General features: G+C 36.8%; 2 protein-coding genes across 5 annotated transcripts; one reads left to right on the top strand and one right to left on the bottom strand.

The window, feature by feature from the left end:
• The first annotated feature begins 49,272 nt into the window (after positions 1 to 49,272).
• LOC104238668 (EIN3-binding F-box protein 2-like) lies at positions 49,273 to 53,007 on the top strand. Its single transcript, XM_009793095.2, has 2 exons — positions 49,273 to 49,546; positions 50,424 to 53,007. The coding sequence occupies exons 1-2, from the start codon at positions 49,522 to 49,524 to the stop codon at positions 52,310 to 52,312; spliced, it is 1,914 nt and encodes a 637-aa protein (XP_009791397.1). The 5' UTR covers positions 49,273 to 49,521; the 3' UTR covers positions 52,313 to 53,007.
• A 2,545-nt stretch (positions 53,008 to 55,552) lies between these two features.
• LOC104238669 (CBL-interacting serine/threonine-protein kinase 24) lies at positions 55,553 to 67,820 on the bottom strand. Of its 4 annotated transcripts, none has more exons than XM_009793096.2 (15): positions 67,665 to 67,820; positions 66,746 to 66,976; positions 65,837 to 65,899; positions 65,643 to 65,714; positions 64,499 to 64,606; positions 64,336 to 64,410; positions 64,172 to 64,225; positions 61,363 to 61,488; positions 60,456 to 60,545; positions 57,694 to 57,816; positions 57,418 to 57,537; positions 56,820 to 56,936; positions 56,307 to 56,363; positions 56,147 to 56,221; positions 55,553 to 56,011 (listed from the first exon to the last, which is right to left on the bottom strand). In XM_009793096.2, exons 2-15 carry the CDS (start codon positions 66,908 to 66,910, stop codon positions 55,916 to 55,918), a joined length of 1,341 nt encoding a protein of 446 aa, XP_009791398.1. In that variant the 5' UTR covers positions 66,911 to 66,976; positions 67,665 to 67,820; the 3' UTR covers positions 55,553 to 55,915. The 4 variants fall into 4 exon arrangements, with proteins under 4 accessions (XP_009791398.1, XP_009791400.1, XP_009791399.1 ...); XM_009793098.2 differs by having other exon boundaries at positions 66,746 to 66,959; positions 67,665 to 67,816; XM_009793097.2 differs by having other exon boundaries at positions 66,746 to 66,953; positions 67,665 to 67,816.
• Positions 67,821 to 72,089: the final 4,269 nt, after the last annotated feature.

The raw sequence follows: 72,089 nt of genomic DNA, 5'->3' as shown, positions 1-72,089 counted from the left end.
ACAACGAGAAGGTCTTGACTATTTCGATACATACTCTCCAGTTACAAGAATTACATCCATACGAACATTAGTAGCATTAGCTGCAGTTTATGGTCTTGATATTCATCAAATGGATGTTAAGATGGACTTCTTAAATGGAGAGTGGAGGAAGAAATCTACATGGAACAACCTGAAGGGTTTGTGGTTCCAGGTAAAGAAAAGAAGGTATATAGACTTGTTAAGTCCCTTTACGGACTAAAACAAGCACCCAAACAATGGCATGCGAAATTTGACCAAACAATGTTGTCAAATAATTTTAAGATAAATAAATGTGATTTGTACATTAAAAATGTTCCAAATCATGTAGTCATTGCTTGTTTATATGTGGATGATATGTTGATAATGAGTAATGACATTGCCAACATAAATGCTACTAAGCGTATGCTAACTAGAAAGTTTGATATAAAGGATTTGGGAGTTGCTGATTTAATTCTGGGAATTAATATCCATAAGACTTCTCAAGGTCTGGCATTGTCACAATCTCATTATATTAAGACAATACTTGAAAAATTCAAGCACTTGGGCTTTAAAGTTGCAAAGACTTCAATCGACGTGAATCTTGCATTAGCAAAGAACAAAGGCCAAAACATATCACAATTGGATTATGCTCGTGTGTTGAGATGATTAATGTACATCATGAATTGCACACGACCAGATATAGCTTGTGCTATAAGTAAATTGAGTCGATACACGAGCAATCCAGGTCAATCTCATTGGATGACAATGAAATGAGTATTAGGATATTTAGAACATACCCATGACATTGCTTTGCACTACAGTAAATATCCTGCTGTCATTGAGGGATATTGTGGATCAACTAATTCCAAGTCCAAGTGAATATGTATTCACTATTGGTGGAGGAGCGGTATCTTGGAAGTCATCCAAACAAACTTATATTGCCCGCTTTCCAATGGAGGCTGAGTTCATAACCTTAGATAAAGCTGGTGAAGAAGCTGGATGGCTCCGAAATTTCTTGGAAGACATTCCATTTTGGCCGAAACCATTAGCACCAATATGCATACATTGCGATAGTCAAGTGGCAATTGGAAGGGCTTGGAGCATTATGTAAAATGGTAAATCTCGTCATATACGACGAAGACATAAAACTATTAGGCAATTACTCTCTAGAGGAATTATCACGATTGACTATGTAAAGTCAAGTTATAATATGTCGGATCTGCTTACAAAAGTCCTAACTAGAGAGGTAGTTGAGAAATCATCAAGGGGAATGAGACTATGGCCGAGAACAAGTCATAGTGGCGGTAACTCTACCTAGAAAACCGGAGATCCCAAGATCTAGGTTCAAGGAGATCAAGCAAAGTCATTAATGACGGTTCAACATTGTCAACTAAACTTTTGGTCCATTCTCATGATGAGACAATGTTCAGTACCAAGGATAAAGCATTAAGGCTTTTTAATGATTTCTAAATTTGATACGAGGTATATCAAATAGTGTATCTACGGGATGACACGTTTAGGAATCGCCTATGTAAGTGTGAAGTGATAACCGCTTCAAGGAGAAATTTGTAAGGCCAATTGTCTATGCACTTATGAAACCAGGCGGTTTTCATGGCTGAAACGAACACAACAATGAGAACCAAAGACAGTTAAGGGTTGGTTGTGTGACTTATGATTGTCTAGATATACACCAAAGTTCGACAGTTCAAAGATATCAAATCTACCTATTTACCGAGTATATCCGACATAAGTTCACTATGAAAAGTTCAAAGGAAAACCTACTTATCCAGATGCAATTAATCCTTGCTTGCGAATCACATAGTTTTTCATGCATATTTTCGGGATATAGCCATTCTCCATTCATGTGGGGGATTGTTGGGTTTTAAGTATATTAAATGCTTAAAAGAGAGTGAAGGGAAATGGAGGGAAATGAAATTTTTAAGTGAAATTTTAAGTTTTCCCCCTTGATGAAGGAACATTATCCTAGAAGAGATTTTTTATGGGTATATAAGCAATTGCTCTTCTTCTAGCTCTTAAAGAGTTGAGAAGAAGGCAACCTCGTGCCGTCATCGTCGCTCGCTCGCTCGGTTCGGCTTCGGCTTCGGATTTGAATTTGGATTTAGATTTGGTCAAATGATTGATTGATTAATTCTTTGGACCAAATTTATTTGTTAATAGTAAAATATTAACACATGTTATTAAATATCCGTTTTAATAATAGAATATTAATATTCCCTCCATTTCAATTTATGTAAACCTATTTTCTTTTTAGTCCGTGCCATAAAAATATGACCCCTTTCCTTATTTGGAAATAATTTACCTTTACACAATAATTTATAGCCACACAAAATATATGTGCCTCATTTTACACCACAAGATCAAAAGTCTTCTCTCTTTTCTTAAACTATGTGCCCAGTCAAATGGATTTACATAAATTTAAACGGAGGGAGTATTAAAATAAATATTAATATTAAATCCAATCAGGTTTTTTGTTTTTCAGTTGTGTAACTGAAAATTAAATTTTCCTCTTCAATTCCCAGTTTATTATTGCATAAATTAGCCATTTATGTTATGGCATTTATGCTATGAGCATTTTGCATAAACAGTCATTCTAAAGAGTTGCACCTCTTCAGTTTCCAATTCAACTTTGGCTATAAATACAAGTCCATTCTCTTAGAATTTCCATACCATTTTCTGAGTTTCTCCTCCTTCTTCTGCATTGTTTTAACTTCAAAGAAAGCAACAGTAAGTGTGATTTGCTACCGAACTTTGTGTTCGCTGAAACATTGGGGTTTGAAGTACCACTACACCAGTGTGTAATTCGTTCTATCTTGGGAGGAAATAATCCATAACCTTGGGTACTAGGAGGGGATTAAATTTCTTAAGGAAACACTGTGAATTCAGTGGGGTCGGATTAATTTTTGATTCGTTTATATTTCTGTGTATGTTGTTTTATCTTTTCCAGAATTAGTTTACAAGTACAGTTTACTATCATTACTTCAGATGGCTAGGAGACGGGGAGCAAGATTTCTTTTCAGGAGGCGGCCATTGTGGCTAGGAGAGTTGAGATGGTTCTATCGCAGGGGGTGGTCAGGGGTCCGACAAGGGGCCTCGTCATTCAGGTAGATTCAGTGGTGCCTCGTTTGGAGGCAAGGATTCGTATGGTAGAGGCCATCCTCCTAGGCCTTTTCAGTCAACACTTCAGGTTTCTTACGGAACTTTAGGTGGTTGTGGTTATCATATGCAGTATTCTGATCAACAGCCTTACAGTGCACCACCAGCTCCTATCAGTGCACCGCCGCTCTAGAGTTTTCGGGGTGCTCATTCAGGCCTCCAGGGTCAATCTCAGTTTCCTCAGTCGCAACACTCAGGTAGATGCTTTGAGTGTGGTGAGTATGGTCATATCTGGAGAGCTTGTCCGAGATTGGTGGGTATTCAGTCGCAGCAGCAGGGTTCCCATGCTATGGTTCATGCACCAAATGTTCCACCGCCCTCTCCGCCAATTAGGGGTGGGGGTAGAGGTGCTAGAGGTGGAGGTCAGGCAGTTAAAGGTGGAGGCCAGCCAGCAGTAGGCCATCCCAGAGATGTAGTTCAGGGTGATGGGACCCAGCCCCGATGTTATGCTCTTCCAGCCAGGCCTGAGGCTGAGGCTTCCGATGTAGTTATCACAGGTATTGTTCTGGTTTGTAGTAGAGATTCTTCAGTTCTATTTGATCCAGTGTCTACATACTCATATGTGTCATCTTATTTTGCACCGTATCTGGTCATGCCTAGTGATTCCTTGAGTGCCCATGTATATGTGTCTACACTAGTGGGTGATTCTATTGTGGTAGATCAAGTCCATCGTTCATGTATAGTTGAGATTAGGGGGTGTCGAGACTCGTGTAGATTTGTTACTTCTGGACATGGTTGATTTTGATGCCATATTGGGGATGGACTGGTTATCACCTTACCATGCTATCTTGGACTATCAAGCCAAGACTGTGACCTTAGCCTTGCCGGGTTTACCTCGTTTAGAGTAGAGAGGGACTCCTGATCATTCTACCCGTAGTGTTATCTATTATGTGAACGCTCAGCGTATTGTCAAAAAAGGGTGTTTAGCCTATTTGGCATATGTTCATGATTCTAGTGCCGAGGTTCCTTCTATTGATTCTGTGCCTGTTGTTCGTGAGTTCCCTGAGGTATTTCTTTCAGACCTATCGGGTATGTCACCCGACAGGGATATTGACTTCTGCATTAATTTGGCTCCAAGCACTCAGCCCATTTCTATTTCGCCGTATCATATGGCCCCGCCTGAGTTGAAAGAATTGAAGGAGCAGTTGCAAGACTTGCTTGAGAAAGGCTTCATTAGACCTAGTGTCTCGCCTTGGGGTGCGCCAGTGTTGTTTGTTAAGAAGAAGGACGGATCGATGCGAATTTGCATAGATTACCGACAGTTAAACAAGGTTACAATCAAGAATAAGTATCTATTGCCGAGGATTAATGATTTGTTTGATCAGCTTCAAGGTGCCAAGGTATTTTCAAAGATTGACTTGAGATCTGGCTACCATCAGTTGAGGATTAGGGCATCCGATGTCCCTAAGATAGCTTTCCGCACTCGGTATAGGCATTATGAGTTCTTTTATGATGTCTTGACCAATGCCCCAGCAACTTTTATAAACTTTATGAACCGAGTATTCAGGCCTTACTTTGATTCGTTCGTGATAGTCTTCATTGATGACATTTTGATCTATTCCTGCAGTCGGGAGGAGCATGAGCAGCATCTGAGAGTGGTTCTTCAGACTTTGAGGGATAGTCAGTTGTATTCCAAGTTTTTGAAGTGTGAGTTCTGGTTGAGTTCAGTTGCATTCTTGGGTCATGTTGTATTAGCAGAGGGTATTCAGGTTGATCCGAAGAAGATAGAGGCAGTCAAGAACTGGCATAGACCTGCATCAGCTACAAAGATCTGAAGTTTTTTGGGTTTGGCAGGCTACTATCATTGGTTTGTGGAGGGGTTTTCGTTTATTGCAGCCCCGATGACCAGGTTGACCCAGAAGGGTGCCCAGTTCAGGTGGTCAGACGAGTGTGAGGCGAGCTTTCAGAAGCTCAAGACAGCTTTGACTATGGCACCAGTGTTGGTTTTGCCCACAGGTTCAGGGCCATATACAATTTATTGTGATGCATCTCGTATTGGACTTGGTGCAGTGTTGATGCAGGATGGCAAGGTCATTGCCTATGCTTCGCGGAAGTTGAAGATCCATAAGAAGAACTATCTGATTCATGATTTGGAGTTAGCAGCCATTGTTTATGCGTTAAAGATTTGGAGGCACTATCTGTATGGCGTGGCGTGTGAGGTGTTTACGGATCACAAGAGTCTTCAGTATTTGTTCAAGCAGAAGGAGCTAAATTTGAGGCAGAGAAGGTGGTTGGAGCTATTAAAAGACTATGATATCACCATCTTATATCATCCGTAAAAGGCCAATGTGGTGGCCGATGCTTTGACTAGGAAGTCAGCCAGTATGGGCAGTCTTGCTTATATTCCGATCGGTGAGAGATCACTTGCTTTGGATGTTCAGGCTTTGGTCAATCAGTTCGTGAGGTTGGATGTTTCTGATCCCAGCTGTGTGTTAGCTTGCACAGTCACTCGTTCTTCATTATTGGAGCTTATCCGTGATCGGCAATATGATGATCCTTATTTGTGTGTTCTTAGAGACATGGTGCAGCACGGAGGTGCCAAGCAGGTCACCTTAGGAGATGATAGAGTTTTGAGGTTGCAGGGTCGAGTTTGTGTGCCAAATATGGATGGGCTTCGAGAGTTGATTTTAGAAGAGGCCCATAGTTACCGGTACTCTATTCATCTGGGCGCCGCTAAGATATATTAGGATTTGCGGCAGCATTATTGGTGGAGGAGAATGAAGAAGGACATTGTTGCATATGTGGCTTGGTGTTTGAAATGTCAGCAGGTTAAGTACGAGCATCAGAGGCCCGGTGGTTTGTTCCAGAAGATTGAGATTTGTGAGTGGAAGTGGGAGCGTATCACTATGGACTTTGTTGTTGGACTCCCACGGACTCAGAGGGAGTTCGATGCAGTGTGGGTTATTGTTGATAGGCTGACCAAGTCAGAAAATTTCATTCATGTGGCATCTCCTATTCATCCGAGAGGTAAGCTGAGATCTATATCTGGGAGATTGTTCGTCTTTATGTTGTGCCCGTGTCTATAATTTCAGATTGAGGTAAGCAGTTTACCTCACATTTCTGAAGAGCAGTTCAGCGAGAGTTGGGCACATAGGTTGAGTTAAGCACTGCGTTTCATCCTCATATGGACGGGCAGTCCGAGCGGACCATTCAAATTTTGGAAGATATGCTCCGAGCTTGTGTCATTGACGTTGGAGGCTCGTGGGATCCGTTTTTTCCTTTAGCAGAGTTTGCCTACAACAACAGCTACCAGTCGAGTATCCAGGTGGCTCCTTTTGAGGCTTTGTATGATAGGCGATGTCGGTCGTCGGTTGGATAGTTTGAGTCGGGAGAGGCTCGATTGTGTGGATCTAGTATAGGAGGCCTTAAACAAGGTCAGGATTATTCAGGATAGGCTTCATACAGCTCAGTCCAGGCAAAAGAGTTATGCCGACAGTAAGGTTTGTGATTTGGCTTTCATGGTCGGTGAGCGTGTATTGCTTCGAGTGTCGCCTATGAAAGGCGTGATGAGATTTGGGAAGAAGGGAAAGCTTAGCCCTTGGTTCATTGGCCCGTTTAAGATCCTTGATCGAGTGGGAGAGGTGGCTTACCGACTTGCATTGCCGCCGAGCTTATCAGCCGTGCATCCAGTGTTTTATTTATCCATGCTTCGGAAGTATCACGGCGATCCATCCCACGTGTTAGATTTCATCACTGTCCAGTTAGACAAGGACTTGTCTTATGAGGATGAGCCAGTAGCTATTCTAGATCGGCAGGTTCGTCAGTTGAGATCGAAGAGTTTTCCTTCTGTTCGTGTTCAGTGGAGAGGTCAGCCTGCTGAGGTATCGGCCTAGGAGTCCGAGTCCGACATATGGAGTCGTTATCCCCATCTTTTCCCCGACTCAGGTACTTCCTTCTTATGTCTGTTCGAGGACGAACGGTTGTTTTAGAGGTGGAGAATGTGATGACCCAAAAGGTTATCACTTGTTATAGAAATAAATTCTATGTTCCGAGGCTTTAAGAACCTCTTTCAGTATCACCTTGATTTAATGTGTGCGCAGTCCTGACGCGTAGCCAGGAAGCCATTATGTGAAAATCTGTGAAAATGATGAATTTTGCCTTTAAAATAAATTTAAGTTGAATTCGGTCAATATTTTGGGTAAACGGACCTGGACCCGTGATTTGACGGTCTCGGAGGGTCTGTAGGAAAATATGGGACTTGGGCGTATTCCCGGAATCGAATTCCGAGATCCCAAGCCTGAGAAACAAATTTTTGAAGAAAATTATTTTCTGGAATATTTATGAGTTTTTGAAAATGAAATATGTTTAAATTTTGATGGTATCGGGCCCGTATTCTAGTTCCGGACCTAGGTACAGATCTCATATGTGATTTAAGATGAGTATGCGAAATTTGGTAAGAAACGGTCTTAAAATGACGTGAATCGGATCTTATTTGAGAAAATTGGAAAATTTGAAGTTCTTAAGTGATTTCATGATTTTGATGCTAAAATTCATAGTTGTCGATGTTATTTTGGTAATTTGAATGCACGAGTAAGTCCGTAGAGTGTTTTTGAGGTAGTGTACATGTTTGGTTTGGAGCCGCGAGGGCTCGGGTGAGTTTCGGATAGGCGTCAGAGTGTTTTTGAACTTAGAAATCTAGTATTTCTGCTGTCTTCTGGTGTCCAGGCTTTTACTCTATGCGAACGCAATGCACAAATAGGGAAGGGGCAGGTTTGCACTATGCGAATGCATAGACCTGGGTGTGAATGCGGAGCTTTGGGAAATTACTCTAAGCGAACATACCGGGTCAGTCGCGAACGCATAGAATAGGAGATGGGTCTAGGGCTGGGTAGTTTTAACCCTATGCGAACGCGATCCTTAGCTCACAAACGCGTAGGTCAGGAGAGTCAAACCTATGTGATCGTATAGGCTTTGTCGCGATTGCATAGCCTAATTTTGCCCAGTCGTTTAAAACAGTAACAGAAACGGGATTCTTCAAAATTTTCATAACTCTTTCACTTAAACTCGAACTTGGGCGATTTTTGAAGAGGGATTTCACCACAAAACCATAGGTATGTATTTTTAAACTCGTTTTCTTCAATTTTCATTAACACCCATTAGATTCCTAGGTCTAAATCATATTCTTAAGGGTAGAAAATTAGGTATTTGGGTTAAGTTAGGGCTTTTGAATAATTTGAATTTAGACCTCATTTTGGGGTCGGATTCCGAAACTAATTATATATTCGGGCTCGTGGGTGAATGGGTGATTGGGTTTTGGTCCGAACCTCGTGTTTTGACCAAGCAGGCCCGGGGTCGATTTTTGACTTTTTAGGAAAAATAATAGAAAACCTATAATTAAGCATTGAGTATAAATTCTTTAGCATTTGTTGATGTTGTTAAATCAATTCGGACTAGCTACGAGTTGTTTGGAGGTGAATTCTAAAAGAAAACCGGTGTTTGAGGCTTGAGTTGGCCGTGAAAGTTTGAGGTAAGTGTCTGGTCTAACCTTAGCTTGAGGGATTAGGAGTTATGTCATATTTGGTATGTGTTACATGTTGAGTACGACATATAGTCATGGTGACGAGTATCTATACGTTGGTGTCAAGCATGACCGTGAGTCTTAAATTGAAATTGTGGTGTTATTAATAAGTACTACGAATTCTTAAGTTGATGATTCACTGTGTTGAGCAAGAAATATGATTATTCTCGTGGAAATTTGCTTACGGTTGAGCATTGGTGCTAGTTGAGGTTTCTTTTGTGAAGTTAAATGTTAGAACAAGTTTGGTTATAGCTGATTCCCTTGCCGGGACGTATTTATTTACACTATCGATTCCTTTACCGGGATAGTGTTGTTTCCTTATCGTTCCCTTGCCTGGACTCTTTTGTGATTGGTGTTGAACTGCATGATATGAATCGGGTTGCACACCGCAACAATGTTATATTTGGATCGGGTTGCACGCCGCAACAATGTTATATTTGGATCGGATTGCGCACCGCAACAATATTATATTTGGATCGGGTTGCACGACGCAACAATATTATAATTGGATCGGGTTGCACGCCACAACAGTGACAAATGATATGGATCGGGTTGCACGCCGCAACAGTGTTTTTATGATTTGGATCGGGTGCGCGCCGCAACAATAAATAATAAAAGTGTTTATTGATTGGTTACGATTTCTTTATTCTTTTGCTGTGAACTTTAAATTGTTCTTTATGCTTTTCTCTTGAATTACTGTTGGTAAATGATATTCCCCCGCAGCATGTCCCCCTCCCATTTTAAATTGTTTATTTTTGTTTTATTTTCCGATGTATATGATATAACTGCACAGGTTTAATTGGTAGTCTGGTCCTAGCCTCGTCACTACTTCACCGGGGTTAGGCCAGGCACTTACTAGTACATGGAGTCGGTTGTGCTGATACTACACTTTGCACTATGTGCAGATCCCGGAGCGGCAGCTTTTGGACTATAGCTTTGGGTGGCTACCTTCAGTCCAGTCGGAGATTCCAAGGTAGTCTTGCTGGCGTGCGCAGGCCCCGACGTTCTCTTCTATCTTTATATTCTGTTTTCATTTAATTCGGAGACAGATTGTATCTTTCTTTCCATACAATTGTTTGTAGTATTCGTAGATGGTCCGTGATATTGTGACACTAGTTCCGGGTAGAGATGTACTTGGTATTGTCGTACTTGTTTTTGGCTAAGTTATCACATTATGTCTTCCGCATGTCTTTAATTATTGTTAATATTTCACTGTTGATCGTATGTTGTTTTAAACTGTTAAAAAGGACTAAATAAAAGAGTTAGTGAATCTATAATACTCGACTTGCCTAGCTTTCATGAGTAGGCGCCATCACGACTCCCGAGGGTGGGAAATACGGGTCGTGACATCTCCCCTCGTCGGCCTGGCCTTTGAATCTTAAGGAGGGCCTTCTCGGGTCACCTTCTTAGTGAGGGAGAGGGGGTTATCACTCTAGGGGTAACATTTCCTAGGAGTTGGGTTCGTCTGGCGGACGAAATTTAGGTCGTTTTATAGCAATTCCCTATTCTTCAGTTGGGTTATTCTCTTCGCGCGCTTGCCTGCGCGATGCTTGCATTTTTGTTTGAGCAAACAGTAGAAGATGGATCTGTGGCATTACTTGCTTTGCTTAGAAATTCAATGGTTGATGGGGGTGATGTTTTTTTTAACTTGGTAGCCGTATTCGGCTCTCTTTCCCTTTTCTTTTTATTGTGCCATCCTCCTATGCGGGCTAGGCTCGTTTTGGCTGGCTCGTAGGCTGCCCGGCGAGCGAGGAAGGATGTTGGTTGCAACCTCTGCTTGTGTATAGCATTATGATCTAGGTTGGCATGTGAGGTTTTCTTACCATTCATTTCGGTAGGTGATCGTGTTTCCGATTTTTGATCTGGAGGAAATTGGGAAGTTTTCACTAAGAAATCCCCACAAACGGCGCCAAATTGTTTTACCCAAAAGATATTGAAACCTTTTTGAATAAATCAATTAAAGAAAATGAAGAGGTAAATCTCAGCTAAGTATAATAAACTCTAGAATTAAAGATATAAAAGATGAACACAGTGGATAGTATTTCTCGATCTTATGAAACCGAGTGATCAAGCATAAAAAATGCCAACCTTGAATGTAGAGAGATATTACAATAAGTGTTTTCAGGCAAAAGCCCCCTTTACAAGGTTTTTTCCTCACTATATATAAGGGACAACCCCCTTGTGAACCCTAAAAGGCATATCATAGGGAATATTCGAAAGTATATTCCTAATGCCCCTTGTTTAGGTATTGTGAGTACCGGATTTGAAATAAACTATGTCGTCTTTCACTGCCTCGCTGCTTGGACGGGATGTCGGTTGGATTGACCGTAGCGGTCAGATTTTGACCAATACACTAACCAAGCTGGAAATGTGTCATTTATAGTGTAATTCCCCACATCAAGGACCTTTTAACGATGACAATTGAGGAATGACACAGGGACATTTCCTTATAGATTACTTTAACTATTCAAGACAGTGGTCGTCAATGAAGTGCTCTGAGTGCATAAAGGTGGAAGATTTCCAATAAAATTATTCATTCTCAAATCCAGCACGAATAGCTCACCCATGCTGCCCAATGTCACAATCCGGAATCCCAACTCGGGGTTGTGATGGCGCCTAATATCCACTTGTTAAGCAAGTCGACGTTAGACAGTTAAATAGTCAATTTTTAACAGTTTAAACAAAATGATGATAAATAACGAGAAGTAGAATCCCAATCTAATACAGTACCAACATAAGTTATGTGATAATATCTACCGCCAAAGATTCGGAGTCACGAGTACACGAGCAACTAGAAGTTCTACAAATAGATTCTAAAATAAATACAATTATTTCGTAAGGAATGAATAGTAAATGAGGTAAGAGGAAGGAGACTTCAAGGCCTGCGGACGCCAACAGATATACCTCAAGTCTCCGCATGCAATGATCCGAGTTGACATACCTCACTCACCGTTGGGACCAATACCAGAATCTACACAAGAAGTGCAGAAGTATAGTCTGAGCACAATCGGCCCAATGTACTTCGTAAGTGTTGAGCCTAACATCGACGAGGTAGTGACGAGGCTATGACGGGATACCTACAATAAACATGTACAAGTATATATATGAAGCAGTGACAATGACAGAGAATAACAACGTATTAAACCGGGAGGGGGCATGCAAAAGGGAAAAGATATGATAACTATGATAGGTATGAAATCACGTAATAGTCAAATAAATCTTCAACCAATGAAATTAGATAACCAATGATATGAAACTAGCACGGCATCAGCCTTCGTACTTTTACTCTCATCCTTACCATGAAATGATGGTATAAGTAAAAATGAAATGGCACGGCATCATCCTTCATGCTTTTACTCTCAACTTCACCATGTAACAAGGAATAAATGAGATGAATGGTATGACATCACCCTTCGTACTTTTACTCTCTTCCTCACTATATAATAATAAATAAATGAGATAAATGGTATGGCATCACCTTTCGTACTTTTACTCTCTTCCCACTATGTATTAATCAATAAATGAGATAAGTGCAATGGCCTGGCATCATCCTTCGGGCTTTTACACTCTTCCTTACCATGAAATGAAGATAATATGAATTCGAAAAAATAAATAATGCAGAGAATGTGCTTAACGTCAACTATGATACCAAGATATCAGCTTCAACTTCCAAAATATCTCAACAATTATGAAATAAGCAATAATTACGAAAGGAATGATCAAAGAAGCTAATAACCTAATCTAAGCGTATTTATCATAACTAAAAATACAATTAAACACAAGGAAACAAGTTCCACCCTCATCCTTTAACCCAACAACAACGTATAAGTACTCGTTACCGCACATATACATTATACCCATATATTAAACATGTACTAAATAGGCAAACAAGTCTTAATCACTCAAGTCAGGATTAACCACGATACTTACCTCACTTCGCAATCAAATCAAAGCTCAACCGGGGTCTTTCCTATAAAATTTGCCTCCAAACCAATCGAATCTAACCAAATATAGTTCAAACAATTCAAAATAACTTTAGAAACTACCCATGAGTGAAATTTTTGGGAAAAAAAGGCAACAAAAGTCAATCCCGTGCCCGCTTGGTCAAAACCTGAGATTCAGACCAAAACCCAATTACTCATTCACCCCGGAGCCCGATTATGTGATTAGTTTTCGAAATCCGACCTCAATTTGACGTCTAAATCTTAATTTTAAAAACATTCCTAATTCTACCCAAATTGCTAATTTTCTATCATGAAAGAGCATAGATTAAGGTTAGAAATCAATAGGTGTTGATGGAAATGGAAGAAAACGAGTTAAAATATACTAACCTATGAAGTGGGGATGAAATTCTTCTTCAAAATCGCCTCTAAGCCGAGCTCTAATGTGGAGATGGCTAAAAATAGGTTAAATCCCGATTTTAGAAGTTTAAAAGACTAGGCGTCAAGTGTTCATCGCGTTCATGAAGCACCTGACGCGTTCGCGAAGATCACCGACCAATCCTCCATCGCGATCACAATCAATCCTCCACGTTCACGTAGGCTTAGCCCCCTTGCCTTTGCGTTCACGATCCTAGGCTCGCAGTCGCATAGAGTAAAAGATCAATTCCCTAGTCCCCCCTCCTAACACTATGTGTTCGTGAAGGAATGGTCGAGTTCGCGAAGGATAGACCCCTCACTGCTCCGCATTCGCGACAACCTCCCCATGTTCACGATGGGTAATTTACCCCCAGCACAGTTTCCCCTTCGTGATCGCGGAGTACCTTCGCGATCGTGAAGCACAAAATATCAGGCACCAGCAACATCAAAAGCAAAAGCAGTAGATTTCTTAAGTCCAAATATCACTTTGTAGCCTATCCGAAACTCACCCGACCCCTCAGAATCCAAACCAAACATGCACACAAGTGTAATAATATCATATGAACTCGCTCGCGCGATCAAAATACCAAAATAACAATTAGAACTACAAATCGGACACCAAAACGAATGAAATTTTTAAAGAAACTTAAGAACTTTCAATTTAACAACCGGACATACGAATTACATCAAATCAACTCCGTTTTGCACCAAAATTTGCAGACAAGTCATAAATAGCGAAATAAACCTATACCAAGTTCCGGAATTGAAATCCAGACCCGGTAGCAACAAAGTCAACCTACGGTCAAACTTGAAAATTCTTTAAACCTTCGAATTACTAGTTTTTAACAAACCACGTTAAATCAAGTTAGGGACTTTTGAATTCGATTCCGGGCATATGCCCAAGTCCCAAATCACAATACGGACCTAAAGGGACCGTCAAAACACTAATCCGGGTCTGTTTACACAAAATTTTGACTGTAGTCAACTCAAATCATTTTAAAGGTTAAAATTCACATTTTCTTCAATTTTTTGCATAAAAACTGCGCACGCAAAATCAAGAAAGGCTAAACAGAATTATTCGAGATCTCGAAATACAAAAATAAAGGTTAAAAACTAAAAAATGACCAATCGGGTTATCACGTCCAAGCAACATTGAATCGAGTCGTTGAAGTTGTTGTGGGATAAATCTAGAAACTTAAGCCTGTTTATGTTACAAACACATGAACTTAAGCATGTCATGCTTTGCATTTGCCAAATTGATGTTCCAAATCCATATATTGATGTATGGAAAAATCAAGTCCCAAAATTTGTGGGCTCGGAAAACTACAAAGAGCAGCCCAACCAACCTTGGAGTTATTTTACGTCTTACTGGGTTGTTCTCTTTTCTTTTTTTCTTCCTATTTAGGAGTTAAAAACTTAAAATGCATGTTTAAGAAAAAAAAAAATTAGTTTTGAGTAGTTTTCCCCTTTTTTGTAAATTCGAAAAAAATTCTTTAGTATTTGGTTAAAAGAATTCTGCATGTGTGAGCTTACTCATATTATCGGTTCTAAACCCGAATAAAAGATAAGGATTGTAGTAATCAGTATAAAACAAGTAAATTTATGACGATTTCTTATGATACAAACACCGTCAATAAAAATTTAATAATTTATATAGTCGATCTCAACTGGTTTGGAACTGCGACATATTTGCTTAAAAAGCAGACAAGTGAAGTAATTCAGTATATATTGCACACTAACTCCCGTACCATATGGTGATGAGAAAATATTATTTATAGCTAATAAAATAATCACACTAGACGAACATAGTATATTATTTTTTCATACCATCCAATCGTTAAAATAACAAACCACATTTTTCTTAAACAAATTGATTAAGATTACAGTGAATCTGGTCTTGCAAATGTCTTAATTCAACCACCCCATTAGACCAGATCACATATGCCTGGTTTTTTCTCACAATAAATTGTTTTCCCTATCTACATTTTGTTCTATATATTCTATTCTATTTCATCATCTTCACGATACTTTTATTAATAATTGGTAATATTAAATTGAGCTTAATGATGATGATTATACGTAACTATTTGCATTAAACAAATGCATAACCGTGTTGTTCAGTGCCTGTTTTGACTCATTAATTTCCATCAATTTTGTAATGGAGAAATTTTCGAGGGTTACTATGTACAATTCGAAACTTGGTGGATAATAATGAATTCATCCCTCCTTCAATCCTTTTCCATTTAAATACTAAACTTTTATTTGTGGTAATATCCTCGTCATTGAAGGATATGGTTCCCTCTGGCACGTAATCTCGAGTCCGTTTTTTTCCCTTGTGATGGACACTTTGTTGCGCTTTAACATCGGCCCCTGGGGATGTCGACTCCACCGTTGATCATGTTAATGACATGCTGAGATTCCTCCTGCTCGATCTTCTTACTAGAGTCCCTCTTCCTGAAATGATATTGGCTCGATCGCTCAGGAACTCTCGGAGGTGTCTGTTATTGAATAACCGGGCTACTTCCTTTCTGAGTTGTCGGTAGGCTTCAGTTCTGTGACCATGAGTGCCATGATATTTTCACATTAGGTTGGGGTCCCTTTGGGCAGGATTGGACTTTAAAGGTCGAGGCCACTTAGTGTCTTTGATGCATCCGATGGCAGATATGATGGCAGCAGCATCGACATTGAAGTTGTACTCCGATAACCTTGGTGCTTCCTTAGGCCCGATGGGTCTATCAAAATCATTCTTGCTCATGAGCCCCCGATTATTATGATCTCGGTCACTCCTTCTCTCACTCCTCATAGGGTTGCGTCCAGACCCGTTGCCTCTTCGATCTCCATTGTATGGCCGATACCAGTCTCTATTTGATCTTGATTCACGGTCAATGTCTCTTTTGGATCGGTCACTAGTTCTAACGGGATAAACGAACCCGAAAGGGGCCCCAAGCTGATCATCTTCGACCCTGATTTTTTACTGGTACCGGATAAGGACGTCAGACCAGGTTACCACCGGGTATTCTATCAAATTTTGCTTCAACTGCAGTGAAGCCAACGAACATCGAGCATTGAGCCCTTGGGTGAAGGCCTGGACGGCCCAATCGTCTGCGATTAGAGGCAGGTCTATCCGTTCCATTTGAAATCTCGACACGAACTCCCTAAGCATCTCGTTATCCCTTTGTTTTACTTTGAAAAGGTCCGATTTTCTGGTCTCGACCTTGATGGCCCCGACGTGCGCTTTTACAAAGGCATCTGCAAGCATAGCAAACGAGTCAATAGAATTGGGGGTAAGTTACGATACCATATTATAGCTTCTTTCGAGAAGGTCTCTCCGAACTTTTTCAGTAGGACGGACTCGATCTCATTATCCTCCAAGTTGTTCCCCTTGATGGCGCACGTGTAGGAGGTCACATGTTCATTTAGGTCTGTTGTCCCATTGTACTTAGGAATTTTGGCATGCAGAACTTCTCTGGGATCAGCTTCGAAGCTGCGCTCGGAGAGAAAGGTTTTTGAACAAACTTCTTGGAATCTAGGCCCTTCAATATTGGTGGTGCTCCTGGGATTTGGTCGACCTTGGAGTTGTAGGTTTCCACCTTTTTGTCATTGGCTTCGATTTTATTTTCTTCCGATTTTACCCGTTATATTAGTTCCTCGAGCATCTTTATGATCTCGGGTTTGGTCCCGTATTCGGCTTCACTCGGACTCTCCGTGATTGGCTCATTCCTGCGAGTGTTTTCCTAGGATAGTTCGGGCTCAATTCTGCTGGAGGCGTGTCATGACCTGGATTTCCCACCCTCGGGAGTGGTGATGGCGCCTACTAGTGAAAGCTAGGCAAGCCAATTAGTTTAATTATTTGACCATTTTCATTTTTTTAATCCCTTAGCAATTCTAAAACAACATAACAAAAGCAGGGGAAATAATAATAACAAAAAACAGTGCGAAAAACGAAATTTGATAATTTAGATTAATACAAACTGCGGAAGTCTAAGTACAACTCTACCCAGAATTTGGTGTCACAATTTCACAAACTGTCTAAGAGTACTACAAATAAGGGTCCGAAATATAAATACAAGTTGTTTCAGAAATACATAGAAGAAACAGTATAGAAAGATAGAAGGAGACATCAGGGCTTGCGGACGCCTGCAGGACTACCTCGGGTCGCCTGAATAGACTGAAGGCAGCAACCTCACTGCGGTCCAAAAGTTGCAACACTGGGATCTGCACACAGTGCAGAGTGTAGTATCAACACAACCGACCCCATGTGTTGGTAAGTGCCTAGCCTAACCTCGGCGAAGTTGTGACGAGGCTAGGACCAGACTACCAAATAAACTTGTACAGTTAAAGCATATACGACAGAAAAATAAAAACAACTATTTACAGTTAAAGATGGAAGGGGGAAAGCATGTTGTGGGGAGTATCAGATAATAACATAATACAAAAGAGGAAGGTAAAGAAACCAAATTCAATTTCCAACAAGAATAAGAAAAACAAATACAGTGTTCACTTTCATTTCTTTATTGTTGCAGGCGTGCAACCCGATCGCATTTCAAATATTATCATGGAGGCAAGCCACCCGATCCCAATTCAAATATCTTGTTACAGGCGTGCAACCCGATCCCATTTCAAATATCACAGTGGCGGCGTGCCACCTGCTCCTATTTTATATATCTTATTGCAGGCGTGCAACCCGATCCCATTTCAAATATCACCGTGGCGGCGTGCCACCCACTCCTATTTCACATATCTTGTTGCAGGCATGCAACCCGATCCTATTTACAAATCAACATCAATCATAAAAGAATCCCGGCAAGGGAACAAGAGTATAACAACAACATCCCGACAAAGGAGACAATATCGTGAACAATAACATCCCGGCAAGGGACACAATGTCATAACAATAACCTCCCGGCAAGGGAGACAATATCATAAACAATAACATCCCGACAAGGGAACCAACAATAATAATCAACATATTAAGCATGAACAAATCACAACGGAATCACAACAATTACAATACGAGACTCACAGGCATGCTTGACACCAGCGTATAGATATTCGTCGCCATGCCTATACGTCGTACACCACAATTAACACATAGCAAATAAGACACAATTCTTAATCCATCAAGCTAAGGTTAGACCAAACACTTACATCGATGCCAAGAACATAATTCAAGCCTCAACTACCGCTTTACTTCATGTTTCTACCCCCAATTTGCTTGTATCTAGCCACAAGTTACTTAACTATATCAATAAATACTAAATGAATCAATTCTAATGCATGAAAAATAAGTTTTTCAATGATTGTCCCAAAAAGTCAAAAATCGACCCCGGGCCCACATGGTCAAAACCCGAGATTCGAACCAAAACTCGATTACCCATTTACCCGCGAGCCCAAATATATAATTTATTTTGAAATCAGAGCTCAAATCGAGGTCCAAATCCCCACAATTTGAAAACCCTAAGTTCTATCCAAAACACCCAATTTCCCCCATGAAAAACCTTGATTTTGAGTTGAAATCATGTGAAAATATGTTAAAAATAAAAGAAAATGAGTTAGAAATGACTTACAATCGGTTTGAAAGAGTAGTTGTCTTTGAAAAATCGCCCAAAGGTGTTTTAGGTTGGAGAGGGTTTAAAAATGAGAAATTATCGGCTAAGTTATGATTTAGCAGGTTGCAGATGTCGCATTTGCGACCATGGGCAATTTCGGTCACCTTCTCAATTGCAAAGGACCTGTCGCATTTGCGACATCGCAATTGCGAGGAGAGGTCTTATTTGCGACCAAGGCCTGCCAGCCAAGTCTTCGCAAATGCGAATGTTTATTCGCAATTGCGAAGCCTGCAGTCCTGCAACACACAGCAGTTTTTCCTAAGTTCAAAACACTCTGTGGCCTATCCAAAACTCACTTGAGCCCTCAGGGATCCAAACCAAACATGCACGCAAGTCCAAAAACATCATACGGACGTACTCGTGCGATCAAATCATCAAAATAACATCAATAACTATGAATTTAGTATCAAAATCATAAAAAAATCTCATGAACCCTTAAGTTTCATTTTTAACAACCGTTGGTCCGATTCATGTCATATCAAGTCCGTTTTTTATCAAATTTTACAGGCTCAACATAAATACCATATAAGACTTGTACCGGGCTCCAGAACCAAAATATGGGCCCGATACCATCAAATCCAAACACATCCAAATTTCGAAAAAAATTTATAATTTCAGTTAAACAGTTTTATTCAAAAATTTATTTCTCGGGTTTGGGACCTCAGAATTCAATTCCTGACATACGCCCCAAGTCCCATATTTTTCTACGGACCCTACGAGAACGTCGGATCACGGGTCCGGGTCCGTTTACCCAAAATGTTGATGGACATCAACTTAAATTCATTTTAAAAGCACAATTTATCAATTTTCACAGATTTTCACATAATAGCTTTCCGAATAAATGCTTGAATTGCACACGCAAATTGAGGTGAGACAAAAAGGAGGCTTTAAGGCCTCGGAACACAGAATTTATTTCCAAAAAAAGTGATGACCTCTTGGGTCATCACATGGCATGATCATGCCCAACTATGCCTTATAAAAAGGACAAAGCGGTCGTTGCAAATATAATCTGGTTTACAAGACCGGAGTCGAATCATATAGAGAACTAAGGCTTAGTTACAGTTGTTCACTATCACCAAGAATACAAGCTTGAACAAATCCTAACTTATAGATATTAAGATTCTTGTGTTTAACTAACTAACTAACAAATTAAAATAATAAATTAACACTAAAGATACTACAAGTTGAAGAAAAGATCAAGGAGGTCTAGAGTTATGATTTTCTCAATTGTCGGAATCCTTCCCGCTATGTCTTCTATAATTTCGCCTAAGTATTCTCTACCGATCATGAGCACTCTGCGTGTTGTAATTCTCTCCCGAGTAATTACGACAATTTAGTAGACATACTCTCCCGAGTTACGCTAGCTTGCTTTAATTACAGCTCACTTAGATCGCACCTAAGGTTTCGTTATCCCTAATCTCACCTTGAAACCCTTGGTTATTGATTCATCACATACGTCGGGAGTGATCTTGTACTACCTAAATATGCACTCTCTCCCGAGTAATACATACTAAATAGGCACAGCTAATTGAGGGCCCTTCAATCAACCACAAGAATAATATAATTGACCAAATAGAGAAAATACTACGGCACAATTATATAAAAATATAACAAGAATTTATCCTACAAAAGGTTCCATCAAAACCCTAGATAACAAATTAGCTATTCATAATAGTATGTAAAACTACAATACTAAAAGTCATAACCAACAATGAAAAATAGGAAGAGGAAGGAAAAACTCGTAGAAGAATTCTCCGCCTTGCTCCTATTGTGTCTCTGCCTCCTTAGGTCAAATTTGTGTCAAAAGTCTGTTCAACCTCCTCAAACTACCATTTTTCTATATATATATATATACCAAGTCGGGTTGGGCCCAAACAATTACACCTTCTCCTACGCGAAAAAGGACACACTTTCTGGACAGGACGTGCACGGATATGCTTGGACCGCGCTCAGACCACGCATATCCACTTTGATTCTGCCTGACGAGCGCGGCCTGAGTGCATTTGACGCACACTTTTCACCCTTATCTGTTGGGAATTTGGAAAAATGTAAAACATAAAAGTTGTATCCCTTTGAGTTAACTTTCTAAACATATATTGTAGAGCCCAAATAGAGTTCTGAGGGAAAAGTTAGGTGTATTTTACTAGACAGTGTGCAATATGCCAACTCGATTCGTCGTTCATTCTTAACTATCATCTGTTGATCCCCGAACATGATCCCGGCTTAAGTACTTGGGATTTTACTCAGACTTTAAAGCTCCAAATCACTTGAATTCATTTCATAATATCTACATAACTCGGAATCACTCCTACAAGGCATAAAACACACCATTAGTGCAAAACACTAGCGATTAAAGCTCAAACTCAATTAAAGTGCAGTAAATTTGAGTGTAACAAGCGACTAAAATACGTAATTATAGCCTATCATCAACACCCCACACTTAAATCATTGCTCGTCCTCGAGCAATCAAACTACACTTTATGTAGATACGACCTTTTAAACAATTCTCCCAACTCATCATACCAAGAATATTTAAAATAGACTAAGCACAAAAGCGTAACATCTTCACCTTAAGATTTGACTCACAAGCACCACGCATTATTCATAACTCACCCACTTACTCTACTATAAAGGTCACTGACATTACCTTTCCTTCATGAATCAAGTGCCCTCACACAACAAAAGAGAGTAGTTCTACACAATAAAATTTAAGAACACTTAGGAACTCAGGATAAAACGAATTCACTCACTCTCATAAATAATATTCATATGCCACAAAAGATGCACCACAGGCTTACCCATGTTGTACTACTCTACAAATTGATCTCATTCAGTCTAGGATCAAGTAGGACTTTATTTGGCTATAATGTAGGCTACGGGACGGGTATGATACATTTAGATATAAGAGTGACTACACCTCCCTAAGCACTTTAATACATATACTTTAACATTCAAACCCCATACTTGTGTCAAACCAAACTCCACCTTCACATCAATGCATATTACCCCATACTTTTTTAAGCACAATTACATCAAGAGTCACCACTTATCAAGGAATACTTTTTTTTCACAGCAATACAACTATTTATTTTCAATTCAAGTGGCTCTTACTTGTTCAAAACAGTGCACCTTTCTCCTTATTTCATTAGTTCCACTCAAAAGCCAAACCAACCACCCAACACTTTAACTTTTACAAAGTTCATAATAATTCAAGTGTTCATGAGAGGTGAAAAGGTTCAAATAGATGGTTAATTCAAACAATTGGATAAGGCTTGTAATGTGGTTGCCAAAGAAACAGGATTACAGGCTCAAAGGGGTTACCTACGATATATAACAATTAAGCGGATAAAATATACATATCTGGCTCAACAAAGAAATGCCTATATCATTTCTAAGACTGAACAAAACTACTATTTCGCTTTGCAAACACACGGGGCAAGTTCTAGGTATCAAATGCAATGCACAGAATAACACCCAAACCTCACACGCACATGGCACATAACTCACTCAGGATTGGATTCATCAAGACACTCTAGTCAAAGTAGTTAAGTAAAGTTAAGATCGTACAATTTAAGGTACTTATACAAGAGTCAAAAACTGAGTCTAAGCGTCACAACCAAAGTACTCACTATTATCAAGGCATAACAAAGTCAAGAGATATTGCTTCATTTCAAAACACAACATAATGGCTCTTATTCCTAAAAAAACTAACTACACCCGGTTCAAATAAACCCTTGGAAAAGAACCGCGGCATAAAGAAAAACCAAAGGAGAATTGCTACACTATCTAACCAAAAAAATCTTCTTGTTTTTTTCTTTAAACTTAAATCCCTCAAGAAAATTATCTAATAGATCCATCGTTGGGAAAAGTCCAATATTTTCTATTTAAAAAAGTATTCAGTTAAACTAACATAACTAAAATAACATAGAAACAACCAGACAATCTCTTCACCCCACACTTAAAATTGTGCATTGTCCCAAGTGCACACTCATACATATAAGAGGGTAAAAAAAACTCCCTGGTAGGACAAAGGTCGAAGCACTAGCATCTAATGGATACTCAGACTTCTTTCAGGCCTAGTCCTTCGTGCGGGTACCTCACACTTTGTTCCAACCATCTGGTTTATTGTTGCATCCTTCCAACAGCTTTGCATTCCATGCTCCTAGAAAATCAAAAATCGACACTACAAAAATAATATAATAAAAAATAATAATAATAAAAAAATAAAAAAAAGCAGTAAAGTTGGGTTGCATTCCGACAAGCGCTTGATTTAACATCCCGATACGACGTGAATCAATTTCTGCCTCCACTTCGAATTTATGAATTAGACCTCAAGATTTGATTCTGCTCTATGATCATGCTCCCGGGGTGGTAGAACGAATCTGACTGGCCCAATAAAATAATGTAGTATTCTGCACTTCTTGGCCTTTGGATGAGATATGCATTCCCGACTTTCTGACACGAAGAATTCCAGAATGTAGGCATCTTGTTCCTTACTCCTTGACTCGTCAAGTGGCTCGAACGACTCTATTTTCATATCATCATCCATACATAATGTGGAAAAATGCTTGGAGTGTGGATCAATGCACTCAACTACACAAACATTGGGATTGTCAACATCCTTAACACTAATGACACTGGAGTCAACTAAATATGTATCTTCAATATCCTTGGTTGACTTTAGTATCTCTTCTATGACATCGACATCCTCAAAATCTTGTTTGATTGATTGTTGGTGTTCTACTCTGGCCTTTTCCTCTATCTCATCCTTGTATTTTTTTAAATCCTCTAGTATAATGGCAATTTCTGCAGCCAATTCATACTCATATTGGCTACTATCCACAATGTCAGCTTGTTGCGCTTTACAAGGTTCAATTAGTTTATTCGCTTGAGCCTCCAAGTTGTGAATAGTTGCTCTTTGCCTTTGTACCCGCAGTTGTATATCATCATATTGTTTCATAAGGCACTTTAGCATATCCTCGATCTCTTTCAGGTCCTCATACCTGAGTTTCTTTGTTCCTATTAACTTCACAAGAAAAAGAAGAACCACCAAAGTAAGGAGTTGGGGGAAGATAAGAAATATAAGCACAACTATGAAAGTGACAATCTTTACCACCACACATATCACATGCATTCCACATATAAGATTGAATTGGTGCACATAACTCGCTCTCGAGAATATTTTGATAATTTTGCCCTACGTGGTTTCTTCCACAATATGCATAACGAGGATCAAAAGTAGAATTACCAACATCAAAACTCTCATAATTCCAAGACGCCATGTCTCTCAGATTAAAAATAAAAAATTAAATATAAATAAATAATCAAATACACGAAAACAAAAATAACAGTTCAAACTTGCAACCTAAAAATATGTACACCTACAGCTACACCGTTAGTTCCCCGGCAACGGCGCCAAAATTTGATCAAGCTCAACTACGCCTTATAAAAAGGACAAAGCGGTCATTGCAAATATAATCTGATTTACAAGTCCGGAGTCGAATCCCACAGAGAACTAAAGCTTAGCTACAGTTGTTCACTGTCACCAAGAATACAAGCTTGAACAATTCCTAACTTATAGATATTAAGATTCTTGTGTTTAACTAAATAACTAACAAATTAAAATAATAAATTAACACTAAAGATACTATATGTTGGAGAAAAGATCAAGGAGGTCTAGAGTTATGATTTCCCCAATAGTCGGAATCCTTCCCGCTATGTCTTCTATAATTTCTCCTAAGTATTCTCTACTGATCATGAGCGCTCTGCGTGTTGTAATTCTCTCCCAAGTAATTACAACAATTTAGTAGACATACTCTCCCGAGTTACGCTAGCTGACTTTAATTACAGCTCACTTAGATCGCACCCAAGGTTTCGTTATCCCTAATCCCACCTTTAAACCCTTGGTTATTGATTCCTCACCAGTTTTAGGGCTTAAGACCTTGGGCTTTTACTCAGATTTCAAAGCTCCAAATCACTTGAATTCAATTCCATAATATCTACATAGCTTGGAATCACTCCTACAAGGCATAAAATACACCATTAGTACAAAACACTAGCGATTAAAGCTCAAACGCAATTAAAGTGCAGTAAATTTGAGTGTAATAAGCGACTAAAATACGTAATTATAGCCTATCATCAGGGTGCGGCTTTGGTTCTGCAGTTGGTCTATCACTGCTTGTTGAGCCTATAGCATTTCGAAGATCAGCCGCAAGTTGATCCTATCGCCCTTACTATCAGACGTATCCCCGGCTACCGACCTGACTTCCCCGCGAATGCTAACCTCCGGTTGGTGGTCAAGTTAGCGTCGACACCCACATGGGAGCTGACGTAAATTGGGTCAGCGATTGGGGACCCGATGGGGTCAATAGGGTGAACCTCGTTGCCAGGCATTATATTGTTGTTTTCGCCGTAGTGGCCAGACTCAGCATCAACATTTAGGGAGGCAGATTGGGAGTTTGACATTTTGACCTTTGACCTGAAATTAAAGACATTTAAAAGAACAAGTGTAAATAGGGTGTGTTATGGAAATTTGTATCAAATTACTGCTATTATCCTTAGACCCACGATGGGCGCCAAACCATTTATTCAAAAAGCGGATAACAATTAAATTTGTAAGTGATTTTAAGGATACGCCAATTAATTCGACACAAGAGATAAATTACATTAGATTAAACAGATAAAGGTGTAGTAAATTATCAAACCACTTGAGGAGGAGGATTCCAGCCTTAATGATACATCTGTCCTCGATCTGGACTCGCGGTAACTAAATACTAATGAACAAGAATAAGAACTTTGAAAGAAAATAATAGTATATTGTCTTGGTATGCATGTGTTACAACGTGTTTAATGAATAATCAGACCCCTCCCTTTATATAATAGGGGAGTTCTACTCTAGGTACAATTCCATAATAGGTAAAAAAAATTCGTTTAACTAATCACCAGATTTCTGTCGGTACGTGCCAATATTCATGCCGCAAAACCCGGCTGGTCAGAGATATCACGACCTTCTGTTTTGGTAGCCCGATAATGCTCTCTGAAGTCTTTTGCGATTTGGACCGATCCCGAGATCATGGTCCCGATATAATTGAGGGCAGACATCGTGCCCCCAGAACCTGTCTCGATGAGTTCCTTACCTTGATTTGGGCTCCTTGTCATCATGTCTTTTACTCGATTTCCTTTATAGGGAACCGGGCCAACCTATAGGTTATGTTTCACCCATATACATTTATGTAAAATGTGTGAGTTGCCTATTTTTTCATCATTTTTATATTCTATGGTTTAATATTTGCATAGTTGTGAATAATACAACTAAAAGGTTAATTTAATGGATGATCATTAAACTTTTACTTAATTGTACCAAAATTACTAAATATATTTTATAAAGAATAAGTCACACAATTTTACCTAAGGATCACGAAAGCGAGTAAACTATTCGTTGTAACTAGAGTTACTTAATTTTCCAAAGTATCACAAAAAGTCACTAGGAAGAAATTCGCACACGAAAATCTGGAAATCAGGCGAAATTTTAGTTTAATAGCCACTAAAATGCAAAAAACAAGTAACGATCATGGCAAGACAGTGACTATTGCTCCTTAAGTCTTTTTTATGGTTCGAAAAAATTTTAGGCGATCGGGGTCCAGAGGGTCGTGCCCATGCATAAGGCGTGGGCTGTAGCATATGAAAATTTGGGAATCGGGCAAAATTCTAATTTTAAGATCCTAAAATGCCAAAAAAACGAGTAACGGTCATAGCGAAGCGGTGACTATTGTTCCTTAGGTTATTTTTTATGGTCCCAAAAAATTATAGGCAATTCTGATCTGGTGGCTCAGGCCCATGTAGGCATGGGCTATAACACACGAAAATTTGGGAATCGAGCGGAATTCCAATTTTATGGCACTAAAATGCCATGAAACGAGTAACGGTCATGGAGAGGCAGTGACTATTGTTCCTTAGGTCATTTTTGATGGGCCGACAAAAGATTAGGCGATCTGGATCCAGTGGGTCGGACCCATGAAGAAGGCGTGGGCTATAGCACATGAAAATCTGGGAATCGGACGGAATTCTAGTTTTATGACCCTAAAACGCTAAAAACGAGTAACAGTTATGACGAGGCAGTGACTATTGTTCCTTAGGTCATTTTTTACGGTTCGGAAAATTTTTAGGCGATCCAGTTCTAGTGGCCCGGGCCCATGCAGAACGCATGGGCTATAGCACACGAAAGGCGACCCAGCCCGAATCGCCTAAAATTTAGTCAGCCCATAAAAATGACCTAAAGAACTATAGTCATCTTTTGGCCATGATCGTTCCTCTTTTTTTTTTTGCGTTTTAGGGCCATAAAACTAGAATTGCACATGATTCTCAGATTCTCAGCTTAATTAGAGTCCGACATAATTTTTTTACAACATCAACAAGTACTTGTAGACACGAAAAAGTAAATATAACTATAAGTTCGTATTGCATGACCCAAAACACCACCAAAATTAAAGTCATGGCAAAACAATGAGTATTGGTCATTAGGCCTTTTCCTATAAAGGTCAATCGGACCCGTTACAAAAATTCTACAAAATCAACATGAACTTCCGTACGAAAAAATGAATATCTTGATTCGACCCCATACAGTGGATTTATCCAATAAATTTTGTGGACACGATTAAAAGCAAATTCATTGAAAATTTGTGTTACTACGTACCCCTTTCCCTAAGTGACTTTTATAAAATTATTGCAAAAATTTTTACATGTCCCTCAGGAGTGGATTTATCCAATAAATTTTGTGGACACGATTAAAAGCAAATTCATTGAAAATTTGTGTTACTACGTACCCCTTTCCCTAAGTGACTTTTATAAAATTATTGCAAAATTTTTTACATGTCCCTTAGGAGCCCCATTTTAGCATAACATTACTACGAAATTTGAAATTATTCATCAATCATGTTTTTGTTGTACTAGACAAAAAAAAAAGGAACAAAAAGAAAGTTCTCTACCAATAACATCTTTTTTGCTTAAGGATTAAGTGAGGAGTTTATTATTATTTTTTTACATATAAAATTCTCTTATTTAAACAAGTTCAACGTTCATTAACGAATTTGATTTGGGGGAACGTAACGTACAAAATTTGCTATCAAACTATTTTCACAAGAACAATCTCAGTGGTGTATCCATTTTATTTTGTTTCTTCGAAAAAGAATTATAATTGAGAGGCTTTCAAAAAAGAGAGAAGGAGTGATATAGAACCTTAGTCTATACATTGTTTTTATTTTTAATTGACTCGAACAAATTGACATTTGGATATAAGAAGACAAAATTATTCAATTTTTATCGCATTTGTTTTATTTGTAAGATTACAAATATTTTTTGATAAGTTATGGTATTTTGAGTTTTGATAATTTGCCAAACAGTCTTGAGGAACAAGTTGTGATCAGCTCTTTAGGTTTGGTTCTTAGGGGGGATACAGCTGATTCGTAGGGGAACAATATGCAGATCCGGTTCTTAGGGAGAATATCAATTCTAAGTTTGTCATCATTAAAAAGGGAAAAATTGATAGGTTACAAGTGCTTTGAGCATAAGTATTTTACTTTATGCTTTGATGAGCTAACAAATTTACCATCCAAAACCTGATAAGGAACCTGATACAATTAGTTCTCTTGCGTTCAGAATAACCAGTCAGATGTCTAGTTCAATTCTCAATGAAATCAGATAAGGGAACAACAGATGGAACAGATATGGATCAGTTCTCCTTGTCGTCGTATAGTTAACTCTACAGCTTTAAACATTCTCAAGACTTTAAGATCACAATGTTCCAGTTTGGGATCCAATTTGGGACATCGCTCAACTCTTCAGAGTTGAAGGAACAGCTGAAGGAACAGGTTCCTACCAGTTCTCGAGGTGACTGTACGAAGTCAACTCTCCAGCTGGAAAGTGCTGCCTGCACACGATACAGTGCAGAAACAGTGCATCAGTCACCTTTCTGCAGAAAGCTTTTTACCTACCTTGGTTACATCATTGTATGTGAGGTCAAACATGTATTATTAACAACAAGGGAGGTAAAACACAATTACTTCAACACTTGCAAAATCAAAAGAAAATATTCTCTCAAGTGCTAGCCACCACATCTCTCAAGAACAAAGCTACTGCAACCTCAAGGACTAGATCCAAGGATTGAAGATATCTTAAGTCCTTAGGTTTGTTGAGTCTTTGTTATTTTGATCTTCACTTGTAATTCCTACTTAGCTTAGTTAGAAGCATTGTGCAGGCAACCCTTTGTAAATCATAAACCCTTGTGTTTGTGTCTTGGCTAGAGTTAGTCGAGTTGTGAGGTCTTTGTAATAGAGTTATTACAAAGTGGCTTATAGTATTGTTGTTACAAGTTAGTGAGTGATTAAGTCTTTGTAATAGAGTTATTATAAAGTGGCTTATAATAGTGTAGTTACAAGTTAGTGAGGGATTAACAGGTTAATTCCTAAGTTACAATAGGTTATAATCTAAAGACTGCTCAGTAGTGAAGTTGAAATCCTACAAGAGTAGGTCGTGATTTTTAATCCCATTGAGCTGGGAGTTTTTCACGTAAAATTCATCTATGTTCTTTATTTACTGCAATTTACTGTGGGAACAAATAGAGAACCTGGTTCCCTATACTGTTTGGTCTTACATTCTATTGCTTACGGTGAGAAGTGATAGAGAATCCGGTTCTCTATATAGTTTGGTGGACGCTTAGTTTCTATGAATTGGTATCAGAGCAGGTTCTTTCTAAAAGGTTAACACCTAGAAACGATCTACATGGCTGCTCCACCAAACTTCGAGGAAAGTCAATCATCCGACAGACCACCAAGATTTTAGAAAATGTTTCATAGAAATGTAGGCATTCCCAAGAAGGACAGCTCTAGCAAAAACACTAAAGATACGATTGTTGTCACAAGTGCAGAAAGCCAGGACATTTCATAAAAGATTGTCCTCTCTACAATCAAGACCATTATAAACACAATGCTGACAAAATGGTTAAGAGGAACCCGATCCCCTATAGAGAGTTCAAGAGAAGAGAGTTCGCTGATAATATTGTAAATCAAGCTCTGGATGGTTGGGGAGATTCCTCTAGTGAATCTGAGGGTGATGATAAATAGGCAGACACTTCCATGATGGTCGTTGAAAGCAAAGCTGCAAAATATGATTCCATATTTGCATTGGTGGCAAAATCTGATGATGATGGAGATGACGACGATGATGATGAGGTAAACCGTCTAGATGTTCAAAGAAATTTGAAATTCTATTCTCAAAAGAAGCTTATATATTTGGCAAATATTTAAATTGATGCTTATCATACTCTTATTAATGATGAAAATGCACTAACCACGGAACTAGGAGAAATAGAACACGAGAGAGATGATCTAGTGGTGGTTGCGGTTGATCTAAGAGAGACCATTGAGAGTTTAAAAAGGGAAAAAGATACCTTGACTGAGAGAATTGCAAACATAGAGCACGAGAGAGATGACCTATTAGTGGTAGTTGTAGACCTAAGGGAAACAATTGAAGAACTAAGAAGGGAAAATAGGCTTTTGTACACTCAAAAGGGAAAGGAAGTTTCAAGTAAGTCACACCTTAAGCTTGAAAATGAGTTAAAATTAGTGAAATTTAGTTTGTGTATCGAGCTTGAGAAAAACAAACAACTTCAGAAAACTAGGAAGAGTGAAGAGTGATCTTGAAAAATCACTTAAGTGGACCTGGTACTCTGATGCTATCATTGTCTTGTACAAAACAATGGGGGAACAGACAAGGAATCGGGTTCCAAAGGGAAAAGACTCCATACAACCCTCATAGCAAGTATGTTATTGTACCTGACAATTGGCTTTGCACTCACTTTGGTAACACTAGGCACTTTAAAGAAAATTGTAAGGCCAGAATTTAGTCTCAACAGAAAAATAAAGTTTTTGCTGAAAAAGTAACTGCTACTACGGAACCCGGTCCTTCACATAAAAAAACATATAATGCCTTCTTGGATCAAAAGAGCCCTCATTCACCCCTTTCATCATTACAAGGGACCCAAACTTGTTTGGGTTCTTAAGTCTAACTCTTGATTTCCTTGTGCAGGGAACAGTAAAAGGGAGCAGTCAGCAGTGGTACATAGATAGCGGCTGCTCGAAGCACATGAATGGAAGTGCAAATGATTTCCTTTCACTGAAAGCCCTGCAGGGAGGGAGTGTATCCTTAGAAAATAGCAATAAGGGATACATTCTGGGAGTTGGAAGGATCGATAAGTCTCTTTCCCACTCTATTGAAAATACGTACTACGTGAAGGGGTTGAAGTATAGCTTGCTAAGTATTTCCCAAATCTATGACAAGGGGATCTTATCTGTCTGAGTGTTGTTGATGATAATGCTAAGATATGGCACAGAAGGTTGGGTCATGCAAGTTTCATGCTGCTAAACAAATCGGTCAAGAAGGACCTAGTTCGTGGTATTCCCAAGTCAAACTTCAAGGATCATAGGGTGTGTGATGCATGTGTAAAAGGAAAGCAAGTCATATCCTCTTTCAAGACCAAAAAGGAAGTTAGTATCTCAAGACCACTTGATCTCCTCCATATGGATCTATGTGGATCTATGAGGGTGCCAAGTAGAAGAGGAAAGAGGTACATGTTTTTGTCATTGTGGATGGCTATTCCAGATTTACATGGACCATGTTCCTTAGAACTAAAGATGAGACTCCAGCCTACATAGAGGAACCTGGTCCTTCAATCATAATATCTGAAGCAGAAAACAAAGTTGTGGATGTTGTACATGGAACTCCAACTGCTGAGATGAGGAATAGGACACATGGATCAAATCTAGAAGAACCTGGATCCTCTCTTAATAAGATTCAGGTATCCAACTAGAAGCACAAGAGCTCACACCCTCTTTAAAACATAATCACACCTCTTGATTCAGGAATTCAAACCAGATCAAAAAATAAGAAACTCACTTGCCTTCTTAGCCTTTTTCTCTCAAATAGAGCCCAAGAATATCAAGGAAGCATTTAAAGATATAGGCTATACTATAGTTATACAAGAAGAGCTCCGCCAATTTGAGAAGAAAAGTGTATGGAACCTGGTTCCATAACCTGCTAACAGAACTGTTATAACAACCACGTTTGTATTCAGAAACAAACTTGATAAGTTTGGAAGCACGTTTTTAAACTCGACAAAGTTTTGTATGGGTTAAAGGAGGCTCCCCATGCTTGGTATGAAAGGTTGTCAAAATTCCTTCTAGAAAATGGCTTTACAAGAGGGAAAATTGATAACACTCTTTTTCTGAAGAAACTAGGAAGGAACCTTCTTATTGTGCAGATCAACGTTGTTGATATTATCTTTTGAGCAACAGTTGACTCTCTATGTGAAGAATTTGCAAAACTCATGAGAAGTGAGCTAGAAATGAGTATGATGGGGGAACTAAATTTCTTCTTAAATTTACAAGTGAAGCAAACTCCCAAAGGGACAATGATAAGACAATAGAAGTACATCAAGAAGCTGCTGAAGAGATTTGACATGAAAACATCAAAAATCATTGACACTCCGATCGCCATAGCTACTCGTCTAGACATGGATGAACCTGGTTCCCCTATAAATCAGATCATGTATAGAGGTATCATAGGGTCACTTCTGTAGCACACCAGATATTGTTTTTAGTGTGGGTCTGTGTGCCGGGTTTCAATCCAATCCAAAGGAATCTCATCTAAAAGCTGCCAAGAGAATCCTAAGATATCTCAAAGAGATGCAGGACATGGTTCTCTACTATCCCTCAGGAGATAACCTTGACTTAATAGGATATGTTGATGCTGATTATGTTGAATATCTGCAGGATAGAAAAAGTACATCTGGAATGGCACATTTTCTGGGGTCATACTTGATCTCATGGGGTACAAAGAAGCAAATTGTGTGGCTCTTTCTACTGCTGAAGTTGAATACGTGGTTGCTGCTTCTTGTTGTGCTCAACTACTACAGATCAAGCAACATCTTGAAGACTTTGGTGTATTTACAGCTTGGACCCGGTACAACACAAGAGGATAAAGCGCATTGACATGTACATCACTTTTTGAGGGATAATATTGAAAAGGTTCTAATTTGTATGAAGCTCTGGAAGACGGAGGACCAGGTAGTAGACATCTTCACTAAGGGGCCAAGTAGTGAACACTTTGAAAGAAATCGTCTGAAGTTGGGGTTGATCAAGCTTAACAGAGGGACCTAGTCCCTCGATGATTGGTTATGTTAAGAAGGAAATGTACAATGCTAAAAAGTACTTTTCGGTGACATTTAAGTCAAAGCTATACTATTATAGGTATACACATATGGCAGTTTCAGGACAAAATAAGTAAGAGTGACATTGCACTTCTAGAAGTCTTTGCTCAGATTTTCAAAAACCGTCTAGGAACCTAGTTTCTGCGACTCGAGTTAGTAGTCTCTCCAATACTTATATGCCTTTTTAAGTTGTTGAAGTGTCATGTCATTAATTTATTCCCGCCTTTCACCTGCCTCTCTCCTAATTTTTGAAGTCCAAACTGTTAACCCACTTCTGAACTGACCCGTTGCCCCAAAAACCACCTTTTCTATATTACACCTAACCAAAACCGATTCTTTTCTTCAAAACCAAAATTAACCTTGCATCAAAAGAATCCTTCTCTCCAAATATGCCAGAAGTGAACCCAACTCTATCACTTTCCAAAAATCCTAACTCCATCTGAATCAAAACCCCAAGAAGTCTTTGGTAGATTTTGATAGAAGTTTAACTAAAAGGGAACAGGGTAGATCTAAAATTCTAGAGTGTGAGGCTGAAATTGTTGCTGGATTTGTGGAAGTCATGAATGATGGAGAAATTGGTAAAGGTGAGAACTGAATGAGGGACCTGATCCCTCAAGTCCTTCTCAGGAAGTCAATTTTAATGATGATCTTTTTCTTTCTGAGTTCTGTGTTTAAACGAACTTCTGATCCAGTAAAAAGGATTGATGAAAAGTAGGCTGATTGATGATAAAGTGGTGTAACCTGCTGATGTGATTGTGGAAGAGAGAATGAAGTGAAAAAAATTGGAGAAAAGAAATTTGATTGAGAAAGATGCAGCAGATGATAAGGGTAAACAGATTGAGAAGAAAAAGAGAGAGATATGGTTGCTTAAGGATAGAAAGATTAGTGTAAGTGAGGAACCCAGTTCCTTATAGAAGCAAAAGGTTGAGTCATCAGGTTTGGAGAGGTAGAAGACTCTAAAGTCTCAAAAAGTATTGTTAGGCAGAGTGTTGACTCTGATTTTGCTGAAAAATGGAGGAACTTCTTGACATTGTTAAGTTCCCGAAATAGAATCACCTATTTGTTCCTCCAAGTTTCAACATTTATGAAGAAGAAGTAAAAACGTCTATGTTTTATGTGATACTCTAATGCTATATGTCCATGGGACTGAGTTTGTTCTTGATAAGAAGAAGCTTGGGGAGATTCTTGGTAATCTGATTGATGGTTCAGCCTACTTAGATAGGTTGAGAACCAGGTCCTCGTGGACGCTTGGCAGAATAGAATGCTAAGTTGAAGGGTGAGATGAAAAGATTGAGAAAACAGGTGGAGGAACTGAGAGAGCAGATGATCATTGATCAAAGGAATGGAAAAGCTCATCAAGTCATTAGCCCATTACTTTTCCTCCTGCCCAATAATCCATGTCTTTCACTCCTTCCAAATTCCATTGAATTCTTATCTTCTTTTGATTCATATTTTTTTATGACATTTTTACTTTGGATATTTAAATTGTCATATTATGTATTGTTGAAACTACTGTGTTTTTATTATAATTACTCTACTATGGGCAATTACTCTATTTTGTGCAATGACATTCACTTGTTGTTCTTGTTATTATTTATGTTGTGTTGCCCAAGTGGCATGAGTTAATATTGTTGAACTTCTTTTTGGCCGTGCTTTTTCTATTATTCTTTTCAATGATTCCAAAAGGGGAAAGTTATATAGGTGTCAACATGGGGGAGGAACAAAATCGAATTGATATGTTGTGTTGTGCATGAAAGATAGGTCTGCTTCACAAGGGGAACATTGCTGATAATATGTTGATTATACGTCTGATCCGCAGGGAAACATGTGAGGAATCTGGTTCTTAAAGGGAATATTAATTTTGGATTTGTCATCATCAAAAAAGGGAAAATTGCTCTAAGTTACACTATGTCATATTTTGATGATGACAAACGTTCTCAAGGAACTGGATACGGACCAGATGTGATCAATACATGTAAGGAAATCTGATTCTCACGGCGAATATTAATTTTAGGTTTGTCATCATCAAAAAGGGAGAAATTGATAAGTTATGGTATTTTGAGTTTTGATGATTTGCCAAATAGTCTTGAGGAACCAATTATGATCGACTCCTTAGGTTTGGTTCTTAAGGGGGATATGGCTGATTCATAGGGGGAACAATGTGAATATCCAGTTCTCAAGGGGAATATCAATTCTAAGTTTGTCATCATCAAAAAGGGGAAATTAATAGGTTACAAGTGATTTGGGCATAAGTACTTTAAGGAACCTGATACAATTAATTCTTTTGCGTTCAGAGTAACCAGTCAGATGTCTGGTTCAACTTTCAACGAAATCAGATAAGGGAACAACAGAGGGAAGGGATATGGATCAGTTCTCCCGGTCATCGTATAGTCAACTCTATAGCTTTAAACATTCTCAAAACTTTAAGATCACAATGTTCCAGTTTGGGATCCAGTTTGGGATATGGCTCAACTCTTCAGAGTCGAAGGAACAACTGAGGGAATAGGTCCCTACCAGTTCCTGAGGTGTGTCGCGCCCCCTTTTTCTCGCAAAATCGGGTTTATGACATTTGGAGGGACAACTCATTCCCTTTAGGAATTGGGTTTGAAGAGTCGCCACCTAATGATTAGGGTGCATTAGGACACCAAGAGAGATTGATTTGGATAACCAGAGATAGGGTAAGGGCTTGAAATTATTCTAAGGGGAAGGTGTTAGGCACCACTCAGAATCCACTAGTGTGGTTCCCGTCTAGACAATTATTGTGAATTTGGGTGCAATTAGCATATAAGCAAATAAGGCTCAAATAATAGGGGATTTAAATTTAAACACATAAGAGTTTGAAAGAAACAATTAAAAGACGAGTTTTGAAAAGAGGTTGGCAAATAAAAGGGAAAAGGGGTCCTAGGTTTATATTTAATATGGATCACCCCACACAATGCTCGGTAATCATTCCTCAATGAGGGGCTACACGTGACATTATTGCGTGGTCATCATATCCATATCTACCCTTCCCGCCCCGTTAAGGTATTTAAAGCGTGGATTGGTCACGATTACTTATTGCATGCTATTACCCGTTCCATTCCTATCAGTCCCGGAGGCATTTAGGACTACTAATCCTAAAAGAGAGGGATATTAGGCTTATTTGTAGTTCCAAAGGTAAAAACTCTAAAGAGACATACAAAACACGTATTGCAAATTGGGGGAAAGCACATAACAAGCAGAGGCTCAGATACACCTCATTAAACAAAGAAACACGTAATTAGCATGACTTACACATACTGTTTAGGTCTGATTATAAGTAATAAAGATGAAGGAGTTGAACATTGAGGCAGACTGGTTTATTTCATAACTCAGACAAAAAGTCTGAATCAGGCCTGTCTGCTGGTTGTAATAATTAAGAGAAACAAATTCAATTTATAATTATTAACTTAAGGCTTGCTTAAGTGTTAGACAAGGATCCTATAGGCATGATATCTACTGGATTCAGAAAGTGATGAAATAGTAAGGCCTGAAATAAACTGTGCGAATGCATACTTGTTAAACTTGCTAAGTGAGGGACACAGATTATTAAAAGAGAGGAAAGATTCAACGAATTGATCATAAGTCCTGCAACTGATAGTAACCATTATTACTGATTTTCTTAGATCTATGCTTTAGTGAGGCAGATCAGATTCAATTAGGAATTCATATAGGCATGCTTTCTATGCGTTGCTGATTTTAGACTTTGTAGACATGGTGTAAAAATGCAGAAACCTTATAGACACAGTATCTAAATGCAGAAGACCTGCTTTAAACCTATAAGCATGGAATCTAGATGCAATTGAACATGCATAATCAAACAGTCATATAGTCATGATTTCTATATGAAGTTGAATATGCAGAATTCAGAATGGACCTATAGGCATGATTTCTATATACATTTGAATATGCAGAATTCAGAATACCTATAGATATGGTTTCTATATGAAAGTTGGATATGCAGGGATATAGTAGTCCTATAGTCATGATTTCTACCCTTTGCATACATAGTTACCCAGCCCTGTTTCACTAGCCAGTCCCAAATGTTTATTACAAATTATTACAATCCAGAATAAATAAAAATACATCGGAAACAAAAATACAACTAGAGGAAGCCTGATTCTTGACTTCCTTTCTGAGTTATGAGATAGACCAACTCAAGAGACCATTGATCCAAAGCCTTTCTCCCATTTGAGTGTATCAAAGTTCCTTAAGAGCCTCAATGGGACTCCGGGCAATGCTCACACCCAAATGTATTATCAAAATGGGGAAAAGTACAGTATGAAAGTGCCAGCCCTCAAGTGTCCAAGTTCAGAGGGAGCTCAAGAGGTGCCAAGGCAAGGCTCACAAGAGGGGGGCAGAACTTAAGGATTAAGAAAGTGTGCAAGTGAAGAACAGAATTCTAAAAGGGGGAAAGGAGAGGGAAGCAGCTACAAATAAGTACAGTAAAGGGGTTCAGGGAAAATAGGGAGATTGCAGCGAGTCTATTGCTTAGGCAAGGGTAGGCTTTAGGCAAACCCAACAATGGAGGATGCTAGCATACCTATAAGCATGTCAGAACACACACTATTAGAGGCTAGGATCCCAGGGGATCAAGTTTGATTCATGGACAATAATTTATAGTATTGCCATGCCTCAAACCATAGCATGAACACATAGGGGTAGGGGTTTGGGATTCATAATAGAACAGGCAGAAAGAAATTTCAGCATGCTAGAGTAAGTGTTGAACTATACGGAAACAACAGGCAGACTTGAAAGTAAAGGTAGTAAATAAACACATTGTTGTGATTGCTGGAAATCTTAATCAGAACATACCAGTTTAAAGAAGCAAATAGAGAAAAAAACAGGCAGCAGGGCTTGCAAACAGGCCACAATACAAGTAGCACGAGAGAATACTTTTTGAGTGTAAATGTGAGTTCAGAAAAAGCTACGAGTGTTGGTGTGTCTATATTAATGAAAGAATCAGGTATTTATCATATGAAAACAGGTAGAAAATAAGGTAAGTAAGTAATCATGTACCAATTAAAATCAATCAATAGAAGAACTTCTTTTAATTAAGGAGTTCAAACTTAAACGGTAATGAGCAAAAATTATTTAAGGAAAGAGATCAAGTAAGCATCTTGTGCAAAGTAGGCAATTAGGGGTAAATACATAGGAGTTTAATTAAGGGAAGAATTTTTGAAATACACGGTTAAATAAATAAGGTAAGAATCAATCAGTACATAGTAAATCAAGGAGTCAGAGATTCGAGATTACTGGTTCATGAATAAACCAAGTCAGAAAGGCTAAGGAAAGTTTTAGACTCAAACCAAGTAATAGGGAAGTCAGCAAACAAGGAAAGAAAATCAGAAGTCTGAAATCAGTCAAAGAATTGAAAGTCATTTAGAGGGGAAGCTCAGTACATATAAAGATCACACAAGTATTAGGCATGCGAGGCTGAATTTGGGACAAAGGAAAGCGTCATGCAATTGCAAAATTCGTAAGTAGTAGACTTATAGGAACATAGTATACAAAGGATCAAGTAAAAGATCTTATAGAGTTTAGCAGGAAGTTAGAAAAGAGACAAAAGTTGAAACAAAGATTTCGAAACTCAGTCGAACAACAGATAAAGCAACTTCAGAAACCCCGACAGGTCCAAAGAGATTAGGGTTCTGAAACCAAACAAGTTCAGAGATGAGGAACCAACAAATCATGTAGCAAATAGCTTTAAACTCGGCTGAACCCCCAAATTCTAGGGTTTTTACCATTAATCGAGTATAGAGACGAAAGTAAGTAAATCAGCCAGAAATACTAACGAGATAAGTTCAGAAATCCCAAAAGGGGAACTAAAACTCTTAGCATGCATTTTCTAGTAGAAGAAACTCATGAGAAACATAGTAAAAGAACATATAAAGAGACACAGTAGAAGAAACTCATAAGAAATATGGTAGAAGAACCACATAAGAAACATAGTAGAAGGAACACATAAGGAAACCAGTAGAAGAAACTCATGAGAAACACAGTAGAACATGTAAAATCAGAAAAACCCTAGATCGGAAAAGATAAAGGTTTTGAAAGCAGTGTTTTTTGAAAGAAACTTTTGAGAAAACGTTTGCAAGCTTAAAGAGAACACAGATCTACAACGGATTTAAAAGAATCAGAAGAACCTCGAAGGTTAGGGTTTCAGAAGAAACCCAAATGGTGAGAAAGGCTCGGAAATCATCGATCTAAGCAGGAGAAGTCAATATCAGGCTCGAACAACCATGGCTGGCCGGAGCAAGGTCGGAGACAACCATGGAACTCGAATCGAACAACGTTCGAACCCAGCTTCTTCATGGTCAGGCCTTGAAACTTCAGTAACCAGGTGTGTAGGAGTTATAGGAGGCCGGTATAGGACTTCAATAGCCTTGGAAACCATGGATTCCGGTAATTTTAGGGTGGAAGTGGAGGGAGGCGGCTAGGGTTAGAGAAGATTTGAGAGAGAATTGAGAGAAAGGGGGGGATTCAAGGGGCGGCTACAGAAGCAAAATGACATAGGGTTTGGGGTAGGTCAGGTTAAAAAAGGAAGGGCTAAATATGAGCCGTTGATCTAAGTGATCAACGGCTAGGATTAAAAAGGGGGATCCAAGCGAGTTATTAAAAAGGGTCGTGGGTCGGGTAGTTTTAGGAATTGGGATGGGTAATTGAATTTGAAATTGGGTTTAATTGGGTGCCAAATCTGGCTAAAATTGAAATGTAAATGGGCTGACATTTAAATAGCCATTTTTCGTTATTTATTTTATAAAAAATAGTAAAATAGTTTTTGGAAATAAACTAAAGGTACTAAAATGATTAATAATATGTAATTATAAAATTACAAATACTGGAGTCACTTTTATAATTATGAAAATAATTAAATCTTAAAATAGGCTAATATTGCAATTATGCGCAATTTAGCTTTAAAAAATACTAAATAAATTTGTAAAAATATGCAAAAATTATGCTAGATATATTTTAATATAAATATGAGAATCCAATAAATGAATCACTAAAAATGATAATTTTGGGAATAATTATTGGGTTTTTCTTGATAAAATAGGGCAATAAATTGATTTAAAAATCTTTAAAAATTAAAGAGGAATAAGAAAACCTTTGGACATACTTATATACGCATATACATACTATTTTGAAAGTAATGTGTATATTAAAAATATATAGAGAAAAATTGGGTATCAACAAGGTGACTGTACGAAGTCAACTCTCCAGCTGAAAAGTGTTGCCTGCACACGCTACAGTGCAGAAACATTACAGTAGTCACCTTTCTGCGGAAAGCTTTTTACCTACCTTGCTTACATCATTGTATGTGAGGTCACACATGTATTATTAACAACAAGGAAGGTAAAACACAATTACTTCAACACTTGCAAAATCAAAAAAAAAATATTCTCTCAAGTGCTAGCCACCACATCTTTCAAGAACAAAGCTACTGCAACCTCAAGGACCAGATCCAAAGATTGAAGATATCTTAAGTCCTTAGGTTTGTTGAGTCTTTGTTATTTTGTTCTTTACTTGTAATTCCTACTTAGGTTAGTTAGAAGCATTGTGTAGGAAATCCTTTGTAAATCATAAACCCTTGTGTTTGTGTCTTCATTAGAGTTAGTCGAGTTGTGAAGTCTTTGTAATAGATTTATTATAAAGTGGCTTGTAGTAGTATTGTTACAAGTTAGTGAGTGATTAAGTCTTTGTAATAGAGTTATTACAAGCTTGTAATAGTGTAGTTACAAGTTAGTGAGGGATTAAGAGGTTAATTCCTAGGTTACAATAGGTTGTAATCTAAAGATTGCTCAGTAGTGAAGTTGAAATCCTACAAGAGTAGGTCGTGGTTTTTAATCTCGTTGAGCAGGGAGTTTCCACGTAAAATTCCTGTGTTCTTTATTTACTGCCGATTTACTGTGGGAACAAATAGAGAACCTAGTTCCCTATACTGTTTGGTCTTACAGTCTGTTGCTTACGTTGGGAACTGATAGAGAACTCGGTTCTCTATATAGTTTGGTGGACGCTTAGTTTTTATCATTTTTTTAAAGGTTACATATAAATACTTTTGATATGATAATGTAAAATTTCTTTAAATTATTGCTGCATATTAATTTTGTCACCTCATTCACCTCGTAGCTAAAGGAGAGCAGTTAGTAGCATGATTATCACCTATGAACCTTTTCTTTTTGCATGATATTTGTATTATATGCAGGTTACAACTTAATTAAAATTTTGGTAGCCACTAAACTTTAAACTTTAAGGAGCAAAGATAAGAGTGTCTTAATCAAATAACGATTAAGGATGAGTGCTTTCTTTTCATGATTTAGAGCTAAAATTTTATAAATATTCTTATTCTCATGTACTTATTATTCGAATGTAATTAGTTTCATGCTTATCTTTTTTTTTATAACGAGTAGAAATATAACAACATCAATAAGGATTGTGGTGGAATGATAAGTCTTCTTTCATCCTTTAACTTAAAAGTCCCGGGTTTATGTCTTAGGTATAAAATCGCCTCTTTTGAAAACAGTACTTTCAGCGTAGAATTTTTTAGCTCCAATTCTGATTTAATTAGGTCCCCATGCGAATATCAAAACAAAAAAAAATAGAAACATAGTATATTTTTTCTTGGTGCCCTATGTACAAAATCCAAATGATGAAAGCTATATAAAGGTATCCAAATGTCAAAGCAACAAATTTTCGAGGATTTGAAAGACACGTGGCTCCCATTGATGATAAGATGCGGGAAGCGAGGCTTAGATGGTTCGGACATGTACAGAGGAGAAGCCCAGATGCTCCAGTAAGGAGGTATGAGCGACTAGTTGTGGAGGGCACGAGAAGAGGTAAAGGGCGGCCTAAGAAGTATTGGGGAGAAGTGATCAGACAGGATATGGCGAGGCTTCAGATTTCCGAGGACATGACACTTGACATGAAGTTATGGAGGTCGAGTATTACGATTGTAGGTTAGGAGGTAGCTGAGTCTTGCGTTACCTTGTACTGTTATGAGCCTGGTCTGGTAGGGTTTTGGTCTGAAATAGCTAGGGACGTTGCCGTGTCTTACTATTTTCTCTTTTCAGTGCAGGACCTATTTACTAACCATCAATTTTGTTTTGCATTTTTCCTTCTGTATTTTATGTTCCTATTTTTCCTATGATCTCTATGGTGAAACTAATATTCTCTCCTTTTTGTTTTTCTTATTATCTTGAGTCGAGGATCTTCTGGAATCTGCCTCTCTACTCCTTTGGAGTAGGGATAAGGTCTGCGTACATACTACCCTCCCCAGACTTCACTTGTGGGATTTTACTGGGTTGTTGTTGTTGTTTGTTGTTGTTGAAAGACACGTTTTTGGAATAAACCAAGGTTGACTACTGCTGCTGGTTATTACTACTTGTGTTCTAAAGAAGCAAACAAATTAAAGCAATTTCCAAAAGGTTCACTTAATTGAGACACGTATTTATCATTTCTACGTTCATTCATGCAACTTATCCCTTTGGGCTCCACTAGTCGAGCCTCGTTCGCGTGACGTATAAATTACATGTTCGAATCGTGAAAATAGTCATTAATATTTGTATCGGGATAAATTACTTACATCACACTTATTAGAATACGGTCCTTCTTCATACCCTTGAATGCTGAATATCTTGTGCATCGGACTATCCATAAAATAATCTTTCTATTTTAAATTGTAGGTTTCGGATTTTAATCTTAAGAATGAATTTTTTGACATAATGAGTATTCTTTCTTTAATAGGTCCTACGCGCTATGATTCAAATTAATCAAAGTAGTAAGTTTCCGATAACGAATAGATTAAAGAAAACTAAAAAGTTCGTTGAATTCTATTTACTTTTTATTTTTTTTCGTAGTTTGTTTTGTGCCCTAATTTTCTTTTCACTTATCTCTTCGAGAAATTTCTTACGTACTTCATAGGAATTTTCATAGAATTTCGAAAACAGTCTTCCTATTGTAATTTTCGTGGCAACTAGAAAAATCATATTTTAATTTAAATTTTCGAGGCAGCTCCTCATATCGTGTCTAACTGTTTGTCCCAAAAGTAGTAGTACAAGTTTGCAACAAAAATAGTTACTAGTAATTTCAATTTTCTTAATAGTATAAACTAGTTTAGAATGAAAAAAATATTACACAATATATAAATTTAAATCTTACACCACTTAGGTGCAAGAAAAGTAACAATTACTAGGGAGCGCTTTACTCCTAATATGAGACTTCCTGATGTGAATTCGAATTTAGTCGGGCCCTAATAGATATCGGACACCGGGTGCGAAATAAAAAAATAATAATAAAAACTTATGGATGTGGGAGACTTGAAGCTCGCTAATTAAGAACAAAATTTATATTCCTTCCCTTTCAATTATGTGATGTAACTTGATTAGGTATAATATTTAGGAGAAGAAGAAAGATTTTTTATATTTGTGATAGTAAAAGTGTCATGAGATTTTGTGATCACATAAAACATATTATTACGTGTGAAATAAAAAGTTTAGTTAAACTAATTCTGAATATAGTAAGGTATTGTTCTATTTGATACGAAGGGAAAGCTTGAAGCAACAGTAAAATTGTCTCTATATGACGTATAAATCACGGGTTCGAACTGAGTATAGCCCTTCTTCGGACCCTGCAGGATACGTTGTGCACTGTATTTTTTTATTTATTTTTTCTCAAACATGAATAATAAGAAAGGTAAAAGTAAAATACAGAAAACTTTTAGTGGGATTGAAAAACTACAATTTACCAAAAAAAGAAAGTAAACTACATAAATAATATAGAATTAATTACTCATCATTAATGGTGTTATTTGCTTTCCATAGTCAAAATGGTTTCTATTCTTCTCAACAGATGATAAAGCAAAAGGATAACAAAGAATTCCAAACAAAATTTGGTGACTAATAAAGAATTTAAAAACATAAAATGAAAAATGAGTACTAGAAGTAAGTGGCTCTTGGGTTTTTAAGTATATTAATGCTTAAAAGAGGTTGAATGGGATATGGAGGAAAAATAAAATATTTGAGTTTCATTTGAGATTCTCTTGAAGGAACATTGTCTCATATTGGAAGAGGATTTTAATGGGTATATAAGCAATTGTTCTTCTTCTAGCTCTTAAAGAGTAGAGAAGAAGGCAAGTCTCGCTCGGCTCGGCTTCGGCTTCGGATTTGGTCAAATGATTTCCGTTTTCTGTTTTGGTAACAGAAAATTAACTACCCTCTTCAATTTTTCCTCTTTATTTTCCCTTTTTATTGTTGAGTAAATAGCCATTTATATTATGGCATTTATGTTGTGGCCGTTTTGCATAACAGTCATTCTGAAGAGTCGCACCTTTTCAGATTTCAGCCCAACATTGGCTATAATACAAGTCCATTCTCTCAGATTTTTCATATGATTTTCTGAGTTTCTCCTCCTACTTCTACATTGTTTTAACTTCAAAGAAAGCAACAGTAAGTGTGATTTGCTACCGAACTTTGTGTTCGCTGAAACACTGAGGTCTGAAGTACCACTACACCAGTGTGTAATTCGTTCTATCATGGGAGGAAATAATCCATAATCTTGGGTACTAGGAGGGGAATAAATTCCTTAAAGAAACACTGTGAATTCAGTGGGCTCGGATTAACTTTTGTTTCTTTACATTTTCTGTTTATATGTTATTCTGTTTTTTCCAGAATTAGTTTACAAATACAGATTAGTAACAAGCTTAAGAAATTTAATTTGTATTTTGTATTTGTGTTATATTCACTGTTTTGGAGTTTAAAACCTTTGTGTTTTTTTTACTCCGTTGGAGATTAAAATCTACGTGATTTTAACGTTTGTTTGTGTCATTCATTTACAGAAATGGCTAATGATAACGGGAACCAAGATGTTCCAAATGGTGACTGTCAATGCATCAACAAGCCGAACACTGGCATTGGCACTGGCGGAGAAAGCCGAAAAAATTTTCGGGTTAGACTTCAAGCGGTGGCAGTAGAAGATGTTCTTCTACTTGACTACTTTAAGTCTACAGAAGTTCATCAAGGAAGATGTTCCTGTTCTGCCTGATGAAACTCCAGAGAATGAACGCTTTCTCGTGATTGAAGCGTGGAAGCATTCTAATTTTCTGTGCAAGAATTATATTCTTAGCGAACTGGAGGACGATTTGTATAATATCTACAGTGGCGTGGAGACATCAAAAGAATTGTGGACTGCGCTTGAAAAGAAATACAAAACAGAAGATGTCAGGTTGAAGAAATTCGTTGCCACCAAATTTTTGGACTACAAAATGGTAGATAGCAAGTTTGTTATTACCCAAGTCCAGGAATTGCATGTGATTATTCACGATCTCCTTGTTGAAGGTATAAATCAAATTAATAATGATGTTGAAAGTAGTAATCTTAGTATTTTTACTAACAAAATTTTCATTGAAGATCTTGTCATCAATGAAGCATTCCAAGTAGTAGTGATGATTGAGAAGTTGCCTCCTTTGTGGAAGGACTTCAAAAACTATTTGAAACACAAACGCAAGAAGATGTCCCTTAAAGATTTTATTGTTCGATTGAGAATCGAAGAGGACAACAAAGTTGCTGAAAGAGAGGCCGTGAAAACTCAACAATAATGGGAGCAAACATTATTCAGCTGATTCGAAGTCCACAAGTGGATATGTATTCACTATTGGTGGATGAGCGGTATCTTGAAAGTCGTCCAAACAAACTTGTATTGTCCGCTCTACAATGGAGGCTGAGTTCATAGCCTTAGATAAAGCCGGTAAAGAAGCTGAATGGCTCCGGAATTTCTTGGAAGATATTCCATTTTGGTCCAATCATTTGCACCAATATGCATACATTGTGATAGTCAAGCGGTAAGGGCTGAGAGCGTTATGTATAACGGTAAATCTCGTCATATACGACGAAGACATAAAACCATTAGGCAATTACTCTCTGGAGGAATTATCACGATTGACTATGTAAAGTCAAGTGATAATGTGTCGGATCCACTTACAAAAGACCTAACTATAGAAGTAGTTGAGAAATCATCAAAGGCGAATGAGACTATGGCAGAGAACAAGTCATTGTGGCGGTAACTTTACCTAGAAAACTAGAGATCCTAAGATCTAGGTTCAAGGAGATCAAACAAAGTCATTAATGATGGTTCAACATTGTCAACTAAACTTTTGGTCCATTCTCGTGATGAGACAATGTTCAGTACCAAGGATAAAACATTAAGGTTTTTTAATAATTTCTAAATTTGATACGCGGTATATCAAATAGTGTATCTACGGATGACACGTTTAGGAATCACCTATGTAAGTGTGAAGTGTTAGCCGCTTCAAGGAGAATTTTGCAAGGCCAGTTCTCTATGCACTTATGAAACCAGGCGGTGTTCATGGCTGAAACGAACAAAACAATGAGAACCAAAGATGGTTAAGGGTTGGTTGTGTGACTTATGGTTGTTTAGGTATACACCAAAGTTCGACGGTTCAAAGATATCAAATCTACCGATTGATCGAGTATATCCGACATAAGTTCACTACGGAAAGTTCAAAGGGAAACCTACTTATCCAGATGCAATTAATCCTTGCTTCCGAATCACACAGTTTTTCATGCATATTTCCGTAAAATAGCCATTCCTCATTCATGTGGGGGATTGCTGGATTTTTAAGTATATTAATGCTTAAAAGAAGGTGAACGGGAAATGGAGGAAAAATGAAATATTTGAGTTTCATTTGCGATTCTCTCCTTGATGAAGGAACATTGTCCCATATTGGAAGAGGAAGATGTTTTTAATGGGTATATAAGCAATTGCTCTTCTTCTAGCTCTTAAAGAGTTGAGAAAAAGGCAAGTCGTCGCTGCGCGCTCGACTTCGACTTCGGCTTCGGCTTCGGATTCAGATTTGGTCAAATGATCGATTGATTGATTAATTTTTTGGACCAAATTTGTTTGTTAATAGTAAATATTAACAGAAATGTTATTAAATATCCGTTTTAATAACAAAATATTAATATTAAAGTCCAACCGTTTCCATTTTTCCGTTTTTTGTTTTTGTAACAGAAAATTAACTACCCTCTTCAATTTTTCCTCGTTATTTTCCCTATTTATTGTTGAGTAAATAGCCATTTATGTTATGGCATTTATGTTGTGGCCGTTTTGCATAAACAGTCATTCTGAAGAGTTGCACCTCTTCAGATTTTAGCTCAACATTGGCTATAAATACAAGTCCATTCTCTCAGATTTTTCATACGATTTTTTGAGTTTCTCCTCCTTCTGCATTGTTTTAACTTCAAAGAAAGCAACAGTAAGTGTGATTTGCTACCGAACTTTGTGTTCGCTGAAACACTGGGGTTTGAAGTACCACTACTCCAGTGTGCAATTCATTCTTTCCTGAGAGGAAATAATCCATAACCTTGGGTACTAGGAGGAAATTAAATTCCTTAAGGAAACACTGTGAATTCAGTAGGCTCGGATTAACTTTTGCTTCTTTACATTTTCTGTTTATATGGTATTCTATTTTTTCCAGAATTAGTTTACAAATACAGATTAGTAACAGTGGCATCTCGTGATCAAATCTTAATTAATCTAGGGTTTGTTAATTATATTAAAACTTAAAAGTTGATTGAAGACAAATTTGAAAAAGTTCCCATTTGCCAAGTTGCTTATCTTTCTGTCTTTTTTTCTTTTTCCTTTTTAAATTTGAAGGACAAGTTCATTGTACTGCAAAATGCAAGCTGTTTTTTTCAGAATCGTAAAAAACTGAAAAGCATGTAACACTTCATAATGACAAATATATTACTTGTCAATCCACGTTACAATTTATTTTCCTGAGTTGTACTTCCAATTATTTGTTGTGCAACTTGCCATGGAAATACGAATTAAAATTATTTATACACTTGTTGTTTTAAAAATAATTATATATAGTTGTAAATAATTTTTGCATTTTCAGTATTTGTAATTTGGGTAGTTGTTATGTATCATATTGCATTATAATGTATTTACTGTATTGTTTTGATAATTACAATGCTTGAACAAATTATATATATATTGCTTTTTGTCGTTTCATAATGTTACATGCCACCAAGTTAAAGAATAAGCTTACAATATTAAAAGAAAAGCATGATACAAGGTAGGGTTATTAAAAAAGGTAGGGTAAAAGGTAAAATATAATTATTAAATAATAATTAAGGACAAAATGAGAAGGGAAAAAAAAATAACAACACGACCACACCAAGTCGATGGTTAGAAAAAATAAAATATTTCATTATTATGTAACGACGAATTTAACAATATAATAGAATAAAATTTAAAAAACAGTCAAAATAAATATTATATTTAAAATAACAATAAATAACAACCGTCCAAACATACATTATTTGCGTTATTTGTATCAATATATTTATTTGAATTAAATGATTAGAAGAAAATAATAATAAAATCGCCAGTTAAATTAGTGATTTCATTCCAAATGGATAAGTTATATAACAATAAGTACCCTTTTAAACTACTCTCCAAATTACATACATACAAGTAATTTTTTCCAAATTTGAGTTATATTTATCACTTTCCATATTCTAATCTGATTAGCTAATCTCTAAATGAGTTTAAATTATATATATTATTATAAAAAGAATTACAAGGACATAACTTGTAGGAGGGTGTCGAGAATTAGGATAGAAGGTCCGTAGGTAATCTGAGTGTATCTCTTTTCTATTCTCGTAGTGTTAGTACTATTCTAGTATTTTCTTATACTTAGACCTTTATTACCTGTTAGTTCTTTTGCTTCGATTTTCTTATCAGCTGATCTTGTTGTTGTCGCTACTTATTGTTTATGTTTCCTTCTTTATCTTGTTATGAGCCGAACGTCTATCGAAAATAGCCTTCATACTTTCACAAGGTAGGGATACGACTTGATATTAACCGTCTTCCCCAAACTTCACCTATAAAATTATACTGAATTTATTACTGTCGTACGAAACAACCTCTCTATCCTTCCAAAATAGGGGAAGATTGTGTACATCTTACTCTTCCTGTACTCCACTTATAAAAAGTTATTGAATTTATTGTTGTTGTTGTAGGAATCCTGTATATAACTTAACCTCTTTCTAAATTTTACTTGTAGAGAGAAACTAAAAAAATGATTTAAAATAAAATAAAAGACGGATGCAATAAGTAACCGGTAAGTGGACGGTAGTTAGCTGGATTGAGGTACACAGTACGACCACAAGTGGCTTTAGCTCTGAAGAATAACCGGAAATACCGGTTTTAGGGAATGATTCATTGAACTAACCAAATACATTTAATTTGTAAAAAATAACTAAATTCATATCATATATAATACTACTAAATTTTATTTTATATATATAACATGGCCACATACCTATTATGAAGCAAAGAACCATTCTTTCCTTCTTTTTTTCTTCACTATCTGACCTTAAATTCTCTCTCTTTTTTCCCCTACTTTTGGTGGGGTTAGCTGTTTTCTTGAAAAAATTGGATTTTTTCAACTGGAATGCAAATTTTGGCTAAAGATCAAATCTGGGTTGTGTTTTTCTTGGTTCAAAATCTGATCTTTTTTGGTTTATTTTGTGGATTTCTTTATTTTGAAGAACAGCAGCAGCTATGCCTACTCTTGTTAATCACAGTGGTGAGTTCATTTTCCTTTTTTATATATTGAAAAAAAAAGTTCTTGATTGTTATATTTTTGAATTAATTCTGTATCTTAGATAAAGATGAATTTTTAGGTTTAGTTCCAATGATTTAGTATTTATTATTATGAATATAGTCTATAACTCTGTATAGGTGCATGATTATTGAGATAAATATGAGCATTAATTTACTGTAAATGACAAAAAAGGGAAACTGAATCTATATTAAAAGATGGTAATTTTAATGAAGAAACTGAAAAAAAAAATACTACTAACTGTTTTGGTCTTTGTATCTATAGAATTAAAGATAGGTAATTTAAGTCTGGATTTGCTCATTTTTAATGAGTTCTCAATTCAGTATCTTGATTAAGGATGAACTTTTAGGTTTACCAATGATTTATTTAGAATGAATAGAGTCTATAAATCTGTATAGGTGCATGATTGTTGAGATGAACATGAGCATTAATTTACTGAAATAAACAATAAAGGAAAAAAGTACAAAAAAGTATAACTTCTTTGTTTGGCTTGTAATCTAAAGCTATATTTAAAGATAGGTAAGTTTACTGAAGAAAATTGTGGATAAAAAATTAGTACTGTTTTGATCTTTGTATCTAGAATTGTTTTAACTATCTTATCTGAAAATATGTATCTATTAGGTAAATCCACAGCTTCAATTCACATCTGATAATTGTTTATCTGTTCATTTTTTGCAAATAAGATAACTTGGTTATACTTGAAATTTATATGAAAGTTTGTAAAAAATGGCTTGACTGCATATTTGTCAATTTTTTTATTCTAGAGAAATTTTAGTATGCTATAGCATGTTGATTTGAGGGAAAAGATAGCTGATGATGTTTTTTGCTCTTTGGACTTCAGGTGATGATGAGTTCTATTCTGGTGGACCATTTTGTTCTGCCGAAGTTTACTGCCCTCCTAGGAAGAGGGTGCGCATTAGTAGCCCGTTTGTTGTTGAAGACCGGTCAAAGGATCCATCTCTTGAAATTCTTCCTGATGAATGCCTATTCGAGATCCTTAGAAGATTGTCTGGTGGCCGTGAAAGGAGTGCAGCGGCTTGTGTTTCTAAGCATTGGCTTATGTTGTTGAGTAGCGTGCGGACCTCCGAAATTTGCAGGAGCAAGAGCCATAACAATCTGTCAAGTGTAGAGGAAGTAAAGGGGAATTCAAATGATACAACAATGATCTCTAAAGATGAAGATCTTGAAGTAGAATGTGATGGATACCTTACTAGGTGTGTGGAAGGGAAGAAAGCTACTGATGTTAGACTTGCTGCGATTGCAGTTGGAACTTCTAGCCGTGGGGGGCTAGGAAAGCTTTCTGTCTGTGGGAGTAACGCTGTTCGTGGTATTACTAATGTTGGTCTATCTGCAATTGCACATGGTTGCCCTTCTCTTAGGGTCCTATCGTTGTGGAATGTTCCTTCTATTGGAGATGAAGGTCTCTTTGCGATTGCAAGAGAATGCAATTCATTAGAAAAGTTGGATCTAAGCCAATGCCCTTCAATTTCCAACAAGGGACTTGTTGCAATAGCAGAGAATTGCCCGAGCTTGACTTCTTTGACAATTGAATCTTGTGCGAATATCGGAAATGAGGGATTACAAGCTATTGGAAGATGTTGCACCAAATTACAGTCTCTTACCATTAAGGACTGCCCTCTTGTTGGGGATCAGGGAGTCGCTAGTCTTCTGTCATCGGGTGCTACAATGTTGACAAAAGTGAAACTACATGGTCTAAACATCACGGATTTCTCGCTTGCTGTTATTGGTCACTATGGCAAGATGATTGCCAATCTTAATCTTAGTTCACTCCGAAATGTGAGTCAGAAGGGATTTTGGGTCATGGGTAATGCTCAGGGTCTCCAGTCTCTGGTTTCTTTGACGATCACCTTATGCAGGGGAGCCACAGATGTTGGTCTTGAAGCTGTGGGAAAGGGATGCCTGAATCTGAAACATATGTGCATTCGCAAGTGTTGCTTTATTTCTGACGGTGGACTGGTTGCTTTCGCCAAAGCTGCTGGATCTCTTGAGAGTGTACACTTGGAGGAGTGCAACAGGATTACCCAAACGGGTATCCTTAACGTGGTTTCCAACTGCAGGAAATTAAAGTCTCTTTCCCTAGTGAAGTGCATGGGAATCAAGGATCTAGCTCTACAAACTTCCTTGTTGTCTCCATGTGAATCTCTTCGGTCCTTGTCTATCCGAAGCTGTCCAGGATTCGGGAGTACTAGCTTAGCTATGGTTGGTAAGCTCTGCCCCAAGCTGCATCAATTAGATCTTAGTGGGCTTTGTGGAATAACGGATGCTGGTCTCCTCCCGCTGTTGGAGAGCTGTGAAGCAGGACTTGTTAAGGTGAATCTTAGCGACTGCCTGAACTTGACAGATCGAGTGGTTCTCTCATTGGCTAGGCTACATGGTGAGACCCTGGAATTGCTGAATCTTGATGGATGCAGGAAGGTTACCGATGCAAGTTTGGTGGCAATTGCGGATAATTGCCCATTACTTAATGATCTTGATGTTTCTACGTGTGCAATAACTGATTCTGGTGTTGCTGCTTTATCCTGTGGAGTGCAAGCTAATTTGCAGGTCCTTTCCTTATCAGGTTGCTCGATGGTATCAAACAAGAGCGTTCCTTCTCTTAAAAAGTTGGGGGAGAATCTACTTGGTTTGAATCTCCAACATTGCTCCGTTAGTTGCAGCGCAGTTGAGCTTCTTGTGGAGGATTTGTGGAGATGTGATATTCTCTCCTAAACCAAATGAGCACAAGGAAACGCATCGAAAGTGGTTTGGAAGAACAAGCAGAAAAGTTATTTGGTTCATTCAGCTTCTAGCGAGACAGAAGCACACATGAGTGTTGTTTTTTAGCCCGTGTATTCGCGGCCATCTGATACTTCAGTGTCTCGGTTGTTTTCCGGGAGGCTATGGCAAACCACTTTTTTCCAGGCTTCATCAAGTCTTAAGCCTGTTTCCAACGTTTTTGGTCTCACATGTTATGGAGACTGCCTCTATCGCGCCATGGTTTCCTGAGAATACAGTCACCGAGCACTGACACTAAAATTTTCACTCATGTTGCTCCTTGTAAAGCTACGCGGCTTGAATCATTCAGCTAAAACTTCTGTGGACGGATTCGTTATGCATTTGCCTCCTTGGTGTGCTACATTGCAGAATCAGACAGTGTGTTCATAGTCTATCATGTTAAGAGAGTCTTTAGTGTTCATTGTAAGTATCTACTTTCTGTATTAGGCTTTAATTGCTTTGTGCAAATCTGTAGTTTGGTGCCTGTTATTCAGGGGCTTGGCCTTACAACCTACCTAGGTTGTTTTTTCTTTACCAAGTCCTAGTTTTTGATAGGATTATCAGTCCTATTTTTAGCAGGTTTCCAACATTTTCAGATTTGTACACTGCAACTATGTTTCATATTAATGAAAGTGGTAGTTTGTTTTCAATTGTGTTATTTGTTCCTTTTTTTAAAAAAAAAGGCAGCCCGGTGCACTGTACTCTCGCTATGCGTGGGGTACGGGAAAAAGTCGGATCACAAGGGTCTATTATACGCGCATAATTATTTCTTTAATTTTAGCCACATGGTGCTCTATCAACACTAAATATAGTGAATGGAACTACTTGTAAGTGCTAATAGTTGTATAAATGTAGAACAAATATGTCAAAAGCATAAACCAAATCAATTTTGAAACCTTGCTAGTTTCTTGACTATGTATTCTTCAAACAATTAGGAGGATGGTTCGTTTAGTTTTGAATTTTCAAGATCAAAAACTGTATCCAAAGAGTTTATCTTCTATGTACATCAATTATGTAAAAGAATTCTTACATTATCAGGTCTAGAGGCAAATTTAAGATTTAAATTTGATGGATTCATCGTCCTGTACATTTTTAACACTAAACTCATTATAAAAGAAAAAAAAAGGGCAGTCTGGTACATTTAGCTCCCGCTATGCGCGGGGTTCGGGAAAGGGTCAGACCACCAGGGTCTATTGTACGCAATCTTACCCTACATTTATCATTTATGCAAGAGCTTGTTTTTACGGCTCAAATACATAACCTCCTGGTCACATGCCAACAACTTTACCGGTTAGTTATACCAAGGCTCCCTTTCGTAATTTTCAGTTGGACCCAATCTTCAAAGGCTCGATCCGCCTATAATCAGTTCACCTAAGTGATATTAGTAACTTGAAAAATAAGAGAGTGAGATTAATAACTTGAAAAATAAAGGAATAATTTGCTGGAATTGGCTAAAATATACTGATGATGTAAAAATTCTTTACAGTGCTGGCATATATATATATATATATATATATAAGTTACGAATAATTGAGAATGTATGAGATGTTTGAAATTATCATTTGTGAAATGTCAAACTTTAGTATTTCATTTTAGAAGGTGGTTGACACTTGACAATTCTTGTTTCCCCTTTCCTCTTTCATTGTATCTGCGTATAATGCAGATTCAATGCACTGGACAAGTAGGTCCATTTCAGACAATGATTTCAGCGATATGTTTAGCTTAAAGTATTTGTGAACTTTGCCTCTTTTTTTTTCCTTATAGTAAAGTCAAAAGTTCTTATTTGGAAAAAAAATAAGAATGTTAACTTTCTATATTTAGAAATAATTTAATTTAAATTTTTTATTTATTTTTAATAAGAAATTTTTATATCCACACGATATTATTAAATGTTTAAATCACAAGTTTCACATGTTTTAGTGGGCATTTGGACATAAGAATTGTAAAATTTCGGGAAAAAAAAGTGAACAAATTTCAAATGAAAATGGTATTTGAAAATTATAGTCGTGTTTGGACTTGAATATAATTTTGGTTTGTTTTTGAATTTTTGTGAGTGATCTTAATTGAAAATTTTGAAAAATACATTTTTGGAGTTTTTCAAATTTTTGAAAAATTCCAAAATTCATCTTCGAGTGAAAATCGAAAATTTTATGGCCAAACACTGATTTTGAAAAAAAAAAAAATTCTTATGTCCAAACGGGTTCTTAAAAGCCTATCTTTCTTTCTTATCTAACATGCCTTATCCTTCACCAACCTAAAGTCTATAGCACCAAATGGATGGTGGCTTCAACCATTATTGCCTACCCAAATGGACCAACATTTGCTGTCAGTAATGATCATATATTCTCTTTGGAGTACGCACCTCGATTAATTTCATAAGTACCTGCTACCTCGAATCAGCATGAAGTATTGAATAATTTTGTCCACCAAGACTATATTGACCATAAAGTCTATACCTAATGAAGCATGAAGCATAAAGTCTATACCTAATATTTGTATTTCCAGTGAGATTTGAACCTAAGATCTCACGATTTTCTACCGACTTTATTGACCATTACGCTACACCCTTGAGCTACACCCTTGAGCGCTGATGCTCTTTTGCTCTTGTCAATGCCAACAAGAACAAAAGGAGAAACCCATTTTTATCTTCTTTTTTATACTACTCGTTCTCTTTGATTCATCATTTTTGAAAAATGTATAGACCCCTTCATCTTTTTTACTAGCCTTTTTCAATAGGAACTACACAAGATAAAGGTTACTATCTCCTTTCGTGGGAGTGTAGATGTGAGACTAGGTACTTTCAACCTTAAAATGTCATGTGATAAATTTTCTTTTGTTTTCCTCATCTTTGACTTTTGTGGGGATGACAAAGTGTTTATGGGAAGCAATATTGGTTCCTGGGAGGTAAACAAACACTCAGTTCCACACACCACTACCAATGATGCATCCTTCTCTTTGCTGAAGATTTGAGGGTGTGATGCCTTGGTTGGAAGTACTCGTAAGTTGGGTTTGGGGAGGGTAGTGTGTACGCAGACCTTACCCCTACCCGAGAGGGTAGAAAGGTTGTTTCCGAAAGACCCTCGGGTCAAGACGACGAAAAGAAACACTATATTAGTACCATCAACAGAAATATCAAGAAATAATGGCAGCAACATAAGAACCAGAATGATGCCTTGGTTGGAAAAGCAAACAAAATATGAAATGCTACTCTTTTTACTACTAGCATATATCTAGTTGTCAACACCATTGCTTTCAAGCCCGTGATTTACAAATTGCAGAGCACTAAAGATATGTAGTTGCTATCTTACTGTAAGATATCTCGGAAGTTCACACTTATTTCTATGCAATAAGACCGAGATTTAACAGTAAGACGAGCAATTACAAAGATTTAGAGAGGGTACAGAGGATCGGGTAGGGGAATTCACCACATGAAACCACGCAGATACTTTACCAATCCGATGATGATGTAGTGTGCAAGACAAGGCAGATAGCGAAATTGGAACATCTTCATTACACATCACAATGCTTAGTGATTCACTTCATTTCCAGAAATCCAGTTCAGCGAGTCATTGTTCTAAGCAGAGCAGCTTTTGACATGCCATCCTTTGGTTTCCAAATGATGTCGTCAATTTTCGTACAGAAGGTTTTGTAGAACTGCAAAAGCACAGTAACAATGGCCTGTTAGGCAGTTCCAAGCTTCATGGAGTTCCTTAAAGAAACTAGATATAAGAATTGTAATGCAAGCTATAGTGAAAAACTAATTAGCAAAAGTTGAATGTAGAAGCAGACCTTGTGATATTCAAGGGTGTCCCCAGCAGCTTTTCTAGCATCAACCATGAAAAGGGAGGGCGCTACTTGGAAAACCTTTACAAATTAAAGAAAGAGTTGTCAAATGATAATAACAAGCAGCAATCTTGTAATGATTTAGTTTATGGAGATTGAAAGTTACCTCCATCACAACAGCAAATTGACCAGCCTTATTTGCCGTTACCCCCTCAATTCTTGTCTGCAATAAACATAGTGGTTGAAAATATAAACGCCCATTCAATAAAAAGGAACTCAGTCAAGGCTATGTTTTGTGGTTTAAAAACATGATCTTAGCACCACAAAAGCCTTAAAAAACCTCAACCAATGGCAATGTTTACCTACGAGTATCATGATACTAAAATATATCTTGTGACACAGTTATGATTTTGCTCCTGATCAAAAACAGGTAAAACGAATAAGATGAATTCCCATTTCTTTTATGTTGGTTGCACAGTAATTGGGACAGAAATTCAGTGTATGGAAGGAAAAGGGAATTATTGTTGATAGATAGTGGGAATATGGTGGAAGATTTCTGACAATCATAGTTGATCAGATGGAGAATTGGCTATTCAATTACAACATTGCTTCATACTGATTCAATTGCTTGAATAAAAGAATCACTTGTCGTTGAAATATATGGAAATTTCGAATGTACCTTGTAATTGCGTGTGTGGACCTTAAGACCCAACGACTCTGCTGCTGCTTCAATCGTTGTAATGATGACTTTAGCAGGTTGGCGGGAAACAAATCGAGTTTGACGCTTAACATAATCCTGCAAAAAAAAAAAAAAAAGAGAGTCAATTGCGCTTAGTTACAACAAGGAAGTTGCAAACCCCTTTTTAACAAAAGATGATGAGCACTTTTAAGTTTGTAGAAACATTAGCCTACTCACTCCCTATAATTATAAGCTATCCGGATCATATCTGACACGTTTATTTCATAACAAAAAAAGGGACATATTTGATCCAAAATTGGATTTGAAATGGTTGGCATTATGTAGCATTGGGTCTGACTACAAGAAAAAAGAGGAAAAAGATAAGAAAAATAGACGGAGAGAAACTAACCTAACGAAAAATTAAAGGAAGAAACAATTTACATCTCCATCAGATTCCCTTCTTATCCGAGAAATGAAAAGCTTAGAAGAAGAGTCGGGAGAAAGAAAGAGAAGAAAGAGGAGAAGTGGAGATGAAATAAACTATGACGAACTTTGATTTGGTTTATTTTTGGTCCATGAACTAAATTAATCATTGTACCTGACGCCTGTCAAACAAGGCAGATAGATTCAATCCCTGCGATAGTGTTATCATCTCAAATGCATTCATTACCAAGGGGCCACTGTCACTATTTTCAGATTTTTCACTTACAAATGCATCCTGCAACAATTGAAGATAGCATATCAAAACCTAGAATGGAGGAGAACAATGCAGTAACAGGCCAAACACTTCAGCTGATCTATATCCATTATTTTCAATTTCACCATCTCCTTATCTAGTTAGCATACTAAAAGCACAAGTGTGCAAGAATTCTACCTCAATGTCATCGAACACAGCACGGACATCATCAAGATTCACTACTTCATCTGCCTTGGCTCTAACAGGCACGTAGTTTTTCCGGAACCAAGGGTCTCGTCTTATCCCTTCAATCTTGATCCGCTGCATGTACATGGCTTTGATTAACATAAATCACTACGAAAACACCAAAAGGACTCTTGATTCTGTACCAGTTAGGCTGAGGTTTCTCAAACTAACGTAGAAGATGAGAAAGGAAAACATTTTTTTTACTGAAAAAGCAGCAAACGAGTAGAAGGCAAGCATAATGCATTTCTCACATTTAAAATGGCCCTAAAAAGGATCTCTATAACCAGTCAGAGAGATTTGGAAGGGTTTACTCCATGTTGAGCAACCAGACTCAAAATATTCATTCAGTTCTAATGAAACAGAGCTTTACCTCTCAACGGAGCAATGTCTCACAATATTCTACATGGTTATGGATTTTGAAGGTTCATGATGGAATATCACATTTTTGTCCCAGTTTCTTTGATAGTATTCGATTGGAGAAAGAGCTTAACATGTTAATTTAACTTATTTATTATAAAGGGCAGCCCCGTGCACTAAGCTTCCGCTATGCGCAGGGTCCGGGGAAGGGCCGGACCACAAGGGTCTGTTGTACGCAACCTTACCATTTCTGCAAAAAGCTGTTTCCACGGCTTGAACCCGTGATCTCCTGATCACATGACAACTTTACCAGTTACGCCAAGGCTCCCCATTATTATATTATGATTCAAGAAGAAAATATTAAAGTAATGGTTCAAAAAGCTAGTTTGACTAAGAAACATCACATCAAGTCAAAGTAGAACAATTCTGAAAAGTTTAATGAATTAAGATTTCTGAATATTGTAAAAGTTATAAAAATGTAGTAGTGTCAAATATTTTGGGACATCCCATAACCACTGAAAATCTAGATGAAGTAAGGAATATTGTATTTAATTCTTATATATTACTGCAGAACAATGCCTTGCAAGTCTGCGGAGTTCTTTCATCGTGGCTTCTCAACCAAAGCCAAATCCATCCTAGCTATTTCATCAACCATGTCCAATTACTACAAAGCTTTTATTCTTGATAAAATTATGAATACAAACATAGTTCTGCTTCACTTCAGGTAAGAAGTTTTTCCTTTTTTCTTTCTTTGATGACCGAGGAATCCGTTTGGGGCCAAACCTTAGGACCAACCGCAGCCTTTGAAACTCAGGGATAATAGGCCCCCTCCTCTACCCTTCTTCACTTAAATACCAGGCTTAGTTTACATGGCACATGGCTCGAACCTGTGACCTAAGTCACAAGTGCCTCAACCTTTGCTACTTGAACTAAGCCATGGGGACACACTTCAGTAAAGAAGCTTTGGGTGCAGTTTTGTTAATTGCCGATGTAATTTGCATAAAGTGAGTATCATTTAAAGTATTAGGAATTTCTTTGGTAGGGGAATGCACTAAGCTTTAGGTGGAACTGAAAAAGAAGAAAGAAAAAAGAAAAAGAGAAGAAGCAGCAGAGAAGGCCACAACCACAAATTAGCATGATAGGGGAACTAATAGTAGCTTTACTTTGTTATCTACTATTGAGAATTTTGTTTGATTAACTAGCCTTTTCAGTGACAGAATATCGATTAGAAAGACATTTGACTATTATCTGAAGATCGAAGAAGCATTCTCGAGACATGAGGCATTGTTGTAAATAGGTCAACTCTTCTAAGATCTCAGTCGCTCTCAAAGAAAGTATCTAATTTTATCCCACAGAAGAGGTTAGATTGACAATTTTGGGTTGACTTTTTGTCACATTGATTATCAAGGTGGAACTCATTAGCAGGACCAAGTTACATAAGTGGTACAACTCAATCATGGATCATCATAGACACAAGAATGGATCTTCCATCTATTCTTTTTTTCCTCCAAATTAATATCTTCCAACTATTCAATTATGTCTCTCTATTTATTCTTAGAGCTTAAACTTTAAGAGGCCATTTGGTACGATGGATACGCAAAAATAATCCTGGGATAAAAATTTAATACCACCTTATTACTTGTTTGGTCACTAATCATGGGATAAGTTATCCCAAGATTAAAAATAGTACCAGGATAACTTATATCTGCCAGATGGTGGAATAATAATCCCACGATAAAGCAGTAAAATTGACAATCCCAGGATTAATACAACAAACCAAACATTTAACAACAACCCAGTATAATTCTATCAATAAGAAATAATACCAGTATAACTAATCCTAGCATAACTAATCCCAACATAACTTGTCTTCAAACCAAAAGACCCCTAATAGTCTTAAACATACACCCCCCCCCAACCGGCGGGGACCCCGGCCCCCCGCATGAGAGCTAGATTGTCATATCTTCCTTATACCATCACATGAAATCCTTGGTTCCCAGCATCTATCAGTTTTACCTTTTTTGGACAATATCTGTCAAATGTTTTAACTTTGTCCAAAAGGTATGAGCGCATACTCCTCCACCTGACCAAATCAAACACAAAGCATGTCCAAAAAGCGTATGTTTATTCAGATTTCATACTTGATTGAGGTCTCCTATATATTTTTAAAATTTCATTCTGCTACTTCACTTGTGAATATTCTATATTCAGATGGGAAATCTCATTCTAGGTAGCCATCTATCTTCAGATCTCTTCTAGTTCAAGTTTAATGTCATTTGGTTATAATAGATCGAAAAATTAAGTGATAAACAGACAATACACCATAATATCAGGGTTAAAAATATCACTGCACTTACTGTTCGAGGATTTGGATCAATAATTTTTCGAATCAATGATGTTGCACCAAGAGAAAACCAAAATGGACAGGAAAATTCAGCAGCATTGATCTGTTTCAATATCAAAACCAATAAGACATTTGCGGAGAACGAATAATAACTTTAACATATAGTAAGCCGCGTACAAGAACAAACAATAACTTTAATATATAGTAAGCCATGTACAAGAAATGTCAGGTGACTTTTAAAACTCCAATTAATCTAAAAACAACAACAAACAAAGATAGAAATATTAAAGAAAAGAAACACAAGGAAGCTGATTTCTTTCCATGAGGTCTCAGATTCAAAATTTCAAATCCTAGCCCGACAAAAAAATACTAGGTGATTTTTTTCTATTTACTCGAGCCTTATTTTTGGCAGTGTTGCCCGATGCATGTGCTAGTGAAAGGTAGCAGGTACCTGATGGAATAGTCGAGGTACGCACGAGGTGGCCCAGACACCACCATCATAGCAAAAAAAAAAAAAAAAAAAAAAAAGGAGGCAACTCATGCAGATTAAGATAAAATCAGAAATATGGAACTACAGTGTCTTGATAAGAGCAGTGTGGCCGATGCCAAGTGAAATAGAGCTTACCCTTCAAACTTCAAACTGTCTTAGCAGGTGGTGTTTAATGGTCCGAAAACTGAAGCAAGTATATCAAGCAATTAACTACACCACAATCCCATATAGAAATGAATACAATACATATGAGATGGGGCTGGTCTCTTAAACAAACACATTATCATATTGCTAATACAGAAAAGAACCAACATTGTCCCTCATATGACCCATAATTAATCATTAGCACTTGTAACTGTATAAGAAGCAAAAGAAAATCATTTACAGATTCCATTTAAAACATTACAAATGTGTGATTACTGCATCTAACCTTTGTATACAAGGTATGAAGGTCTGCCTCATCAAATGGAAGATATCCTGCCATCAGAACATAAAGAACGACACCGCATGACCACACATCAGCAGCGGCACCATCATAACCTCGGTTACTTAACACCTGAAGGATTAACTAAGAGTAATAAGCCAACCACAGCAGAAAGAGGTCAAGCTCATTCTAATATGGAAAAACATCTTAAGAAAATCAAGATATGTTCACCAATTGACAGAGTCCGGACAAATTCAACTTGGTGCAAACCTCTTATATTACACAATTTGCACAAGGTTATGATGTTACCCAAAGAAAGGGTATTGACTCTAACTGCAATAATTTGAAGGTACATTACTACAGGGCTCTCGAAAGGGAAATACATTCTATTTTCTCTCGTTTGATGACTAATAAAAAAGCCAATTGATCTTGCTAGGTGAAAGGGTTGGCAATGAATTAAAACAAAGAAAACAAACCCTCTGTTTAGCTTCTTTCTGATTCAAGCTCCTTGCAGATAAAACAAATAATGAAGGTACTTTTTATTGTGGACTTCGCAGAAGACATATAAGGGAACGGGAACATAGCTGAGAGAACCTAATTTTCTAGTCAATCAAGCTGAAAGATAGGAGATAACACCTTTAGGAACTTCATTTTCTTAGACGATATTTGGAGCTCATATTCTAGAAGGTAAAACATGGTTCCAGAGCTGGGTTGTAGCATGGTTTTGGAACTTCTCACATTGCAAAGAACCAATTCTTGCTAAGTCCAGAAATTCTTCGAAGCCAGTTCTCAAATAATAAACCTTCTTTTTATTCCTTAAGTATCTTATAACTGTAGCATTTAGCAAGAATTAAGTGTGATAACGATTGCAGGGAAGAAGTATGTTAGGGAGGAATTGGTAAGGGGTTAACAGTCTAACAGACTCACAACCCTTCAGTAAAAGACCAAAAAGAATGTGGAACTGACAAGCACTAAAACTAACAAACTCAGCTTTCTTTTTTTTCACAATAAAAGTCATCACTTATAAACTTTAGCATATTGTGTCAGAGCCTCGCTTTGGCGGCTAAGCCCTGAAGCTAGGTGCAATACCATCAGAGAACTTCGCCTCGCTTAGGCAGCACCCACTGCAGGCACCACAACGTGAAGGCGCACTCCTCATCGCCCATAAGACTTCATCTTGAAGAGGCAAAACCAAACAATAATCATAGCTGGCAAAAGTGATATCTTAATGGTTTAGAAAATGATATGAATGAATTTACTACTAAAAAGAACTGAAGATTCCTTATGACTAAACTAATTACTAAACCAGGACTAGCTGATAATAGGTTAAATCTAGGTAATTTGGCGATTGTTTATGCTCCCACTTGATTATATTCCAATATCATAATATGGTTAATTGATGAAAAATAGGCTCTAAATGTGAATTGTATATATTGCAGGATGAGGAGCCTAGGTGATGCCTTAAACAGTTGTGATTGGAACCATTTTGGAGCAAGAAAAGCCCCTCAGAGCTGAGTACGCTTGAAGACGAGGAACAGAAGTGATGAAACAGAAAACTGGACATGCGCGTCCAGGTGCGCGACCGCGCTCCTTTTAGCGCGTCCATGACAGAATCTCAGCCAATTAGCGCGGCCAGGTGCGCGGCCGCGCTAGTCCAAAATCCGGGAAGAGTTATTTAGGGGCAGAATTGGAAATATGGAGGAAAACTCACTTAACCTATATAAAGTCAAGCTCACCCAAGGAAGAAAGGAAGAGGTTTTCAAAGTCTAGTGCAAGAAATAGAGAGACAAGAGGCAAGGAGGAGATTTGACCATCAAGTTCTTCTTTTCTTCTATTGGTTTTTGCTATTTGGGATGAAATTGAACCTATTTGTGATGAACACTAGTATGAGTGGCTAAAACCCATTGTTCTAGGGTCATGGATGAAACATGAATGTTGTTGTTTGAAGTTTAATTTGACAAAGTTGGTTTATCATATTGGGTTGCTTATTTAATTCTGCTTTTAATTATTTTGCTGAGTAGCTAATAGTGAAATACTATCTACGAATCTTTAGTTGAACTCGAAAGTGGGAACTTTAGATTACATATAGAATTAAATAGAGCAAGTTCTTGAACCCGAGCCTCGGGGAACGGATTAGCAATTGGGATAGACATATACCCAATTGCCTTGCTTGGTTGAAATACAGGAATTGTAAATGCATTCTTGTTAATCTTAATTCCATAGACATATAGGCATTAAGTTAACTTGAATAGGCGAGTAAGAACTCGACAGATTCTTATGAGTAACATTAACCCTGTCAATCAACAATCCAGATAAATCGATTAGTCATATTAAGCCAAGAACATAACACGATTGTTAACTAGCCTGTGACCCTGGAATATCTTCTCCTACTGTTTGTTACTCGAAATTGTTATTTGTTTGGTTAATCTAACTCTAGTTAGATTATTGCTTGGTAGTTTAGGTAGTAAAACAATTACATCTCTATTTAGTGAAAAACCTCTTGGATAGACAAATTAATTGAGTTTGAATTAGTCAACAGTTAATCATAAGTCTTCGTGGGAACGATACTCTACTCACTACTCTATTACTTGACGATCACGTGCACTTGCGTGGGTGTTTTTGGTCGCAACACTAGCAACGTAAAAGTACATCATTTCCTCTTAGTTCACAATTTAAGGTATAAGATTAAAATGGGTTCTTGAAGATAGCAGGCCAATCAAATGAAGAATGAGGGGTTGCATGTATAAAACAGGAGGCAAGCACTCATAATAACTTAAAAAGTCACTGAATGATTCAAATCACATATGGATCATACCTCAGGTGCAACATAATTTGGAGTCCCACAAGTGGTATGGAGGAGCTCGACACCCTGTTAGAGATTTGAGTACATGGCCTTTTAGAAGCTCTAATTAACAGGGCAAAGGAAAGAAACAAAGATAGCTATACCATCTAATGCAACTAAAATGAGATGCTTCTTACTTGTTGAGGCAATGCACTAAGCCCAAAGTCAGAAACTTTTAAGTTCCCTTGGCAATCAAGAAGCAAATTTTCAGGCTGGAGAACAAGGAACAATAATGGTTAATTGCTTAGGTATTAGGATAGATAATTCTCACAACATATTTCCCAATCAGCAATTGCCAACCTTCAGATCTCGGTGATAAACACCCTTACTGTGACAATGAGCAACTGCATCTATGAGTTGTTGAAAGTACCGCCTCGCTTCATCATCAGAAATCCTACCTTGAAGAACCTATAAATTGAGCGACAATATTATTGAAGAGACAGATGCATCACAAGATCTTGAAAATCAAACCTTGAAAATTCATTTAGGGAGAAGAACAAAATAAACCACAAAGGTCAAAGTTCCATGAGATGAAGTAAATTAGTAAAGATGGAAGTGCCTAAATGGAAACTGGACTACTGTCACTGAACCAATTTATACCTAAGTAACCCAACAATTTATATATTTGATGAAGAATACATGTAGTTGGTTTCCTATCCATCCTTGTGGACAAAGGTTCAGAAATCAGAACAAGGCTGGACCGTGTTTCATACCAACTATTCAGGCATAATGAGAGAATCCTTCTGGATGCCGTACCTTACTGTCTGAAAATAATTGAATTGAAGCTAAATTGTCACTAACAAATTAAGCATTACCAATCATTATCTGATGTTCACAATAAGATTGCTAAGATCTAGCTAGTGGAACAGCTTGACTAGATGGAATTCTAGAAGGAAATTCAGCACACTTTCAACTACTTTCAGTGCAAAGCAACCTATATCCAAGCTCTCCTCATAACAAACGTGGCCCACACTACTATTTATCCGAATACAGAAGTTCTTTTTTTCTTTCTGATATATCAGTCATGCCTCTATTTTCCAGATAAAAAAGAGAGATATCTCAGTCATGCCTCTATTTTCTCATTATACAGATTACTCCACCAGTCTAATGCTTTGTGAATATTGAATAGGATGCACCAAGGATATCAGCTGACCACTACATTATCTACTTCCAGAATCTCCATTAAAGTATTGTGGCCCAGAGCTACAACTTCTCCTGATAAATGAAGAGTATCAATTCATAGAAGCTTGTCATAGGCACGCACAGTAGTTGCAATAGTGCCTCAGTCGTACCTCTATTCTCATTTACAGATACGTTTCCAGTCATTATCAAATAGAAAGCTATCAAGTTATTATCACATACAACGAAAATCTAACAGCAAGTCTACAAGAGTTATTGATTTAATGATGTAATAACCTTATTGAAAATTCTGAAGGAATCTTACAATTTTATCAAAAAGCTCTCCTCCAGTGACAAACTCCTGAATGATATATATTTTTGTCTGGCTAGCTAAAACCTATAAGGAAATACACAAAATCAATAAACATCAGCAACAGCAAAAAGTGAAGAAACAATTACACTTAGTTGGACACAGTAGTACTCGTAATATTCATAAATTTGTTCTTTTTTTCTTTTTACCTCGTGAAGCCGAACTATGCAAGGATGTCTAACAATCTTCATTATAGATATCTCTCTCTTGATCTGGAAACCATCTCAAAGAAGTCAACAAATTAACCAGCCAAAAATGCAAGAGATGAAGAAGAACAAGGACACTAACAATAATCACACACAGACTCCAGAATATGCTCTCCTAACAAAAAAATCATTTTTATAATCGAAATCCAATATGATTAAAGCTTTAATTATTTTACACAGCTAAACTGTTGTCAACCATCAACTTACTGAGGTTTGTATTGTTACTCAAAAATAGATGAACATATTGATATTCATTAATGAGATTCAGCTCAGATACCACACACATTCACATAGGTTCGATTTTGACAAGAGATTACCATGGAAAATGTCATGGTTACTCTTGCTTCACATCAGACCAGAAAAGCCTACTGAACAGGGGCAGAGCTAGCTTGTGCCAAGGGGGTTTAATTGAATCCCCTTCGCCGGGGAATTATACTGCATGAATAAGGCCAAAAAAATCTTTTCGGTTATATATGAACTGTTGAATCCCCTTGAAAAAGGAACATTCTATTTTAGTGCATGGATTCTTAAGAATTGCTTTAGGTCATTCGTTCAAATCCTAGGTGTGACATTTTAGTATTTCTTTTTGAATCCCTTAGAGGAACTTATGGCTCCGCCCACTGCTAATGAATTCGACATAAGAGATTTGTGAACTCAAACTTCGTTTTAAGAATAATCACTTTCCAATTTGAAAAAAAATTCTAATTTATCAAGCTCCACCTTTTAAATGCAGGATATATGAACAGCGCCATTGATCAAAACCAAAAAAAAAAAAAAAAAAAAAAACAAAGTTTGCAGGATAGATGAAGCATAAACTCGAGAGTTTAAATGAAAGGAAGTATATTTTAGTACCTGCTCAACCATTCTGTGCTTAAGAATGGTGCTTTTCGCCAAGATTTTAACGGCAACATTCTCCCCCGTCTCGGTATTTTGTGCAAACTTAACTTTGGCAAAAGTGCCTTCCCCAATAGTTCTACCAAGCTCATACTTCCCAAGCTTCCTCTTCACTTTCTTCATCTTTCAACACTCATTTCCCACAGAATTCACAAAGTGAAAATACCTATAACTTAGCTCATCACAAACCTATCAATCATAATCATAATAAAAGCTATATAAATAATCTAGAAACAAGCCAAGTAGATCATGCATTACATGGTTTATATGCACACATAATAAATAAGCAATTTTCGCATGTAAAATTTTTAGGTGATTTCTTCCTATCTGCCTAGTGGACAGAGTTACGGGGTACTACGGGTAGTGGATAGTTGTCATAAAAAAAAAAAATGCGATTTATCACAGGGAAAAAAAACTTACAAACCAATATATACATACTCATATGATTGAAGAAACTATATGTATGTATATATATATATGGAACAACAACAGAAAATATCTGACATTACAGCTGGCAAAATTAAAATTTTGAACTGATCATAAACTCGCAAAAGTACTGTTTACAAAATTTACTAATTTACAGAACTGTTTATAAATCTAATCACATGATTTAGTTCTTGTCTTTTATTTTCTTTTCTTTTTTGTAAAATTTTGGATTAAAAAAAATGATGAAAACTGAATCTCCACAACAGTTTCCGCTTTAATTCATATTAAGATGATTTGATGAGAATATCAAACTGAATTCAATGTGTGCGCGTGTGTGCGCGTGTGTGAAAATTAATTGTTCATATTTCTGTACACAAAAACGTACACATATCTGTACAAACACATTCTGAGTAAAAGAGAGAAATGGCGAATTCGCAGACGGAATTATTACCGGAAAATGGAGAAGCTCCGGTAGAAAAGTCGCCGGAAAACGGAGAAACCAAGAGATTCAGATCGATTGGGAACTGAGGTAAATTATTTGGGGATTTATGAGCAGCGGAGGATGATGACGAAGAAGAAGAGAAGAATTGGTTAACTTTAACCGCTCAAAATTCTATTTACTTCTATTATATATATATTGGTAAAGCTAATAGGAAAATGTCTTTTCAATGCATTTTCAATACATGTTTGGTTTATGTCATTTCTCCAAAATATTACTCTTTCCGTCCCAATTTATGTTTGTGTCGACAGCTTGTTTGGATGGTTGTTACGCGTCCAAATGTATCGTATCATACTGTATTATATTGCACTGTATCGTTTGATAAATATAATGTTTGGATAAATTGTATCGTTTGTCATCATTTCATGATATCACGCATAAGTAATACGAAGAATAAATTTGTAATATTATAAAAACAATTATGATACAAGGTAAAATTACTATATAAAAAATAGGGTAAATGATAAAATAAAATAATTTAATAATAATAAAGGGTGAGATTGAGAGAAAAAGACAAGGTAACGACGTGACCACACTAAATCGGTCATTACATAAAGTGGCACATTTCGTTGTTATCTAACGATGGATTTAACGATACGATACAATAAAATTTAAGTAACAATCAAAACAAATATTGTATTTAAAGTAACAATACGATACGATACAATGAGTAACAACCATCCAAATAAGAAAATTAGTTTAAATATGACTATATATATCAATTCATTAAAAGTATAATAAAAAGTTTAAAATTAAAATATTTTTAAATAATAAAATATAATATTCCTTTGAGATGATTAAAAGAAAAATACAATACCTAATTAGGACAAATAAAGTATTAGTATAATAAGTAAACCGACCTTATTTATTTATTTACAAATTAAATTAATTATTCGTGTTATGATTTCTTTTTATTTACTTAAGCTTTGGTGAAGTATGATTTTTTTTAGGTAGACTAAAAAGAGATATGACTCATAAATTGTGATAGAGGAAGTATATTAATGTTTATTTATGACTTCTTTTCTATTTACTTAAATTTTAATGAGCAAAATTATTGATAATAGGGTGTGGTGCATATATAAATAATCGAGATATGCAACATCACCATTATAAGTTTTAATACGTTTCATTTGATTTAAGAAAACGGCGATATCATTTTGACAATTTGATTTCAACCCTTAATTAGAGCTTGTTTGAAAATATTATTACTTGTCGTTTTCTAATATATTGTACTGCATTGTTTAACGAATACAATATTTGGATAAATATTGTTTGCTGCCGTTTCATGACGTCAATTGTCAAGCGCCAACAATATGAAGAATAAATTTGTAACATTACTAAGAAAAAATAGGACAAGGAGTAGAATTATTATATAAAAAAAGGTAAATGATAAAATATGATTATTTAATAATAAGGAAGGACAAGATGAGAGAAAAGAGTAAGGTAACGATACCACCATGTCAAATTCGTTGTTTCATAAAGTGACACTTTTCGTCATTAAGTATCGACGAATTTAACAAAATTATACAATAAAATTTAAGTAACAATCAAAACAAATATTATATTTAAAGTATCAATATGATACAATACAACAGGTAACAATCATCCAAGTAAGTTTCAATATCTATCTATATTATAAAACAAATGCAGCTAAAATTATAATCTTGGACTAATCTTTCTTTAGATATTCTCTTGTCGACCTTTCTAGAAACATTTGGCCCACTTTTATTTAAAATAATCTTTATTTATTTATTTATTTTGCTTCTATTCAATCTACAAAGAGCTGGAAAAATTGTTTGCTCTCTTTATATTTCATAAGTAAAGCTTGTCGAATAAATAATTAATATTACTGTGATTAGAATTATTATCTTTCCTCCAACTATAAATATATACTATATTTTTTCTTTTCGATTTAGATCTTTATTGGTATTTTCAAAAGGACCATAGATTGTACTTTATTTGCATGAAAATAGGTTAGATGAATAATCATCGATAGCGAGTTTCCCAACTAATAATTTTATGGTGAAAGCATTGTATAATAGTAAGTATTTTTTTAATACTCGAAAACGGTTAAATATGTTCTTGTATTATTTGAAATTGAGTATTTCTCTTTGTTAAAATTTTGGTTTATTATCTCTGCAGTTTATAAATAATTTTATTTTACTCTTAATCCCTAACGAAGCTCTAACTCGAGGGCAATTTTAAACCAAATCTACGTGTTGAAGGATAAATTTCGTTTTTTCTCTCATATAATTTATACATGTGGTATCCACTCATTTTATTGTTGGAGCTCCATTAATAGCAACAACAGATTTGAGACAATTCACTAATGACTAAAAATAATATTAAACGAAAGGAAAAATTGAACAATCTCAAATAATACAAGACCAAATTTGGATAAGCCAAGATAAAAACAATACTATATCTTTGAAAAATAATTTCAATGAAAGTTGAAATGGAGGAAACAATGTATCTTCAGTCATTTTTCCTTTTCTTGCTCTTTTCTCTCTTTCACTTGACGGATCAATAACTACAAATAAGATATTACGTATGTATCATGCATGTTGGGCTAAACTAGTCCAACTACACTCTTAACATGATGTGATATTGTCCGTTTTGGATTAAATCCGCACGATTTTCTTCAAAAGGTCTCACACCATTAAGAGATTCATACACCTTATATGTAGGCTCCAATCTTTTCAGCTATTAATGTGAGACTTTGTTTGCACACCCAACAATCTCTCCCTCTAACTAAGTTCCACATGGCTCACTACCACGAGTCACGGGTCAATTTTCGAGATTCACTGTGTGCAACCCATATTGTTAGAGTATCATGGCAACCGAAGCCCGCAACTAGCTTTTTCTTGTGTGTGGACTATTCCGCACCATCACTCTGTATACTCATCCCGCTGAACCTGAGCTCTGATACCAGTTGTTGGGATAAACTAGCTCAAATACACTCTTAACATGGTGTGATATTGTCCGCTTTGGGCCAAGCCCGCACGGTTTTTCTCAAAGGACCTCAATCTTTTCAGCTACCAATGTGGTACTTTGTTCGCTCACCCAACAATGCACTTGCTTTTCTATTTTTTATTCATTGCTGATTGAAACAAAAAAATAATACTATGTTATTTTATTCCGTAATATTTTATTGTGCGTTTTGGATAGGTGATATGAATATATCATCAAATGGATAATGAGTTTTTGAGTAGTTGTTTGGTGTCTTATATAGAAAAGGATGTATTTAGTCTTATATCTAATGAGGCTATTAAGAATACCTTCTATAATATGAAAATTCATCGAGGAGAATTATAGTGAGGTATTTTTTTTTTAATATAATGTTGTTACTATATTTATTTGTTTGTATACTTCTTTAAATATCGATACTGCTTACAAAAAATTCTGCATGTGCTCCTGATCGGAAGTATATGTTAGACATAAACATACACACATACACACCTTGTTAGTCTTAAACCATAGTTTTCCAAGGAAAAGGGTCAGATTTACCTCTCTACTTTAGAAAATAATTCTATATTATCCTAAGTTATACTGTTAGCCACTTGAACCCCTACCGTTTGTAAAGTAATCACATTTTCCCCTATTTTTAATATATTTCTATCGGGGCAAGGGCCCGGTTATTAAGTCTAATGTGGCCTGACATTTTGGGTGAGATGTACGCTGTGTGGCATGGTACCTCACCAACTCTTAATTTTTCCTTATTTTTTCTTTTGTTTTTTCTTATTTACGGATCCATTTTTAAATTGACACGGAGGACTAAGCATTAGTATACCATATGATAACTTAAACTCATATACTATAAAATAACCCATTACCGAAAATTCATAACCCATTTAGCCCGTCAAATAAATAAGAGGCAATCCAAAATAATTTCAGTTTTAGAATAAATTCTTTTGGAGGCTTTGAAATTGACCAAAACAGAAACTAGGGTTTTGACATGTGCAATATATGTATGAGTCTAAGGCTTAGAACTCTAAGGTCTAAACCACTTAATCCTTCATTAATCTCTCTCTTGGTGTCTTCCTTTGCTTGCAAATTTATTTGTTTCAATTCTTAATTTCAATTTTCAACTTCATAATTCTTTGGTTTTAATTGAAACTCTTGAAATAATTGTGGATATGGGTCTTTCATAGTTTGCTATTTTATGCCAAAAAGGCAACAAATTATCGCAAGAGCATTGAGTCGATTTGCCGGATTTTTTTTGCTAGGCTCAGTGAATAAAATCCTGCTAAATTATTCAGTATCTTTGTATTTTTTCGACATCGCTCTCTATGCTCTCTTTTTTTTTTTTTTTTTTTTTTTTGCTTTTGCTTGAAAAGAGCTTTCTTTTCTATGATACTTTTTTGAAAGAAACTTAAG

The sequence above is a fragment of the Nicotiana sylvestris genome, chromosome 6 (assembly GCF_000393655.2).
Source record: "Nicotiana sylvestris chromosome 6, ASM39365v2, whole genome shotgun sequence".
Classification (NCBI taxonomy): domain Eukaryota; kingdom Viridiplantae; phylum Streptophyta; class Magnoliopsida; order Solanales; family Solanaceae; genus Nicotiana; species Nicotiana sylvestris.
Note: the sequence above shows the minus strand (reverse complement) of the source record. Positions and strands in the feature narration are given on the sequence as shown.

What these genes read in the sequence shown, in the direction of transcription:
- LOC104238668 (XM_009793095.2), top strand. Translation starts at nt 49,522, where the DNA reads ATGCCTACTCTTGTTAATCACAGTG. An exon ending in TACTCTTGTTAATCACAGTG is followed by an intron (nt 49,547 to 50,423) that starts GTGAGTTCATTT and finishes TTTGGACTTCAG; the next exon opens with GTGATGATGAGTTCTATTCT.
- LOC104238669 (XM_009793096.2), bottom strand. Translation starts at nt 66,910, where the DNA reads ATGAAGAAAGTGAAGAGGAAGCTTGGGAAGTATGAGCTTGGTAGAACT. An exon ending in CAAATTATGTTGCACCTGAG is followed by an intron (nt 61,489 to 64,171) that starts GTATGATCCATA and finishes TTAATCCTTCAG; the next exon opens with GTGTTAAGTAACCGAGGTTA. An exon ending in TCCACACACGCAATTACAAG is followed by an intron (nt 56,364 to 56,819) that starts GTACATTCGAAA and finishes TGTTTATTGCAG; the next exon opens with ACAAGAATTGAGGGGGTAAC.